This window comes from Hibiscus syriacus, unplaced genomic scaffold, assembly GCF_006381635.1.
Source record: "Hibiscus syriacus cultivar Baekdansim isolate YM2019G1 unplaced genomic scaffold, ASM638163v2 tig00112637_pilon, whole genome shotgun sequence".
NCBI classification, from domain to species: domain Eukaryota; kingdom Viridiplantae; phylum Streptophyta; class Magnoliopsida; order Malvales; family Malvaceae; genus Hibiscus; species Hibiscus syriacus.
The window spans coordinates 235,053-307,141 of record NW_024063374.1 but is presented as its reverse complement, the minus strand read 5'-3'; the positions used below and the strand labels follow the sequence as shown (position 1 = coordinate 307,141).

At 34.8% G+C, this 72,089-nt stretch overlaps 5 protein-coding genes, 1 long non-coding RNA gene and 2 pseudogenes across 9 annotated transcripts; 5 read left to right on the top strand and 3 right to left on the bottom strand.

The window, feature by feature from the left end:
- Positions 1-452: 452 nt before the first annotated feature.
- LOC120182364 (putative RNA methyltransferase At5g10620) lies at positions 453-3,264 on the bottom strand. 2 transcript variants are annotated; one of them, XM_039187355.1, is made up of 8 exons: positions 3,139-3,263; positions 3,020-3,051; positions 2,784-2,926; positions 2,591-2,657; positions 2,402-2,479; positions 1,739-1,884; positions 1,049-1,118; positions 453-569 (listed from the first exon to the last, which is right to left on the bottom strand). In XM_039187355.1, the coding sequence occupies exons 1-7, from the start codon at positions 3,209-3,211 to the stop codon at positions 1,079-1,081; spliced, it is 579 nt and encodes a 192-aa protein (XP_039043286.1). In that variant the 5' UTR covers positions 3,212-3,263; the 3' UTR covers positions 453-569; positions 1,049-1,078. The 2 variants fall into 2 exon arrangements, with proteins under 2 accessions (XP_039043286.1, XP_039043287.1); XM_039187356.1 differs by having other exon boundaries at positions 524-569; positions 1,053-1,118; positions 3,139-3,264.
- Positions 3,265-3,504: 240 nt separating this feature from the next.
- On the top strand, positions 3,505-4,616 carry LOC120182365. Its single transcript, XR_005521819.1, has 3 exons — positions 3,505-3,597; positions 3,732-3,876; positions 4,318-4,616. It is a non-coding gene; the product is annotated as an uncharacterized LOC120182365 (long non-coding RNA).
- Positions 4,617-15,459: 10,843 nt separating this feature from the next.
- Positions 15,460-20,106, top strand: LOC120182366 (annotated as a pseudogene).
- Positions 20,107-21,193: 1,087 nt separating this feature from the next.
- Positions 21,194-22,573, top strand: LOC120182344 (annotated as a pseudogene).
- A 16,519-nt stretch (positions 22,574-39,092) lies between these two features.
- LOC120182355 (plasma membrane ATPase 4-like) lies at positions 39,093-47,893 on the top strand. Its single transcript, XM_039187343.1, has 17 exons — positions 39,093-39,104; positions 42,465-42,554; positions 43,564-43,683; positions 43,770-44,006; positions 44,099-44,860; positions 44,946-45,068; positions 45,154-45,258; positions 45,342-45,486; positions 45,569-45,733; positions 45,948-46,186; positions 46,285-46,317; positions 46,407-46,488; positions 46,606-46,766; positions 46,856-47,029; positions 47,192-47,374; positions 47,460-47,641; positions 47,745-47,893. The coding sequence occupies exons 2-17, from the start codon at positions 42,510-42,512 to the stop codon at positions 47,839-47,841; spliced, it is 2,853 nt and encodes a 950-aa protein (XP_039043274.1). The 5' UTR covers positions 39,093-39,104; positions 42,465-42,509; the 3' UTR covers positions 47,842-47,893.
- Positions 47,894-48,861: 968 nt separating this feature from the next.
- Positions 48,862-51,302, top strand: LOC120182357. Of its 2 annotated transcripts, none has more exons than XM_039187346.1 (2): positions 48,862-48,962; positions 49,165-51,302. In XM_039187346.1, exon 2 carries the CDS (start codon positions 49,651-49,653, stop codon positions 50,878-50,880), a length of 1,230 nt encoding a protein of 409 aa, XP_039043277.1. In that variant the 5' UTR covers positions 48,862-48,962; positions 49,165-49,650; the 3' UTR covers positions 50,881-51,302. The 2 variants fall into 2 exon arrangements, with proteins under 2 accessions (XP_039043277.1, XP_039043278.1); XM_039187347.1 differs by having other exon boundaries at positions 48,866-48,962; positions 49,182-51,302.
- A 1,270-nt stretch (positions 51,303-52,572) lies between these two features.
- On the bottom strand, positions 52,573-56,580 carry LOC120182356 (E3 ubiquitin-protein ligase RLIM-like). Of its 2 annotated transcripts, XM_039187345.1 has the most exons (6): positions 56,473-56,580; positions 53,630-54,829; positions 53,343-53,408; positions 53,193-53,273; positions 52,916-53,080; positions 52,573-52,816 (listed from the first exon to the last, which is right to left on the bottom strand). In XM_039187345.1, the coding sequence occupies exons 2-6, from the start codon at positions 54,803-54,805 to the stop codon at positions 52,661-52,663; spliced, it is 1,644 nt and encodes a 547-aa protein (XP_039043276.1). In that variant the 5' UTR covers positions 54,806-54,829; positions 56,473-56,580; the 3' UTR covers positions 52,573-52,660. The 2 variants fall into 2 exon arrangements, with proteins under 2 accessions (XP_039043276.1, XP_039043275.1); XM_039187344.1 differs by lacking the exon at positions 53,193-53,273 and having other exon boundaries at positions 53,358-53,408; positions 56,473-56,579.
- Positions 56,581-65,112: 8,532 nt separating this feature from the next.
- On the bottom strand, positions 65,113-67,119 carry LOC120182322 (54S ribosomal protein L24, mitochondrial-like). The gene is made up of 2 exons (XM_039187312.1): positions 66,877-67,119; positions 65,113-65,917 (listed from the first exon to the last, which is right to left on the bottom strand). Exons 1-2 carry the CDS (start codon positions 67,071-67,073, stop codon positions 65,455-65,457), a joined length of 660 nt encoding a protein of 219 aa, XP_039043243.1. The 5' UTR covers positions 67,074-67,119; the 3' UTR covers positions 65,113-65,454.
- Positions 67,120-72,089: the final 4,970 nt, after the last annotated feature.

Genomic DNA, 72,089 nt, shown 5'->3' with positions numbered 1-72,089 from the left:
CGTTTGCGCTAGCTTTGGTTTGTTTAGCCAACTTGTTTTCCCATTGAAATCCATGTCCCATGGAGCACAACAATGAACAAATCTCATCCATATGATACAGATAAAAGTTGGACAAGGCTGCTTTTCAGGGCTTTCCAAAACAATCAGCTTTCATTTTTTTTTCTTTTCCCCCTTTTAACTCCAAATTTAGAGCTTTCAATCACTAAATGAAAAATACAAGCAGATCCTTGAATATCAAACACACACTCCATTTAAACCTCATTTAACATTCAAGGCAATCCCAAGCCATAGCAAGGGAATGTAATTATCCGAGGTAATCTGTGTACCAAATAAAAGATAATGCATAAGTTTAACTGTACGTGAATCTTTCAGTTGTGGCTACATGATACATTAAAGACAATGCATAAGTTTCATTTGCCGAGTTCAACAGCCTCGTAACTTTGTCTATATCTCTTCAAAATTGTTATGCCAGTCTGTCAGCAGCACACATAATTGCTTTCAATCTAAGTTCATTTGATCTTGGTGCCGAGTGCAAGAATACAAATGTAGGTTCTCAAATAAACTTCAATCTGCACAGGTAGAAGTGAAATGATAGATAGGAAAGGGAAGCACTACCTTATCACAACCAGAGATGCAAAATACGTAAATAAAAGAAGTACAGTGGTACCCAACGTCTGTCAGTTGGTATTGGTTCAACTATGGCAACAGGATCAGCAAATAACATGGTAAAATCAATGCTAAGCTAACAGAAAAGAAGACTGTCCTATTAAGCAATCTAAACTCATTAACTGAGATAATCGGAGTTAAAGTCCAGCATTACAATTAATGACAAACCTTAACAGAAGGTTTCAATTCTTGACCACACCATATTAATAAATAAAAAACTGAAGAGAGGAGGGAAAACATGTCATGCCCAATCATAAGTATCTCATGCATTCCCAGTGGGATGATTTGTTGCATATCAGGATAATGCAATCGCTGAACATATCCATAGCATAAGTAAATAGCATGGAGAAGAGGAAGCAGCAGATAAGGATTTCAGTATTACCTACGCAGCATGCTTGACCTGAAATCAGGGCTAATGATGGTACTTTTGTCCTTTCAGAATAGTCCATGACCTGAAATCAAATGATACATTACCTCCCATAGTTTAAAATCTGGAAATTCTTAAAACACAAGTTGCTGGTAAGCACTAAATGATATGCAGAGAACAGCGCAAGTTTTTCTTTTTTTATTCCATTACTAGTGCCATAGGCAATCACAAAAATACATAAAAATGGGAAGACAAGAGAATAAAGGCGAATAAAAGAAACAAAAAGGAAACATATGATAACACTTCGTCACCCTAAGCCTAAGCAATTCAATCAAGTTTAACCATTTTGACTAGACATTATAACCATCCACCACAAAAACTGTTAACAGAAGAAATTAACAACCACTGGCAATTCATATTGGTTTATATGGTTTTAACTCAATAATATCTCCAATAACTTCCCATCTATAACCAGCTCATGCAACCACGATTGACAAGTCTCTCTCCTCCACTGATTGACCCAAAAATAGAGCAGAAAGCAGCCAGTGAACAAACATAACTCAGAATCACATTTTTGTCAAATAAGCATTTTTTTCTGTTATAACTAACAAATATGATTACGCAATGAATGTTTTTCAACATTTCACAATATTGAATGTATGAGATAGGTAATTGAAGATGGAACTTTAAGTAACCTTTTTTCACCTATAAAGTTGTTCCATGAGCACAACAAGTGCAATTTGATGATTCAATACCATTGAGGACAACTTGATCGACACATTAGCACGTTTTCGGACTTGTTGTCCATGACCATAAGGTCCGCCAATGCAAAATGATAATCTTGAAGCTCCCTTAAACATGTCAAATCGCAAAAATACATGCCATGAATAAGTCATTCTTTTAAACATCAAATTCAAGCAACGTGGAGTTAAAAAGCATGCATCATCACGGAGGTGAATCTAGAGGGGGCTGGCAGGGGCCATGTCCCCTCTAAATTGGTACAATTTTGTTTAAGCTCCTGTAAAATTTACAAAATTATGAATTAATACATAGTAAAATTACAGTTTGCCCCCATAAAATGATAAAATTGAGATTTGGTCTTTCTAAAACAGTGGCAAAAGTACATGTTGACACCCATAAAATTTTATAATTCAAGTTTGCCCCCAGAGAAAAAAATTATGCCGATGCCTTTATCACCAAATTGTAACCGAGGTCAAAAAGTCCCATAATTAGTCTGCCTAGTGCCTACTAATATATTTGCAGCTATAAGCATCTAATGTCGGAAAGTGGTAGCTCAATAGTGGTGGCTAATATTAATCATAATCTCAAGTACTCCTAATAATCATTTCAATGGTTTGTATTCCATACCGTATTCCCAGCATCGCCTAACAATTCAGCCATCTGCTCAGAGCTAATGTCTAGTCCACGCTCATCCAACATCACCACCTACAAAAGATGTAATTTCAAATCAAGGGTGATAGTGTCTAAAAAGGAACTGAAAGGGCAGATATGCAAACAATAAAAGGAAGTTAAGCTGAATGGTTTTTAAGAACATACCCAATCATCAGACCTGATCAGGTTGACGACAGCCATGTCTTCATCATCAACCTGTGCCCTCGCATTGCTACAACAAGTCAAGAAGGAATTCACCCATGAAATTGCAATTCTAAGATGGCATAAAAAGGTTGTTCCAAAAACAAAGACCACTAATTACATCAACGGGTAATAAGGCATAAAGGAAAGACTGTACCGTGCATTCTTAGGATTGGAGCGAATTTGAACATCATCAATATGACAATAACTTTTGAGCTTTGCAATATATTCATCCACCAGCAATTGCACACCAGGGAGCCTAGCCTTTCCTACAGTCAGGATTCTAATTGGTAATGCTCTCTGCCCAGCCCAGCCAATGAAACCCTCAGAGCCATTATATTAATTAATAAACGGTAACCTGACTTGAATAATAAACAAAGGGGAAGTTTTTACCACGGGTTGACCAGCATATTTGCATCCTTTACCTGATAATAGTTTTGACTTGAGAATAGATATTTATAGAAAAGTGTAAAGCAAATATTGGTAGTTTGATTCAGATAAGAAGGAAGAACCTGACGAATAAGGGCTGGAATTCGTGCACTGAAGGGTAATCCCACACGCTGAGATTGGCACTGCCATTGCCATTACTTACCATCACAACCTTTTAGCTCTACTGAAATCTACTCTGTTATAAATAGCGTCAAGAGTAAATTCTGTAACTTGTCTTCTTCCTTTTTGTTCGGAATTACATGCTGTAACTTGTATTTATCGGTAGCAACTAGCAACCAGGGTTCGAACTTCTGACCGCCAAGTTGTGGTAAATGTCAAAGGGTGCAAACGACAGCGTTTCTACGCCGAGTTTTCTTTTTATTTATTTATTCATTTATTGTACAACTATAAAATGACACTTGTATTGGTTCTGGAAAGGTATGTCTGTATCTAGAACCTGCAGGAGAGGAGAGAGGAGGAAGAATCATCATCTTTGGGTGGGATCTGATCTGAGGCGAAGCTTGTCCTTAACATTGATACAGGTGTTTAATGTTCAACTGAACTCAGTAACTAAAGTGTAATCCATATTTCTTTGCATTCTCATTTATGATCTGTTAAATTTTTTATCTGTATTTTGGTTAGCTTTTGTATTTGCATTTGTGTTATATGTCTTCAGTTGTCAGTGTACCAGAACGTTGTTGGGGGAAGACTGAGGCTGAAAGGGAAACCACTCCAAGTTCTTAAAGCTAAAGCCGAAGCAGATGTCATTTCCAAAAAGAAGAGGAAGAAGCGCAAACACCGCTATGCCTCCCACTCCCTGGGTTGGTTCCACTTGCCCTTTGCTTAATTTATCTTCTTCATATTTCACATTTTGTGTTTATCATATAAGTAACTCGTTATGAGTTTGGAGATTAGTAGTGGACGGTGTTAAAATTCTATGATTCAACCGAATGTTCTCTGTAGGCACACTTAAGTGTAGGCTTTAACTGGAAGAGTTGGACTTTGGAGATTAGTTCTGGTTTTTATTGTTCTCTGGAAACTATGAGTTTTTGTTCTGTTTTCCTTCCAAGTCAGTTGCTAACTCGATGCAAACTAGATGTCTTTGTCCTTTTTTAGATAGGAGAGAGAGCTTAAAGTGGCCTCCAAAGGAAATACTCTTCTTTTATTATAGAGTATAGACTAATGAAGTGTATCCGCCCTTCATTTTTGCTTATCTGATGTCTTACGAGTTTATGATTTATTATTATGTTCATCATTTGGAGGTTGACAGAACACAAGATTGTCAACAGATTCCACAGACGGCAGCGAAGCTAATGCTTTTGAGGATCATCTTACTCCAGCGGAGAGAAAATTCCTACAGCGGAGACGAGAACTTGAGCTCCAAAGACTGGAAAAGATGGCGATAAAATCACACCATGATCGCATTCTGGAATTTAACCAATATTTAGCTAATATAACTGAGCATTATGACATTCCTAAAGTTGGCCCTGGTTAATTTGCCTCAACCTGTCATATGTACTTGTTCCAGTTGATTAATCGAACTGAAATGTATTTCAGAGTTAAAGATGTGTCGGTATTGTTTGCCCTAAGACTGTCTAAAACTTTGTTAAAAACATTTCCCAATGTAAAATTGGGTAATCGATTAAGTTTCAGTCGAATCTTGTCAGGTCGGATAAAATTGGATATAGTTCAAGTAAGGTATGTTTCGACTCAGATCAGGTTGGGTTATTTTCATGTTGATTTTACACTAGATATAGTTTGGGTTCAGGTCGGGTTACTTTTAGTTTGAATCGATGTCAATTCAGGTTAAAACAGTTCAGGTCCGGAGCAGTTAAAGATCATGTTAATTCAGGTTCGGATAGACTTCAGGTGAATTTTGTTCAGATCGGGTCACATAATACAGATAAAATTCAGGTCGTGTCTTTATCAGATATGGATTGAGTTCAAATCGTGTCAATTTTATTTTTGGATTAATTATTTTCGTCTTTTGTGAACGTTGAATTGTAATTTGTAATTGTATATGATTTAGTGTAAATTACAAAGAATATAAATAATCATTCTATGAAAAATATAAAATTAAAGATTAAATTGAACAAATATGAAATTAAAAGTAAAAAATTTAAATAGTAACACTCATTTTTTGTATACCTTTTTGTACACAAGTTATTATTTGATAAATTAACCAAATAAATGAGAAAAAATATTTTATGAATTTATATTATTATAAAAATGGCTGATGTGGTATTGAATAAAGCATTTTGTTTGATAATGATAAATGTTATAGTCTTGAAAAAAAATATGAGAGTAATTATTTTTTTAATTTAAAAAAAAAATTATAATCTAAACATATTTTTATATATAAAAAACTCACTCAACACATCCATCCATCCATATTTCCAAAAACTTAAAGTTGAAATTTTTTCCTAAAATATTAAAAATGATTGACGTAGTGTCTTAAGTCAAAACTAGGACTTGATGTTCTGCAAAGCTTAATTATAATGAAGTCATTTGTTGCTATACTATTAGCTTAGTTGATAAAACTAAAGAACATAAGAGTGAATAAAGAAAAATAAAATCTTAAATAGTCTCCATGAAAACAATGTTAAAAGAGAACAGTAAGACAAATGAGAATATTTATTACATATGAGATGAGTTGATAATCCAAACTAACTAGTTATTGAAATGAAATTATAATGACAAATATGGAGGAGCGAGAAATGTATTACAATTGAGAAAAGGGCAGAGAGGATCAATCATAAGCTAGAATCTAAACAAATATACCTCCTGTTCCTAATGATGGCCCTGACTAGGCTGATCCCAAAGTGGTGGAGAGGTCACAATCCAAGGACGATTTGATCTAACTGACTTTTTTTTTTAAATTCTCCCGTTATAACATTCGTTGACTAATATTTTTCGAAGTAGCACTCTTTCAATTGAGGTGGCACAAAGGCGCATCCCCGGGAACGCGCGGTTTATGCTGAGTCGGATGCCACGTGTGAAAGGCGCATCCCAAGGGATGCGCTTTACGTAGATTCTGTTGAGTCAGATGTCACGCTGGTTTTTTTAATAATAAAGATTTTATATTTATTATTATTATAAATTATTAATATATTATGTATCAGTATAAATTATTAATAATAAAGATTTTATAAAAAGTGTTTCGGTTATAATTGTACGATTATATATCTATAATTTTTTTATTTTGATTATCGATCTATTAATTTTATTATTTAATTATTTAAATGTTATCAATCTTCAATACTTACATATTTTATTAATTTAGTCTTAATTTTAATTTAATTTATTAAATTTAATCATCGAATCAGAACATAAAATGTGTGATCGTATACATTATTTTTTTAACTTTTAATTTGTTTAATATAATTTTTTTCTCTACTTAGAAGGTAGAATTATTTTAATATTTTAAAATTAATAATAATTTTTTATAATAAATAATACTAATGATTATATTAAATAAATATAATTAATCATTTTATAAAATTACAATATAAATAATTTATACAATATTAATCAAATATCATAAAATAAATTTTAAATAATAAATTTTTAAAAAAATAAAATTTATTTAGATGTACATACATTGGGAAATTATAGAAAATGCAATTACATTTAAATATTATAAACAAAAACATTCATTTAAATATAATATTAATTACATAAAGGTTAACGGTTATTTGCTGATAACAGAGCTGGACATTTTGTTTCTATTGTGTCCGATGTTTCTACAATGGCCACATCGTTTTTGTTCTGTTGACTTCTCCCGAATATCCATATCACAATGTATTCTAGTAGATTTTAGACGACCTGAGTCCCTCAATAGCAACGGATCTGGTACAATTGTAAGCCAAGTTTGAATCTCATCTGGGTCTCTTTCGTTACCTATGGGAGGAAACTCAAATTCATATACCTTGAATACTTGTGAAAGGTGGTATACGAGATCAACATAATTTTTGTAGTCCAAATGCGAATGTGAGCAAGCTGCAATTACATGAGAGCATGGATATTTGAGTGCTTGAAAGAAACCACAATCGCACCATCTCTCTTGCAGATTAACTCTTAAAGAGTTAGCTTCAATCCCTTGCAGCGGACGTGGCATTTCGGTCACACGAAACAATTCATGGGTACAAGAAAAATTTGTAACCAACATCCCATTTGATGCAACCACTTTTTTCTGTAAATCAGCTACTAGTATTGGGTGGTAAATATGACTGTTTTGTATCCAAGTAAGAGCTTGTCTACCGAGCTTTACAAAGAGTTGACCCAAACGAAAATAAGTTGTTTTGACCAACGCCGTGACTGGTAAATGACATGCCCCCTTTAAAGTTGAATTTATTGCTTCAGCCAAGTTGGTTGTCATATGACCATAGCGATACCCCCTGTCATACGCATTTGTCCACATTTCTTTGTTGATATCCATAATGTACTCGCACCCCTTCTTATTTTTGCGAAACAACTCTTGTAGCATAGACTCAAACCTTTGAGGTAAGAGTTCGTAACCTAAGCCATTAGGAATAAGTAATAGTTAATATGAAGTATAAATAAGTAATACGAAAATGATAGAAAAATTGGAAAAAAATAACACGACTAACTGACGTTCATCGTTCTTCTTGTATTTTCCGTAATAGTTTGCATCAATATGACGGACACAATAACGATGTTGAACATGTGGAGGTCTATACATTATACCCAAAGAGTTCATTGCTGCTTTTATCCCGGCTCCTCGATCTGAAATAATGCATACTCATTCCCTGGTGACAATATGTAAACGTAAATTTTTAAGGAAAAAAGCCCAAGAATCAGTGTCTTCTCCTTTAATGAGGGCAAACGTAATAGGAAAAATATTGTGGTTTCCATCTTGGACCACAGCCAATAATAAAACTTGCTTGTATTTTCCATACAAGAAAGTGCCATCAATTTGGACAACTGGTTTACAGTACTTGACTGCATTAATACACTGAGGGTAAATCCAAAAGACGCGGTAGAATTGGCAGCGATCGCGAACCACTCGATCATTCACGTAATGATGTTGAGTTTCGAATTCAACAATCGTCCCGAGATTGAGTCTTTGCACAATATGAAACCAACTGGGCAGCTCGTTGTAAGAGGAATCTCATTCGCCATGAAGTCTGCAAATGGCATTATGTTTTGCCAACCAAGCTTTTTTGTAGGAGACGGTATACCCATATTGTGACTGTATAACAGAAATCAACACTGCAACAACTATATGAGAGCTTTGCTTCATAATGGGCATGATTGCTTGGCAAATAATGTTGGAGTCCAAGTTGGGATGATCCTGGTTTATACCTCTTGCACAACATGTATGAGGACCGTTGTATCTGGTTAGTTCCCATAAGTTGTTCTTCATCTTCCTCTTTGATACACGGACCATCCATTGACATCCGTTGTCACGTTGGACGCAATAGCAGACATATTTCTCCGTGGTAGATCGATGAACTCGGGAGTGAACTGAGTTACGAATATTGTAACTCTTTATTGCCATCATTGGTTCCTCCTTCGATGCGAACTCCATTCCAATACGTAAATCACCGTCATTGACTGATGACTGAAGTTTATAGTTGCCAACATCAGGGAGATCCGGAAATTCTGGCTGATACATTGCATCATAATCAGCCCCATACATATAAGCAGGAAGTTCGGCTGGTGTTGTATTTATCGGGATATCATCCTCATCATCATTAGAATGCACGTTAAATTGTGGTGATTCAGGTTCAACGAATAATTCCGTTTCAGTACCTGGCTCCCAAAGAGGTTCTTCTGGTGGAGATGATGGTTCCTCCGATAATCCAATGTTAAGGTCAAATAAGTTCCCGCTTGAGTGTCCTCCCCTTGAACTTGAGGTCATTGTATCATGTGGGATGTGAATAGACTGCCGTCTCGATAGCATTTTCATATGTAAGTTGAAAACATTGGCAGATGAATGTCTGCCCCTTGAAGTAGAAGAGATGTTGCCATATGGATTATTGGTGAAGCCAAGTGGGTTTAGATCATAAGCAGTTGCTGATGAATACCTTCCTATTGAACTTGATGGCATAGAATCTGGCGTTGGATATGCCATTAATGATGTGAAATCATTACAGATCAGTTGTGTTGGGCTATCAACTTGATCAACATGATATGCAATGTCAAAGTGAGAGGAATATGAGAGACCACGAGAAGCACGAACCTCAATAAAAGTGGCATACATTTTAATAAGAGATTGTGAACTCCCCATATGAGCATCAACCATCATAAAAACATCATCATCGCTGGAAAGCTGAAATGATGTATACGTGAGTGGAAAAAGTTCAGTAGGAAATCTATACTGAAGTGAAGATAGTCTTCTCCGGCCAGCTAGACGAATCTTTAACAAAATTTTTATGATTAACTCCTCAAGAGTGATGTTTCTCTTCAAGGTTAAGGGGATATAATGATCTGACTCAAAAACAACCCCCTCTTCAGCTTCCTTAATTTCTCCATCATATAAAACAACAGCATAAAGACGACTCATTTTCAGAGAATAGAGGATTGATATTTTTGAGAAATTTAGAGTTTGAGAATTTGAAAACTTGTGAACTGAAGTTTGTTTTGAAAGTCCATCATACGTTGCATATAATAGTGTATATAACCGGGGTACTATTCACGTGAAGACACGTTTTTGGGGGGCCTTCTATTATTTTGTCAGAGAATATGTTATCATTGCCCTATTTTGTCACTCATGTCCCTCGGGGGCACTATTCATGTCAGTACCCAAAGTGGTAAAAGCGTGTTCCCGGGGGGAGGCATTCTATTATTTTTTCAGAGAATATGTTATCATTACCCTATTATGTCACTCATGTCCCTCGGGGGCACTATTCATATCAATACCCAAAGTGGTGAAAGCGCGTTCCCGGGGGACGCCTTCCATTATTTTGTCAGAGAATATGTTATCATTGCCTTATTATGTCACTCATGTCCCTCGGGGGCACTATTTATGTCAGTACCCAAAGTGGTGAAAGTGCGTTCCCAGGGGGCACCTTCCATTATTTTGTCAGAGAATATGTTATCATTGCCCTATTATATCACTCATGTCCCACGAGGGCACTATTCATATCAGTACCCAAAGTGGTGAAAGTGCGTTCCGGGGGGCGCCTTCCATTATTTTGTCAGAGAATATATGATCATTGCCCTATTATGTCTCTCATGTCCCTCGGGGGCATTATTCATGTCAGTACCGAAAGTGGTGAAAACGCGTTCCCGGGGGCGCGCCTTCCATTATTTTTTTAGAGAATATGTTATCATTGCCCTATTATGCCACTCATGTCCATCGGGGCACTATTCATGTCAGTACCCAAAGTGGTGAAAGCGCATTCCCGGGGGGACGCCTTCCATTATTTTGTCAGAGAATATGTTATCATTGCCCTATTATGTCACTCATGTCCCTCGGGGGCACTATTCATATCAGTACCCAAAGTGGTGAAAGCGCGTTCCCGGTGGAGCACCTTCCATTATTTTTTCAGAGAATATGTTATCATTGCCCTATTATGTCACTCATGTCCCTCGGGGGCACTATTTATGTCAGTACCCAAAGTGGTGAAAGCGCGTTCTGAGGGGGCACCTTTCATTATTTTGTTAGAGAATATGTTATCATTGCCCTATTATGTCACTCATGTCATTCAGGGGCACTATTCATGTCAGTACCCAAAGTGGTGAAAGCGCGTTACCGGGGGCGTGTCTTCCATTATTTTTTCAGATAATATGTTATCATTGCCCTATTATGTCACTCATGTCCATCGGGGGCACTATTCATGTCAGTACCCAAAGTGGTGAAAGCGCGTTCTCGAGGGCGCCTTCCATTATTTTGTCAGATAATATGTTATCATTGCCCTATTATGTCACTCATGTCCCCCCGAAGAACTATTCATGTCAGTACCTATTATTTCTGAGGTGTCTATGGAGAAGGACCACTAGCCAAATAAGATGCATATGAACTATATGTTGTATCATTAAACATACTCGTATATGCACCTCCATATGGTGTCATAAAACCCTGCGGGCTAGGTATGTAACCTGGCGGGCTAGGAATATAACCCTGAGGGCTAGGAATGAAACCCTGCGGAGATGGCATATAAACTGGTGGGCTTGGCATATACCCCTGAGGAGATGACATCTGAACTGGAGGGCTGGGCATCATCATCGGTGGATAGGGATGTTGTGGTGGGACTGATGCAGAACCGATAACGCTTTCTCTCCGTCCACGAGTCGGGGGACGATGATATTGAGACGGTGGATGTCTTTCTATACGCCTAGGAATGTTAACCCCTCGTGCTTCAGCCGAAAGTAGAAACGATTTTCCATTTTCATTAAACCAGTCAATATAGTTATCCGTAACCATATGACCAGTTTCAGCGTAAAATTGTCGAGGGACCAACTGTGCATACCGGTTCTCCCAAAGTGCAATCCAATCTCTGTGTCTCAACACCCAATTAACATCTTTCTTGCCTCGTCTATCGATGTTATGCATGTCGTCTAAATTCTTAGGTACTCCAGGAATATATTGCGTACAACCAAACAGACGGAGCACGCGATCAACTGGATGCCACTCAATAATATCATAACATATAAGATGTACAATAGACATCCAAACCTCTAATGACCCACTCAAGTGGGGTGAAATGCAAGCCTTTACTTCATCTCTCGCATAAGGTATCCACTGAAACTGAAATATAAATATACAATTCAAATAAATATAATATTCTAATTATATCTAACGTTTTAAATTAAAATATTCATATTTAAACAGATTTCAAAACATACCTCAGATCCAGCTTTTGTATCAATAAGTAAACGGATTTCCTCTAATCCAGTAGATATATCTCTATGGTTTTTTCTTTTCATCGACCACCTATTAAATATAATATAAACTAAATATCACCCTATTTAATTAAAAATATTTAAATCAAAATTTAGTTCGAAAATTACCTCAATAATAAAGGGAATACGTATGGTTCATTGACGATCGGGTATAAGAAAGGCATACGAAACCACGCCCATGATTGCAGAAGCAGGAGACATCTACTGATAGCAGTTTTCTTATAATTTGTCGCATGACACATTTTTCTAAAAAGAAATGCCAAAACTGCAGCACCCCAACTATATCTTCCAGCTTCATTAAAATCAATCAGATGCCGCAACCACATACAATGCACCTGATTGTGAGATTTGTCGGGCATCAATATTCCTCCAATAATTCGTAGAATATAAGCCCGAGCACATGCCTTTACTTCATCATCTGAAGCATTTTCATTCAGAACTTCAAAATTAGCTTTCAACCATGATAAAGATATTCTACCTCTATTAAACTCTGGCGGAGCAGCTCCAAGATACTCCAAGCATATTGACTGCCAATCACCATCCGCCATACCACACATAATATTCCCATCGACGGGAAGCCCCAGATGCATAGAGACATCCTCCAACGTAATTGTAGCCTCTCCACATGGAAGATGAAATGTGTGTGTCTCGGACCTCCACCTCTCAATCAATGAAGAAATTAGGACAGGTTCGAGTTTGCAACCGCCAATAATTGTTGCAATATACCCGAACCCAACAGAAGACAAATATGATAAAATACGTTCCGGTGTCGGTATACGTGGGTTTTTAATAAAAGTCTCTAAAATATGATCAGTTTCCTAAATAATATGTATTATAAAAATTTATAATTAATATAAATTCATTATAAATCTAAATTAAAAATAATAATAAATATTAACATTAATTATAAAAAATATTACCATATCACTAAAATGTTTGGAGATATGATTTGCATCCAATCGCAACAACATTTCACTTTCCATTATAACTTCAAACAAAAAAATATAATTACTACAAAAAAATAATTAATTAACTAATTTAAATAAATAATAATTATATAAATATTATTTTAATAAAAAATAATATTTATATAAATATAATAATAAAAAATATAACAACTATTTAAAAAAATACTAACTTAAACAAATTTTTTTTACCAATAATAAGAAATTTAAAACTCAAATGAAATGAGAATTTGAGTTATATAAGAGAGGAAGAGATGTTTTGGTGTGAAGAATGAGGGGAATTGAGAGAGTTTATATAGGGGAGGAGGAGGGGTAGTTGGGGGGAAAACGGATGGGGGCATTAATGGTATTTAATGGAAGACGCGTTCCCGGGATGCGTCTTCCCCACGTGGCAGCTGATCCATCAAAATCCCGTGAAAACGCATCCCCGGGATGCACCTTTCACACGTGGCATTCGAGTCAGTAAAAACCTAGGTAAAACATGTCCCCAGAATGCGCCTTTGTGCCATCTCAACCGAAAATGTACTACTTCGGGAAATATTAGTCAACGGATGTTAGCGAATTTTAGAAAAAAATCAGTTAGGTCAAATCGCCCAATCCAAGAGCAGGTGGGGCATCACGTGAAGTAGACGGCGACGCTTCATTCACACCCGATAAATTCTGCCACGTGTATTCGAGTGACATGTCACTTTGCAATCTGAGATGTGAGTGCACGTGAGACATTCTCTCTGCATCTCTACAATAACAATATATAATAAGTTGTTTTCAATGGTTTTGAATTTGGAATCTCAACAAAAGTGACCACCTTGCACATTCCTTAATATTACATCTCCCAAGTCCAATCGTGGCTATTTTTTTTATGAGTCTAGAATGAATGCAATATAATATTTATTTATAAACTTTCAATCATTTATTATTAAATATTTACACTATTATATATATAATGTTCGAATTTAAAATTTCAAAAAATAATAACAATTTTTAATCATTAAAATCATTTGCAATCTATTTTTGAAGCATACAATTGCAATAATGCATTATAAAAGTTGACCCCAAAAAAGAAGAGGAATGCAATTACACGTTAAGATACGTTGAAAGAAAATGTAGCAACTTTGCGTAACGTACAAGTGAATGACGCGTATATATTTAATGTTAAGTCACATTCTCATTTGTAATAGTTTCTACGCGCTTTTTAATGTATTATGTAAAAGAGTGGTAAAATATATGGTCACATTGACGTTTAGGTGGTGTTTATTTTTATTGTGTAAGGTCTACAAAGTTCTTATATTTACGTCGCGCAGACCACGCACAGACATTGAACTTCGCAGACCGTTTGTTTTTTAGAAGACAAAAGCTCTTCTAACGTCTGCGTGAGCTCTTTTGGGTGCAAACATAATTTTATGTCTCCAAAGGTCTTCAAACATCTTCAAAGAATATTAAAATTATTTAAATCTATTTTAAAATTTATTTTAAAATATGGATTGATTTATTTTAAAATATGGATTGATTTATTTTAAAATATGAAAAATTTTATTTTAAAATATAGATTGATTTATTTTAAAATATGGAAAAATTTATTTTAAAATATGGATTGATTTATTTAAAAAAAATTATTATTGTTGTTGCATGGATTATTTAAATTTCAGTATTATAAAACTAAAATTATTTAAATTTCAGTATTGCAAAACTCTTTTAAGTTTAAAAAATCAGTTAATTTATATTTCAGTTTATTTTAGCATTCTGCAAACGTTAAAAAATAAACAGTCTTATTCTTGCAGACTGCAGACTTTTGATCCACCTCTTCTGCTGCAGATGCCTGCAGATGTGGTCCGCAGACGGCAGACCTTTTACCTCTGTAAAAACAAATATCACCTAAATCTAATCTAAAGAGAATATTTTTGTGATTCGTCTTTTTTATATATATATATATATAAATTTATACTATGTAATTTTTAATAAAATTATGTGATTTAATTTTATCTATAAATATTGAAAGAAAAAAATATTAATTAAAAATGGAATTAAGATTGAATCCATTTCTATGAGCAGTTTCGTATTTTATTTACGATAAATTACAAAGTTTTTGATCTATTTGGTCTAAAATACTACCACAAGTAAAGAGAGAAGCGGTGTGTAGCCCCGGCCCATTTTGAAGAAGCGTTGAAATAGGCCCTTTCCGTTTGCTTGGCAAATATTTTTGGATTGCAAAAATGATTTAGAAAAAAAAAAAGCAATTGACTTCATCTTCCTCAGCCTCGGCGGCCTCAGTCAGGTACATTTTTCGCTTACTCTTTCTTTTTCTTTAAGACTAGTGAGATATTGGGGTCAAAATTCCAAGAAAATTATAATAGAATGTGATTCCAAAACATAATGCTTGCAGATTGAATTTTCATAACTCACGCTCAACCTTGTTTGATTGCTCCGAAAACTTTAAAACATGTCAAGCTCACTCCTCACCTAAGTCAGACAGTTTGAATCTCTACTTTTTTATTTTTTTATTTTTAAAATTTATTTTAAGGAAGCTCTTCAAATCTGAAGTAGTTGGGGGGGGGGGGAAACCCATAAGTGCAGTAGAGTATATGCTCGGTTAACTGAAGGATTTCTTGGTTTCTGTATTATTGATGCGGGGGCGAAAATAAACTTCGCATCGGATTCCATCTCATTCTACTATGGCTATTTTTAGTTATCAACGTTTTCATTTTAGGCTAAGGTTGAGCTCGTAAGCCTTTAATCTTATTATCAATTAAAGTTTACTTGGGTTTCCGGTGAATTCCTGCATCTATTAAGCATATGCGACTATTTTCTTAGCTTAAACTTCAAATTTTGCTCTCAACTTGTTTCGGCCTTTAATTGAAACATCTGATTGTTTTTTTGGCTGCTAGAACTATGCCTCGAAAAGTTAACTATGGAGTTGATTATGATGATGATGATGATGATGACTACGATGAATATGACTATGGATATGAAGTAGAAGACAACGGTGAGTAGATTTTTTTTTCTTGTCATATCTTAGCTTTGTGCTGAGATACCAATCAGGCCATCTGTTTTTCTTGTTGGTTTGCTCTACATTTCACTTAAGGCTCTCAAAGATAACTACCTCAATTTGATTGGAAGCAAAATGGTTAACAGCACTTATACTTGTATCTCTGTCTTCTTACTAACTGAATGCTATCTGTCTCATAAAACAGCGGAAACACCTCCCGAACAAGAAACAGTCAAACACAGTGTGTGGCGTTGCGCTGTATGTACCTATGATAATGATGAAACCATGTCATCATGTGATATTTGTGGGGTTCTTCGTAGTCCTTTGCTCAAAAACTTAACCTATGATGAGAAGAGAGCAGGTATGTTACAATTTCCCTTATCCTATCGGTGTTTCTATGTATAGTATATTATCTAGTATTGGAGAATGAGATACTCTTTTTCTTATATGATGTGCTAAGATCATTCTTTTTCTTTTCTGTTCCTCTTTATCTCCATGCCTGGGATCTGTTTTTTCCTTAGGAAATTGTCAAGCAGATAGCTTGTGAGTGTTTGGATGTACCATATAAAATTAATTATATTTAGTTCACAGGTTTCTTTTGACGTTAGATTAAATGGTGCCTTTTTTTTTTTTCTAGATTTGATCTTTTTCCTGCAGTTAACTGCATATGCAAAGACTCTGGAGTATCTGCTATGGCCGAGTTTCTTTATACATCAGTGAATGATGCTTTTGTGGTGAAATAGGATAATAACTTGCACACGTTTGGGAATGACCAAGAACTATTTCGTGAATTCCATAAAGATTATAGTTTCTCCTACCCATTTGTCTCCGCATAGGTTTGGAATATGTTGAAGCAGGACATAGATATCTACCACAAATATTATTTAAATTTGAGAATCTTTTTTTTCGAAAACAATAAAAACATTTTGTTCCCAAGATTGCTGGATTCTGCTGTTGGATGGTCCCTCTGGGAGTTATGTTACTTCTTTACATCTTAAAAATAGTGCTCAGTATCACTGAACCATTTCTTTTGAACTCTTAAGTTTTTTTTAGAATGAATTGTTGGAGTAAGGTACAACACATCTCATAATATCGCTGTCTTACTCTTTGGATTTATCTCTCTCTGCATCTTGAAATAAATATGCAAATGCAAGTCTGCATTTTAAATAGATGCTGGTTTTATTCTTTGTTATACATTTTCATTTCGGAGTGTTTTAAGAGTGTGTTTAAGCATGACGGTTTTCCATCTTTAAAATAGACCTAGAGTGAATGGGTCTTGTAAACTTTTGATTTGTACCGAGTTGATCTTGGTTGTATCTTATTCCAGGCTTTCATTCACTTGCAGCCAACATTTTTGACTTAAAATCTTCCAGAGTTCACGCGAATGTGGTTGGGGCGGATGAGGCAGTTAAAGTAAGTTCTAAAAGTTTACATAGTTCAAATGTGTCAACAGCAGAAGACAAGCACAATAGACTGGATGAGATCACTTTTCTGAAGAATTTAGAAGTTGATGCACCAGCAGGTTCCAGAACTTCAGATAACTCTTCTGCACCAGTTCCGGAAAGTTGTCTAGATCATGTAGATGAAAGCAGTGTTGCTGTTAATATGCAATATAGTGGGAAAAGCTCACCATCATTGATGCCAAAAGAAAGAAATATTATGGTGGATAATAGCAGCGCTTCAAGGAATGGAGGTAAGGCACATGATCTTGCCAGTAATCTGAAGAACATTTCTTTTTATGCTGAATCTGGGCACTCCAATGATACAAACCCTGGAAGAGAAAATTCATATGCATGGTATAAACCTGAAAAGTGGATGCTCCCAGAAAAAGCAGAACATTCACTGGGTCAACTAAATCTCGCAATTGTAAGTTACATTTCGAGTTTGAATCCTACAATTTTAGGTGATATCATCTTCTATCTTTTTCAGTTTAACATGATTTGATTATATATAACTCTTCACATCTCTTAGGTTGGGCATGTTGATTCTGGAAAATCAACCCTCTCTGGTAGACTGCTTCACGTTTTGGGTCGAATATCCCAAAAAGAAATGCACAAATATGAAAAAGAATCCAAATTGCAGGTATCTCATGAATATTTTCTGATTGCTTTATGTGAACACGTCCATAATCTGATTTCTTTTGCACTTATATTCAATCAGGGAAAAGGATCCTTTGCTTACGCTTGGGCATTGGATGAGAGTGCTGAAGAAAGGGAAAGGGGAATTACTATGACAGTGGCTGTAGCTTATTTTGATTCAAAAAGATATAAAAAAAATGTCGTTGTCCTCGACTCCCCAGGACACAGATTTTGTTCCAAACATGATAACTGGGGCAACACAAGCTGATGCTGCTATTCTTGTAATAGATGCTTCTATTGGTTCATTTGAAGCTGGTATGGATGGCACAGAAGGACAGACTAGGGAGCATGCACAACTCATCCGAAGTTTTGGCGTTGATCAGCTTATAGTTGCTGTTAACAAAATGGATGCTGTAGACTATTCTAAGGATCGGTTTGATTTGATAATATCACAGCTTGGGACATTTCTATGCTCTTGTGGTTTTAAGGATTCCTGTGTCTCATGGATTCCACTGAGTGCTGCTGAAAATCAGAATTTGGTGTCTGCACCTTCGGATTTCCGTCTGTCCTGGTGAGTTTCTTGCATGTATTTGAAGTTACTACGCTTTTGAATCCAGATGTACTTCAGTCCCTATCGACTGAAATATAGAAAAAGTTAGTTGTAACAGATCCTAATGAAATCTTGTGGGGAAGAAGCATCATGGCTGGATTTTTGTAGGAGATTATATTAGTTTGCTGCTCAGTTTTGGCTCTGCTTTTTCGAATTCTGAATGACAATTTACAGCTAAGTACCACCTTCTGCAACTTGATGTATCTTTCTTGATAGATGCAACTCTGATCATATGGTTCAATTTATCTATTTCAATTCCTGTCATCCCTCGATTTATCTGGTTCAAACAAGTTTACACGTTTGTGTTTAGTCTACAAAACAGCATTGTGGTGTTCATTACATAAGATATTGTGCATCACACTGCTAATTTTGTAATTAAATTTATTGTAACTTAGACGAGATACCTCGTTCTCTGTAGAAATATGTCAAAATTTTCTTCCCGGCTTCCCTTTGACATGGCAATTTTTTAAAAATTAACTTTGGTAATTTAATACAGGTATCATGGACCCAATCTATTAGATACGATTGATTCCTTACAACCTCCTAGAGATTTTTTGAAGCCTCTACATATGCCTATATGTGATGTTATAAAATCATCTTCACAGGGGCAGGTGTCTGCATGTGGCAAGTTGGAGGCTGGAGCTTTAAGAAGTGGATCAAAGGTATGTAATTTTCTTGGTGATAAAAGTAGTTTGGATTTGTTTTCCCGTCTTACTACTTGGTGTCTTTATTTGATTGATGTTATTGTTACCTGTTCGAACTTCCCACTTTGGTTACTGATGATATAGTTTTCTGGTTTTAATATAATAACATGCATATCATCCTTAACCATAAACTTAATGTGTGTGATTATAGGTTTTAGTTATGCCATCTGCAATTATAGCAACTGTGCGTTCCTTGGAGCGTGATTCCCAGCCTTGTACGATTGGAAGAGCTGGGGATAATGTTACTGTCAGCCTGCATGGAGTGGATGCAAATCATGTGTTGGCTTGTGGCGTGTTATGCCATCCTGATTTTCCAGTTGCATTTGCTAAACATTTGGAGTTGAAGGTGCTTGTTTTGGATGGTGCAACCCCAATTTTAATCGGTTCTCAGGCAATTTTCCCTTGTAAATTTTGTAATTATTTGTTGGTAATGTTTGGGTTTATATAAACAATCTAATAATCTGATATGGGAATATCAGTTGGAGTTTCATATACACCATGCAAAGGAGTCTGCAAGAATTGCAAGGATATCATCTTTACTCGATTCAAAGACTGGGAAAGTTGCAAAGAAAGCACCCCGCTGCATTGTTGCTAAGCAGAGTGCAGTTGTTGAGGCAAGTCGGTGTATTTGTGTTATTGACTTGATAAATGCAATCAAATTTGTTTTGACCTCAAGAGTTATTTTCTTCTTTCAGGTGATTTTGCATGAAGCAGTTTGTGTGGAAGAGTTTTCGAAACGCAAAGCCCTTGGAAGGGTGTTTCTGAGGACATTGGGAAGAACAGTTGCTGTGGGCATTGTGACCCGAATAGTTTTGTAATAGTTTCCTGTCTGTTGGAGTGGAGTTTTTGTAGTATCCAAGATGTATGTACAATTAATTTGATGTTGGATTTTTTTTTTTTATGGATGGATAAGAACTTGGAGGTTGCAAGAAATATGTACATCTTCCAACTCGATGCCGGTCTCGGCCTTGGCATAATTTTATTAGGAATTTTTATTGTCCCTGGCCCATAGATTTCCTGGATATGTTCAAGTCAATGCCACGGGTAAAAAGCAAGGAAAAAATAGCTTAAGAAGACTTGTCGATTCGTTTTTAAGAAAACCTAAAAAAATTCAACTTCGTTAACCGAAGTTTATATCTACCTATTTGGGCTGTTACAGTTCAAAACATGTTTTAAAACAAAGTAGATTGCATAGCTTACACGATTGGCATTTGATTTATTGCGAATAGGAATAGACATGGGTTCAGTTTTTTATCAAATCGATCTGACTCAATAAAATTATACCTTTCACATGAAATTCGATCTGACCCAAGTTTACGATGATTTCATCTTACATGCTTTTTGAGATAAAATTTATACCTCATCCGACTCAACACGTGTATGTGCGCACGTGTATGTGCGCACGCGTGCACGCACACATATATATATTATTTTTATTTGATAAAATAAAGATCTAATTGAAAAAAATAATATAGATATGAATATTATTGTAATTATCCTTAATTATATTTTCACCTTAAATTCAAGCCCGATTTAAACTCGTAATCTAAAAAAAATCAAAAATTGATTTTTTTTAAACTCGATCCAAGAGGGTCGGATCGGGTCGAAATCCATCAGATTCAGGTTCCGTGTCTATCTCTAATTGTGTGTTCGTTTCAAACGTGGAAACAACTATGATATCAAAGTTCAATAATTTTATTTGCTTTTATTTTAGAAATTATGAATAATAGAAATAATAATCTCAATAGTTTTAATCTGGATGCGACTTCATCACTCTGTTTGGAGATCAGTTACCTGCTATTGCATGAAGTTATGTTTTCAGATTAACTTAACCTACAACTTCAAGATCCCCTGATTGCTATGATGCCCTTGTTTTGTAGCATTTGGATTTTACTGGTGTTTGAATGCTTACCACCTGCCAGTGACCATGGAAACATGTTCATGTAAGATTATTCTGCAAAATGTCTTTATGGCGTTGGAACCTTTTTAAGAAAGAAGCCCCCAATCCCGTGCTTCTTACATGAAGCTTGCCCCTTCTGTAGAGGGGAAGTCACTGGAGGGTTTTTGCTGATGAGACTCGTCTACTTCTAGATGAGAAGAAACATTTTTGTGAGGAGCAGCAGTGCACATTTAGTGGAACCTATTCGGAACAACAGAAACATGTTCAGTTAGAGCATCCTCAAGCGAGAATTCATCCTGCTTGGCACCTGGATTGGGAAAATCTGCAGCAGCCCTCTGAGATTATAGATTGTAATATATAATTTGATTAATGATACAAACAATTAGTGTTGGAATTGAAAAATATTATCAATGTTCATTAGAAGGATAAAAAAAATATTATGCAATTAATTAGTATGTAGGAGCAAGTAAAAAATAAAAGGTCAAGCCCAATAAAACGCGAATGCTTCGGAGCAACCAACATTAACGGGACTAACATAGGCGGCAGTTTCGATAACAATATCCTTTCAGCGGAAGCGCTTGACACTTGTCCAATTCCATATTTTATTACGACGAGGTGGCTCGAGCCAAGTTCCTAAAGGACAAGCCTTGGGCCAGTGATCCCCACTTTTTTAAACGCGTTAAGATCTCCGCCCTCGCCCGCTCTGTTGGCACCATAATGAGGTTGATGCAAGGCAAGACCGATGGGGATGCCATCATTGTCATGGACGCCTTTGCTTTGCCTGTTGAAGGCAAGGCATCGAGACTCGGAGCTCAGGCTGATGCCTACGAGTAAATGGTCGATTATTCCCAGAACAACAAACAGGTTTTTATTCTTCTTACCCTTGGGTTGGGTGTATGATTTTGCTATAAAGCTAATGTTGATGAACATCCATTATTTCATAGGCTGGATGATTAGAGAATGTTGTTGGATGGTATCATTCTCATCCAGGGTATGGATGCTGGCTGTCGAATTGATGTTTCAACCCAAATGCTTAACCAGCAGTTTCAGAAACCTTTCCTGACGGTTGTAACTTGTAATTGATCCAACAAGGACTGTTTCTGCAGGAAAAGTTGACATTGGAGCTTTCAGGACATACCCTGAAGGATATATGCCTCCCGATGACGATTCCTCTCAATAAGATCCAAGACTTTGGCGTTCACTGTAAACAAGTAGCTTATTTACGTAATTCACTTCCACAATGCTTGTCGTCTCACTTTGTATGTCTTCTGCAGTATTATGCATTGAATATCACTTATTTCAAGTCCTCTCTTGATTCTCACCTCTTGGATCTGTTATAAATACTGGGTAAATACCCTTTCTTGTTCACCTCTTCTCGGTAAATACCCTTTTATACTAGGCTTTTAGCAATAATAATAACAATAGTTTTTTATAAATTAAAATCTTATTTAGTAACCAACTAGGCTTCTTAGTACCATTCAATTCTCTAGCGTTTTATTGGTGCATCTTCTGTCTTCTTCGGATTCCTTTTTCATAGTTCCTCATAGCTTCGACTGTAGATTATTACTTGAGGTCATGTCATTCTTTTAGATCCCATAGGACGTATAGGGGGCGGGCTCGACAGAGTGGTGTCAAGGAGACTAGACTTAGAGTTTGTACGTTGAATGTAGGCACATTAAATGCAAGGCTGCTGGAGCTGACAAACGTACTAAGTAATAGGAAAAATAGATTTTGCATGTATTCAAGAGATTAGGTGGAAAGGGGCTCGCGCCAGAGAGTGCAACGGGTACAAGTTGTGGTATTCAGGCGTAGATAACGCTAGAAATGGGGTAGGTATCTTGGTATCCTCTAGGCTCAAGGAAAATGTAGTTGAAGTATGCATATACCGTGATAGGATCATGATGATTAAGATTATTATAGAAGCGGAAGTGGTGAATGTCCTTTCAGTGTACACCCCACACGTTGGCCTAGGGGAGGGGGAGAAACGTTGCTTCTGGGATTCGTTAGATGATGTACTTAGGAGCATTCCAGAGCACCAAAGAGTTTTCATAGGGGGAGACTTCAATGGCCATATAGGTAGTGAAATCAACGGGTATGACGGTGTTCATGGGGGTTTCGATTTTGGTAGTAGGAACGAGGAGGGACGTACGTTGCTTGAATTTGCTACTGCACACGATATGGTGGTCACTAACTCCTTCTTTAACAAGAGAGATGTGAACTTGATTACGTTCCATAGCGGGGGGCATTGTACCCAAATCGACTACATCCTGGTTCGAAATCGGGATCGATGGGCTTACATTGATTGTAAGGTGTTCCCTGAAGAGGCATGTGCATCATAACACATATTTTTGTTTTGGTGTTCCACGTACGCCACGGGCGGAGCACTCTTAGGAGGGCTAAACTAAATAAACCTAGGATCTTTTGGAAGAACTTACATGGAGCGACAGCTGATGACTTTAGGACTAAGGTTTTGTCTCATACAGGTTTTGGAACTACAAACTCAAATAATGTAGATATGTTATGGAAAAATATAGCAAATTCCATCAGAGAGGTGGGCAAAAACACCATTGGGTTGTCGACAGGGAAGGTCAAGGAACATAAAGAATCATGGTGGTGGAACGACGAAGTCCAAACTAAGGTGAAGACAAAGTAAACTTGCTTCAAGGAGTTGCTACAATGCAATGACGACGAAGAAAGATTGAGAGTTAAGCAAAGATACAAGGAGGCAAAGCGGGAAGCCAAGAAAACAGTGGCTAAAGCAAAGGATAAGGCATACGAGGAAATGTACAAGATATTAAACACCAAGGAAGGACAAAACGACATATTCAGGCTTGCAAAATCCAGGGAGAATAGGAAAAAGGATATAGGTAGTATTAGGTTTATTAAGGATAACAATAGTGTTCTTTTAGTGAAAGATCATGATATTAAGAGGGTTTGGGGTAGTTACTTATTTGGCTTATTTAATAATGATGCCTCTCCCTGTAGAGATAGGAATGTTGATGGGTCAGCCGACCATCATACTACGGCCAATGTGTAACACCCCAACCCGTATCTGACCCGGATACGAGTCCGAGATGTCACATTGACTTTTCAAAACCCTTATTATTGCAAAATAACATAACATTTGAACTCTTTTTAAGAAAATACGATAATATATTGTTGAATCATGTTTATTATAACCAATTTAAGAAAATATACGTTTTATGAACAATAAAATACGGTATGAATAGTGAACAATACCGTATGAACATTAGTGAATAGTACCATGAACAGTACCTACTACAATACCCCGAATGTTAAAATTTCCATATTGTAATAGGGGAACAGATTCTCCTGCTACAGGGAACCGATACCCTGCTACAGTACTTTCGTAAAACATGTATAAAACTCATAAAATTTAAAACGTTAATCATTATACATTTACCATTTACATATATACGTTTAAAACATTTCAAAATTTGATCAGAGCGTATCCAATACACATTTTTTTAATTTATTACATGCCAACTAAATTCTTTCTAACAAAATACATGTAATTCGATCTACATTTCTGATCTAATATTCGGTAAGGAGAATTGACCTGTCTTGTTCCTCTTTACTTCTCTTATCGCTTTCCAAACCTACGTGTGAAACAATCACACGCTAAGTCGATGACTTAGTGAGGCATATAAAACATATAGTATAACCATATACCATTTCATATAAACAAAAGCATACATCTGCAAATACTATCATATCATATAAAATCATATCTCTCATTGTATAACCAATGCACACATATACAGTTATCATGAACGTATTTATCAGTAATCATATTGTTATCACTAATTCATTTTTATCATATAAGCATATGTTGAACATTTCCATATACATCATGGAACACATATATATAATTTCATAACAAAACACACATAACATAGTATAATTCATATAACACATTTCGTATCATAAAAACAAACATATACATCATATATATATTGTATTTGATATTATCTCTTTATTAGCCCATGGTATACTAGTGAGAACAGAAGGTATGTGAGTATATTGAGGTTGTGCACTAATGCTGTCACCACAGCTCGTATAAGTCCCACTGAGTGGCATATGAAATTTATCCCGAATGACCACTGTATTGTCCCGAAGGACCATTGTATTGTCCCGAAGGACCTATAAAACTCTCGACTCTTGGCATGCCAACTATACCACTAGCTCTCATATCACATAACATGGGCATTATCATTCATACATTTCATATCACTTGTTCTTTCACATAGCTCTTTATCACATTTCATATGATCACATATTTCTTTCTCTTCTGTCACATACCATATGTATGTGTAAACATATATCTCATATCATTTAACATGTATCACAAGTGCATGTAATCACGTATTATATATAATCATGTAGATCATTTCATATGGTTATATCATTTCTCATTTATTCATGTACGTATGTCATATCTTGTCCACATATGTTCATATATATATGTCACATATACTTTGAATCATCTTTTTCACATACTCATATAATCCTTTCCTATAGTTAATATTTTATTTTCACATATGGCATATCACATAAATCACATAGCACATATAAGCACATATCAGTTCATATAATCAAGTATACATACATTTCATGTCATTCACATCCTTATAATCAATACTCCATACACTATAACTATTGGAAATAGACTTATCACAAGTCTAATTCCTTATAATCCTATAAACTAAAATGCACTCATAAGAATCATATCAATCATATAACATTTTAGGAGTCACTTCTTACCATAGTAACTCTATCACTGGCTCATCGCAAGCCAATGTTTTTCGATAGCATAAGTACAATTAAATTGCACTCACCTTAGCCTTGCTTTGATTCGATCCTAATCCTTTGATTATTCTGGAACTTGTTTAGGCTCAATATCTACATAATTATAACATTTCAAAATAATTATCAGAAGCCTAAACCTCAAACTTGATGTTAATAACTTAAGCTAGTTTAATGAACCAAAATTTCATTTTTTTTCTTTAGGGGGGATCGATACCCCCCAGAGGGGAATCTGTTCCCCTGCACAAACTGAAATTTGTTCAAGCCCAGAAATCACTGTTCATTGCACGAAAATTCTCTATTTCCACTTCAATTCTTCATATTTCATCCCCTTTTATATTCTTAACTCAAATATACATACTTAAACTAATTTATATCCATTTATTTCATCTTAAACCTCAAAATTCTATTCTCCATATAGAAATCAATAATCATACCAAAATTTCAACAAGTTCTAATTTCAATTCTATCACTTCATATCTCTTAATTAAGATGATGACAAGTCGAATTTAACTTCAAATTCAACTTATCAACTTTATTTTAAGATTTCACTCAAAAACTCCAAATCTTTAATCTTCTCTAACTCCTTTATCTTTTGATTTTAAGATAACTTAAGCTTTCCTTAAGCTTAGTTGTCATCCAATGATCAAAACTAACTCATAAAATCAACAAATAATCAACTAAATAGAAACTCACCTTTAATCAGCACGTTGGAGAAGAAGAGAGCAATAACAAGAAGAGTTTTCCAGATACTCTCCCCCAACGTGTTTATCTATTTTTAAAGAGATAAAAAATATCTTTTATGACAAATGATCATTTTTCCCTTTAATTTCTTTAATAATTATTAATAACTTTCAGGAAATATCCATAAATAAATCATTGAAATTTTCAACATTTCCACTTTAATCAACAAATTCTAAAATTTACAATTTGGTCAGTAACCCGGTGTTGAGGATGTTACACAATAACTGCCATACTGGCAGGATTGGGTTTGAGGAAGTCAAAATGGCCCTAAAAAAGATGGAAAGGGACAAAGTTGTTGGTCCATATCAAATTCTTATCACTGTGTGGTTGACCCTAGGAGAAGAGGGAGTTAAGTGGTTGGCCAACATCTTTAATATTATTCTAGAGACTGCCAGTATGCCAGAGGTGTGAAGAGAGTTTACTGTGATATCAATCTATAAGAATAAAGGAGATCCCCAACGTTGTGGTAACTATAGAGGTATTAAACTACTCAGTCATACCATGAAGCTATGGGAAAGAGTGATAGAGGCTAGGTTGAGACAGATTACTAGGGTTTCGAAAAACCAATTTGGCTTTATGTCAGGCAAGTCTACTATGGAGGCGATTTATCTACTTCGATGACTTATGGAGAAATATAGGGAAAAAAATAGAGATCTTCACATGGCGTTCATTGACCTTGAGAAGGCGTATGATAGCGTACCTCGCGATACGATCTGGAAGACATTCGAAATGAGACGGATCCCAACTCTTTATATCTGGGCGATTCTTGATATGTACTGTAGATCTACTACATACGTCGGGACTACAGTTGGCAACACCGAGGCATTCCCGGTGGAAATTAGACTCCACCAGGGGTCGGCTCTTAGCCCTTACATCTTCGCCTTGATTATGGACGACATCTATTGGGTGACACCAGACGGTGTTCCATGGTGTATGTTTTTCGCTGACGACATTGTCCTAGTTGTTGAAACAAAAAATGAGCTGAATAGTAGACTGGCTACCTGGAAGACTAATTTGGAAAAAAAAAGGTCTAAGGATCAATTTTGAAAAGATAGAGTATTTATGTTCAAACTACAGTGGAAACCAAATGATGAAAATGTAGAAGTATGCATCGAAGGACAAGTTCTCCCCCCAAAGGATTGTTTCAAGTACCTAGGGTCTATGATACATAAAGATGAGGGTGTAGATGATGACGTTTCACACCGTATAAAGGCGGGATGACTAAAGTGGAGGGTTGCTACTGGAGTTTTGTGTGACAAGAATGTGCCTCTAAAACTTAAGGGAAAATTTTATAGAATGACAATAAGACCAGCGCTGCTGTATGGATCAGAATATTGGGCAATCAAGAAGGATCGCGTAAGGAGGACGGAGGCCGCAGAAATGAGAATGCTTCGATGGACATGTGGTCGGACTCTGTGGGACATGACACCAAACTCTGTAATTAGGATGTCCTTGGGGGTGGTGCCTGTATCCAAAAAATTGAGGGAGGAAAGACTACAGTGGTTTGGGCATGTCCTTAGGCGACAATCTTCGGATGCGGTCAGGAGGGTAGAGTCGATTACAGTTGACGATACCAAAAGGAGAGGACGACCAAGGAGGAAGTGGGTAGACTGCTTGATATCTGATTTGAAGGATTTAGCCCTTACCGAGGACATGACCTCTAATAGGAAAGTATGGAGACTTGAGATCAGGGTAGTCGAGTACTGTGGGTCACAGCTATAGGGTGTAGCATCTATGTCTGCTTTTTAATTTCCTTTGTAGAAATTTCCATTGACCTCTACTTTTTATACGTTTATGTCATTGGAGTTTTTGAAGGCTTAGAACTAGGGTAGTGGAGTAGTGTTTCCTTGGTTTAGGTTTTAAACCCATTTGACTTTATTCATTCTCGTAGCTTGCTATAGCTAACTTCTGTGTATCATTCTCTGCATATGAAGAATGTTCAACTATATATTTATTTATTTATACATACATACATTGTATTTTAACTTTATTTTTAATTTTATGACGGTCGGAGGTCTTACACGGAAGCTACTCTCAACCTGGGCGTTGGGGGCAGCCTACTACCCTACCTCCCCTATACCCCATTGCATATGGGAATAGGGTTTTGTTGTTGTTATTGTTGTAGAAAAGAAAGATTATTACAAGAAGAACGAAACTAGAGATAAAAAAGGATATGAAAATATTTTCTTAAAACATTTGATCATGTTGTTCCTTCTCGCAGCTGAAAGCTAGAGCAAGCAAAGAATCAGTTGATTCATTCTGGTACCTCTCGAATAAAAGGTGAATATTACTTCCTCTGTTCACTAGGTGTGTCTCTTTTGATTTTTAAAATTATCTCATTGAAACTATCGAATTAGAAAAGTCAACAAACAATACTTATATTTTTTTACCCTTATATGCCTCACTCTTTTACACCTATTAAAATAAATTTATCAAATCTATCAATAACTTTTTAGGGATAATTTTATCATTTCTCTTAGTCAAATATATCTCCTAAAATTATATGCATACTCAATATGAGACGCAAATTATGAGACAAATGCGGTATCAATTTTTATTTGTATACTTGTGGAGTGTCACAACCCAAAATAGGAGTTAAATTTTAAACCTTTAAAGTTGGAGTCAAATCATGATTTTTATGAATTTTTGGTGCCTTCAGGGAAAATTCTAATAATGCAAGGACTTTTATGTAAATAAGCCTAAATTTAGGGTATTAAAACACCTTTTATCCGAGTGTTCATATTTTTTTTCCATTTTCAAAAGTTAACCGCCCAAAACTACAATTCTTTTCCTCTCCTTTTCTCCCTAATCCATCCTTCGGTTTCTTTCATTTTTATCGTCGTTCGGGTCGTCATGGTTGCCACTGTCGGTGTTGTTCGACCTAGATTGATATTCTCATTTGTTCGATACCTTTGGTACATCCAATGTCACTATCGTCACCGTTTTTGGGGTGTATTGCTTCGGGTGTTTCAAAAAGATGTATCTCAACCAAACCCCACCGCGAATCGACCTCTGTAACTGACTCCCCATGTCCTAAAATACAAATCTGAAATTTTGTGTAAATTCGGACAACGTCCCAAGCGCGACACACGTCGTCGCTGCGCGTGTGGGACAATTTCAATATACCAATTTATGTGGTTGAATCGATCTGACCTAAACCGATCTTGAATCGGTTTTGAACTGGCTTAAATGAACCGAGTAGCTTATTCAAACCGAACTATTCTGACTGTGACAGTTGATCGTTGACTTTTTTTGTTAAACCCTAAACCTTAAACCCCTAAACTTTAAACCCTAAACCCGACCCCATAAGATCGAGTTTTTTCTTTTAAAATTTGGAACGGGTCAGGTCGGGTTTTAAGATAGTGGTTATCGGGTTCAGGTCGGGTTCATATTAGACATTAAAAATATATGACCCAACCCAACTCGAAATATATTTATATATTTTTAATATATTTACAAAAATACCACTATATATATATATATCAAGGTTTCTTCTTTTTCCCCATTTTCATTTCTGCTCCTATGATGTTGTTCCAACAATCCTCTCTAATGTTTTCTCTCAATTCTTTTTCTTTCCTTTGCTATGTGTGTTTTTTCTCCTCTATTTATCTTCTAATTTCATCTTCCTTTGTTCTTTTATTTCTTCTAATTTTTAACTATTTTTCATTTAATATGAAATTTTAAAACTTAGAAACTAAAATCTTGAATTTCAAATCAAAATAAACTAATTCAATCAAAAGTGGCAGCTGCAAAATCTAACCAAATTCATGGATTCGAACATAAGATATTTTTTTGTAAAAAAACATTTTCTATTATATTTGAATTTAATATTTTATGAATTTCTTTTTAGTGTGAAACATTTATATTTTAATCCAGATTGATAAATGTTTAAGAATGAGTTTTGAAACCCTAAATTTCTAACAGCATGAATATGTTGAGTTTTTTTTATTCTTCATTTTGAATGAACCCAAATTTCTAGGTTGAATCGGTTGTTTTTTTTTTATTATTCTTCATTTTGAATGAGCCCTAACTTTTGGAATGAATCTATTGATTTGGGGATAGTTCTTGAATGCTAGGTCAGGTCGGATATATTCTTTCCCAAATCGGGTCGGATTGAGTTTCGGGTGGAAGAGTATATTAATCGGTCAGAGTTGGGGTGGTCAAAAATCCAACCCGGCCCGACCCATGTCTATCCTTAAGTACTATGTTATATTAGGTTTCTATTCCGTAAGATCTAGTATTATCGACAATGAGAAACGTAGGGCTTAGTTGATATTATTAGCCGATATAGGTGTGTTCCTTGACATGTACTGTATATTTACTTTTTCATATCGTGTTATGTTTCTAATATATATTATGCAAGCATGTTTGATCCTTGATTAATGTTATGATGTTTATAATCTACATATTCATATATTTTTGTATTTTGTTTAAGTTCCTTTTCAGAGGGTAATTCCTCATCATGTTTCCTAATTATTATATTTTTTTTGAATTTCTCTTCGAAGGGTAACAACCTCATCCTGTTCTCTAATTACTATATTCTGTTTGGGTTCCTCTTCGGAAGGTAATGTCCATATCCTATTTATCTACGACGGAAGATAAGGTTGTTAATGTCTTGTCATGTTTATTCATATAATAAATAATTGATTATATTATTGCTTGAATTTTTATATTTTATGCTACGTCATGTCAAAATTAGTTATTTATGTTATCTTATTAATATATGTTTCACTTGAATGACACATTGAGCTTTATAGCTTACTCTTTTTTCCGTCTGTCATTTTCAGATTATCCAAATGTATGATCAATTTGATTATAAAAAGTGTAGTCTTGGTTTTATATTGTATGAGGTTAAATATTTATTTTCAACCTCTTTATAAATGTGACATGAATTTATTTTTGATCTTATATTTGGTAAATCTTTTTAAAAATAATTTATGAATTTTCATTGATTACTTCTCAATTCATTGTAACTACCATGATTTGGTTGTAACTCCTAAGTCGGATCTAGAGGGTTACATGGAGGACAAATGAGTAGAAATGCAATGTGAATACAAGAAGAATCGCAGCATGCTAAGATTGTAATCCCCTAGACCCGGCCTGGACGTTATGCCCAAATCTAGGCAATCACATATTGCATTCAGAAATTCTTTTTATATTTAAAACAACGTTAAAATACATATAACAATATAATGTGAAATTTATCCATAATAATGATCCATACGATATATATATATATATATATATATCAGAAAACAGTATAAAACATTTACAGAACAAAATACCGGTAATACAGATATATCAAGACGGTAGCAAAACACGTGTCACCAAAGTATAACAAAGGCATATAGAGATATACAGTAGTACAAAAAGTAGGAGTAGTCGATGCTCTTGATACCAAGTCTGCTAGCATAGTCTGCTATTATTTGAAAATGTTAAAATTTACGGAATGAGCTAAAAAGCTCAGTGTGCTCCTTACGGTGTATAAAAACATACAGATAAAAAACCTTAGTAAAAATCAGTTCATCAGACATGCTTTAAAAACATGAACACTACCCCTATCTGATCACCAGAATGTGTAGGCTCCCCAGAACCATACACCCACTTGTACACCCAGTGAGGGCTTACCCTGTGCACAAAACAGAGGAGCCTGCGGAAAGCGGTAAGGCCTTACAAGTCATAGACTAGGCCTGAGACACTTTCTCTATTAAAACCCTATTGACAGAAATAAAATGTATTTAGTAGAATGAAAACGATATTTTAATCCATTAAAACATGAAAATATTCCATTTTCAGAAATCAGATACGAAAATATGGTAATCCATGTATCATATCAGAAATATACAGTAAATCAGATTTCAAATAAATTGTGTTCAGAAAATCAAGTATTGTGTCTTAAAAATATTTTGTATTATCATAAATCTAAAACCGTTCAAACAGATAGTTGAAAACAGTAATGTAACACCAACAGGAAATACACATGTATCGGTCTGAATAGTCTGATAAGGAAGCCTACTACTGAGTTTGTTGATCACAATCAGCGGCAACACTAGATCCTAAGAATTGAAAAATCTACGTCGGAATCCTAATATGAATAATATTAACCTTTATTTAAATAATTTACGGAAACCTACGGGTAACTCTCGTAGAAGGTGGATCGAGCGGGTTTGACAGACGGAAAACACCGGATCTAATCGACCCTCGGTCGGGTGAAACACGAGTATCTTCATAAAAATATATTATTAGATCAATTCCATAATCAAATCTCAAATAAATAAGCAAAAATGCTAAAAATACTAAGCCTTCAGGGGTTGGAAAAATTACGAAAAAATTTTATGTACTTTTAATGGGTTTTGAGATACTTACCAAGCTCAATTCACAATGGTGAACGGCGTAGAGCTCAATTTCGAAACGTCGGAAACTTTATCTTTCTCACCTCTCACACGCTGGGGACAACGGAGACAAGGTGGACACCGATGGACTGGGACAACGCAAGGAACATGATGGTGCGAAAGGTGTCGAAAATGGAGTAACGATCGACGATGAATCGGCGACCAAAGGTTTCCTTCTATAAGAGGAAATATGTGAAATGAGAGAAAATTTTAGTTTCCAAATGAAAACTTTTCAGATTTGGGTTTATATAAACCCTAAAAAAGAAAATGACAAAATCATGTCATGTGTCCTCAATTTTTTAACAATTTCTAAATTTAGATCCAAATTTAATCAAAATTTCATTTTGGTCCCAAATTTAATTAAAATTTCAATTTTGTCCACGAAAATTTTTTAAAGAAAATTTTAGGCCCTAATTTGAGGTGTGACAAAGATTACTAGAGACAGTTCAAAGATAATAGTGGAGCAAGTCTATTGTTTAATGTCATGGGTGACTGAGTTGTTTCAGATTGTGAGAAATCCATTGAATTGATTCTCATTTTATATCAATGTATGTTCTATGTATGATCAGGTTATCAAAAACATCCCTTTTCAACTCCGTTCAATAGTCAAATAGGCGTGGGTCTGTTGTTGAGCCTATGATTGAAGTATGATTCTACCAACCAAAGGATTACGGCTTGACATGTTCGATTTTAACAAGAAAAATGCAATTCACTCCATCCTCCACAGTTTTGTAGATCCTTAGGTGTCATCAATTCACCTATGACTTGATTCGAACTAATCTTTTTCATAGTTAGTCTTAGAATTATTATGAACCAAAGCCTTCTTTTCCATTTTTTTTTATTAACAGATATCTTGAGATATTCATAGTGTAGTGTTTAGAACCAATAAATCAGAAGTTGTAGCCTCCGAGTCCGAGATGAAGATAGTGAAAACTATATTAGCGAATATGCCCTTAAATTTTGTGTTTGTTGATACTTTTTTATTACAATGAATATCGGATTTCGAATATAAGAAGAAAAAACTGAATGAGATTTGAAGTGAAACCAATAAACTCCTAGAATAATGAGAAATGAAGGTTATCAACATTTTAATAGGAATTTTGAGTTCTTAAAAATCATTTTCAGGAATTAATATGGACAAGGACCATAGCCGTGTGGTGACCGCTACAACATGTTAACTATGCGGGAGAATTTTCAACCATAAGGTCATATTATTACAAATTATTAAAGGCTTTTGATGGCCTAGCTTTGTGAAGTGAAATTCATGAGGTTATTAGGATTAGATTAGGTCATAGTAACGTTGATAGGTCCAAAATCAAAATTAAATATATAAACATAAACAAATTTTAAATAGAATGGTAATAGGACGGTTTGACTTTAAATCATTCTGTATATGCCCTTTCAAATACACAAAAAGGAGATGCTGAATTAACACATATCTAATCTAACTATCATTCACGTATTTATGAATTAAGATATATTTAAATGGTAATGTTCACTTTATGTCAATTTAACAAATCCGCATGAAACTACTATATAAAATATAGTATATGTTTTTCTAAGAAGATTAAAATTAAAATATAGAATAGTATAACTCCCAAAGATTCGGAAGAAGACGGGTATACGTCGACATAACATGTAAGAAATTAAAACTATACATACACACACTCGTGTATGTGATGAAATAGGGCTTTGGTGAGGGTGAAGAAAACGTGGGCAACGCTGTCGCTCAAAATAAATGAAAAATGATTTAGTGTTTTCCAACTCGGGACGTCAAGCAAATGTGATGTAGTTTTAGAATAGCATGAGTTATAGGAAAGAATAAGGTTGCTTAAGCCTGCCGGTGTCGGAGCTTTCAGTTTGAGATTTGTATTCAAACTCCACATTCAACGCTAGAATTGGAAATGGGTGGTTGAGCCATAGTCAAATGGGTTTAATTTCTTATCCTACGGAACCTAGCCTGTTCGACGCATGTAGGGGTGTTCAAATTTTCGAACTAATTCGGTTAACCGATCGAACCGAATTAGTTTGGTTAATTCGGTCGGCCACCGAATTAGTTCGATCGGTTAACGGTTAATGATTTTTTAGATATTCGGTTAACGGTTAATTCGGTTCGAAATCGGTTAATTAACCGAATTAATCGAATTAATCCTTAAATATTTTTTATTATTTTTTCACCCCATGCTGCCCCCACTTCCTGATACTCGGTTATCAATTATTTTATGCCTTGATTTGTGTAACTTGCAGCCATTTCTTGAATGCGGAGCACGAGCATTCTGGATTTTCTGACTCGAGCATGGGCAGGTGGAGCACGCTTTTGACAACATAGGAACTTGCAGTACGTGGTTTCACAAGTTTATAGCTAACAAATACAAAAAGTAATAAACAGGAAGCAACGTGCCTTGTTATTTATTGTCTTCTTTCTATCTTTCTAGTTGAAGCAAACAACCTCTCACGTTTTTAAGAAAAGAATAAGAGTTCTTTGCTTGAAATAATCTGGCTATTGAGAGGTAAGATTTTTGGGTTAATAATTCCTTTTGTGCTGTCTTTCAAGATGAATAAACTAATGGGTCTTTATTTTTTTCATGCGATTTGGGTGGTTTTCCTTCTTGGGTGTTTTCATGAATGATTGGTTTTGAATGTTCTTTCATGTTCCCTGAGATAACTCTGTTTTCATTGTGGCAATTAGATGTGGATCTTTGTTTGTTCTGAATCACCCGCCTTTGTTTTCTGGGTTCATGTTTGCTTGGAACGAGGGCAAGGCAAACGAATAATGGGATTAAGTTATTTTGATTTTCTTTAGATTAGTTTCCATTGGCATTTTCGATTTGAACCTAAAAGGTAGTTGATTTTCGGTTAATGGTAGTTCGATCGGTTCGGTCACCGAATTAACTGAATGAACAGCCCTAGACGCATGGAATCCACTCATCTTCGCTTCCCTTTTTAATTCATTTACATGAAAAATAAAATCGCTAATTTATCATATACTATTAATATTCGCATTGAATTTGAAGCGTCCCTTCGTTGACGTTTTTCGTTACGGCTTTCTCATTCACATTCACAAACGTACAGAAATTGTCCTTGTTTTCCAATTCCCACCCGTGTTTCTTGGTCCAATAAATAAAATATTTTGATATTGAACAATGCGTACGTTCCAACTTGAGCTTTGTTCGGTACAAACGTACGGTCAAGAAGAAATGTTGGTGCATGTAGCTAACAATTAAAAGCAAATCACTATTGGGGTGCCTTTTTTTTTAAATAATCACATATATATTTCTTTAAAAATCAATTCAAATTGGATGGATATCAATCGTAGAGGGAGGGTGGGGACATAAGAAGACAACCTCAACATAAGCGGAAATTTCCTACCACAGCCACCACCTTTTTGACAAAGGGATTGGAGAACCTAACCTAGGGATAATGAAACTAAAGTCTCATGTTTTTTTAATAAACATTTCCATTTATTTTCCTTCCATGCCTCGCCTCCCCTCGCGTCGCTCCACGCTCCCCCTCTCTTTTTATACCGAAATTATATATATAAAAAAATAATGAAAATGAAAGACTGGTTGTCTTGAACAAGAGCCAATAACCTCCAAAGCTTGTATTCCTAATAGCTTTCTTTATAATTTTCGTTTCATTTTAGGAGTGAAGACTAAATTGATATGATTTTTAAATATTAAAGATTTATTGAACTGTTGCGAATTAGGAGTGAATTGATAAATGTATAAATTTTGGAAGACTAAAATTGTTATTATATCATGTTATCTCACCATTTTCATTAAGTCAACAATTAAACTTAATGACTAATGACAAAAATAACATATCATCATGTATGATTTTGCTAAAAATAGTTAGGTGACCAAAACATAAATACGAGAATATATGGAGTACCAAATAAGTAGTTTACCCTTAATTTTATTACTTGTATGGGTAAACTGTTATTTCCATCTCTCAACTTTGTTCATATTCTTGTTTTATCATTAAATTTATTTTTTTAATTTTCACTCAATTTCAATTTGCTTCATTTCAAAAAGAAAGATTTCTAGAGTATTTTCACATATTTTAAAAGAAAATTTTCGAGCATTTGAAAATAAGATGGATGTGTCATAACATCATTAAATAATTAAAGGCGGAGTGACAAAATATGATGTAATATCAAAGTTGAGTGAGTAAATTGAAATTTTTAAAGTTTAGTGACCAAAATAGAAATAGAATCAAATTTGAATGACGAAATTTGTAGTTTACCTTACGTATATTTCTTACTGTGCAGGTCATGTTTATTCTATTTATTTTAAATATTAATCGTTGATTAAAAAATCATAGATGTATTAACATGTAAAGTTTATAAAATGCTTGATTTTTATAATATATTACCATTATAGTGGCTAGTTGTTATATATGTTGGATTAAAATCCATAATTGTGGACACATATTTTTAATATATATTGTTATAATAAAATATGACATAAATTAAGTGATCAATTATATTATAAAGTCATAAAGTATTATAAGTGTAACGGAAATAAAATTGTAGATACTATTAAACTTGTATTTATAATTTGATGAGGGACGGAGTTATAAATACATACAACAATTGATTCTTAAATCAGATATATATAAAGGGGTTATGATCCCCAAGAAATAGATCATATCGTATTACTCTCATCCCCGTTATATAGTTTATACTTAAGAGAATTCTATCTTCTTGGAAGATCACAACTAAATAAATATTCAAGAATTTTAACATATCAATTAATTCAGGCACGCTTCCGTAAATATAGTTTATTTTATTTTTGATGGTTTGGCATAATTAGGTCCTAAATAATTTTCATATTTATTATGGTTTGGTTCTAACAATATATAGTTATTAATATTCAATATATTGATAGATTAATTTTTTTGTTTGTTTAATTATAATGATGAACTCATTGAATATCTTCGGTGGTTAAAGAGAGATTCCTTGAAAATTTTAAATTTAAGTAATTACGTATACAAGGCATGTGTATGTTTGTGGGGTGTACATGTACGTGTATGTTTTAAAAACTAAGGACATATGATGTTATCCAATTAATTTTTTTCTACATCAATAAAAAGGGAAACAATAAAAAATATAATTTATTATGAATATAAATTATAAAAATATTTGGATAAACTACCCGTTTAGTATATAAATTATTACTTTTAGTATATAATTTATTATGAAAATAAATTATAAAAAACATTTAGTTTAAGCTTCAATTTGGTATCACTATGTAACACCCATAACCCGTATAATTATACCTATACAGATTATAGATGTCACCCGTATTTTCTAAAACCATTCCATAATTTGAGTGCGATTTAAAATTTATTTTCTTAAAATAGTAAATGATATTATAAAAATATCATATTATAAAAATTATGTTTCGTTATAACAATTTAATTCAAAAATATTTTTATTTATGAATAGTGAATATTACCCGTGAATAGTGAACAGTGGGGGAATCGATTCCCTGTAGCAGGGGAATCGGTACCCTTTTACAATCTGTAAAATTTTGCTTAAAACCGTGGTTACTGTTCATGCTACAGTAACTTCCGAAAATTTACATATAAATTCATAAAAATTCACCTTTCATCACTATAAAAATTTCCAAAATTAATTAAACAAATAAATTGAACATTTTCAAATTACATGTCACTATCTAAAATCAAATTTCACAATAGGATGTCTTATTGATATTGAAATATACCTCTCGATGCTTGATGTCGTTCTGAACTCTTTATTCTTATTATTTGCTTTTTACCTACGCGTGAAAATCATCACACGCTAAGTATAAACTTAGTGAGGCAATTAAAACATTTAACAGTGCAATACAATTCATGCATGATTTTCAATATCAAAAATCAAATTTCCATAAAACCATTTTTCTAACATATTCAATATTTTACCGTGATCAACATAATATAAAATCTCTTACCATTTATCCCATAAGCTCGTAAGATTATTTTACCCAAAATACTTACCATTTAAATTCCATAAGCTCGTAAGCTTATTTTTCCAATATACTTGCCATTATTCCGTAAGCTCATAAACTTATTTGCATGGTTACCATTTATTAACCAATAAAACATAATACATAGCCAATAGCCCATATTAAACCTTGAGGACTCTGGGTATTCGAGTAATATTTTCACCGTAGTGCTACACATAAGGTCGTGCCCACCATATACACCGAAGTGTACTACATATAAGGTCGTGCCCACCATATACACCGAAGTGTATTACACATAAGGTCGTGCCCACCATATACACCGAAGTGTATTATAAACTTGCAGCTGCTATACTCTATGGCATGCCAACTATACCCTGTCCCTCAATGACTTACTTGGGCATATAGTCTATTTTATTCGATCCATCCATGGCAAAGTATATTATCAAATTTAACATTGGGCATTTCATACCCGAAAACATTCATGGTAAAATATCACTTTTTTTATGATCAATGCATTTTAATTTCATACTCTGACATCTCAATGTCAATTTATAAAAAATGATATAAAATCATGTCGATATAAACAAGGTCGACTTATCGCAAGTCTTCCTTATGATGTATAAAACATCCATGTATAAATTTCATGCATGTATTGCACTCACCTTGACACTTTATGTCTTTCAAAATATATGAGCCTCACTACTGTCCACAATATACCCTTTTTATACTTGACTTGCTTCAATTGCAAATCAACCATGATCTGTATAAATCACAAATTTATAACAATACATATGTTAGTATTGTACTAACATAACCATATTCCAAAATAATTCCATAGCATACTTCAAACTCATTTCCACCAAATAATTAAGTACTTATTAATTCCTTTAACATTGGAACCCACTTTTCTAATTTACTCAAAATGGTCCTTCACCATATTATCACCTAGACTCTTAATACCAAAAATTCCAGTATTGAAATTATTTCACATCTAACATTCATTTCAATTCCTGAACAACAATTTCCAGCATAGTACATCAATTATACAACACTTATACAATAACCCATCAATTTTCCAGAATTCAGACAATTCGTACTACCCTTAAAGAATCATTATTCTGTATTGATATAAACACTGGAATTCAATTCCGTTTCTTCCGTTAAAAACTAGACTCGAATACGAATCTATCCATATAAACAACTCCTTCTAATTCATTCTGTACAATTTATGGTGAATTTTCAAAGTTCACCAACATAATCTGTTTTGTACAGAATTCTGCTGTCCGATTTTTCTGACCTTTCATTGGTTAAAAATTCATATCTTTTTGTATACAACTTGAAATTGATCCCCGTTTATTTTAAACCAAACTAGATCCATAATGAACACAATATATAAAAATAACCTCCAAATTATTTTTATACAACCTCAAAATCATCAATAATCATCATCAATTTCAAAAACCATTGTATAAACCCAAATTTCCAGATTTGGGGATATTTGAATCAAGCAAGATTATCATGCAATATTGGTACCAAATGATAGCCTTTTTCCCATATAACAATTTTCTATCTTCATCATACTCATAATCCTAAAGAAATTGCTTGAAAAATTGAGTTAAACCTTGCTCTTACCTTAGGAGAAGACCACGTCTGTTTTGGAGAAGAAGAGAGCAAATTTGGATGAAATTTAGGAAACATTTCATCTTAATTTAGATTATATCTAACTTTAAATGAATATAAAATTCATTTAATTGGAATAAGACTAAATCACCCTTAATGAATCTTCTTATTTACCAAAAAAACCAAGCCATCTGATTATTACAAAGTCAAATATAATTTAATTTGACTTTGACCTACGAAAATGCCCTAAAATTTTCAAAACTTGCAATTTAGTCACTAAATTTCACAGTTTCGGTTAAATCTGAAAATTTGCATAATTCCAAGCCAAATTTCTCTGATCCAAAATATTAAAATAATATTTCCATCCATTTTATAACATCCTTCAAATTTTTTTAGAATTCCAATTCGATCGGAATTTACTGATTCCTTACCGGCTTTAACCCTTTCTTTACTAAATTCCAAATCCAACAATATGATTTCTATAAAACTCCAATCTCAAGAGTAAACCATATATTTATGGAATAAAATTCTTTTTAGGAAATTATCACTTAATTCCCTAAACGTTTTCCCAATTTTCTACTTTGACCAACAAACTTTACCAATTTTCATTTTGGTCATTGTTTGAATTTTTGGGGTATTACACACTATCGTCAAAAGATTAACAGAATTACTGACATGATATTTTTTATAATTTGTTTAATGATGACGTGACATTATTTAATGGTGACATGTCAATATTATCGTTTTTTTAATGGCGGAGTATCAAATTGAAACATTAAACTAAATGTTAGGTATGGTTTTGAAAAATAAGTGAAGTTCAGATATCAAAATAGAAAAAAAGTAATAAGTTAGATAATAAACGTATATTTTATTCAAAATATTTTTCAATTAATATTAATTTTATTTCATAATTATTAACTATATATTAATATTAATATTTTAATATCAATTTAATAATATAATTAACAATAAAAGATGTATGTATCAGTTTAAAAAGTACTCAATTCATAGCTAAAATAGTTTATATACTAAACATGTTGTATACTCAACTCAAATTCTAATATAAAGATTTTCTTAGTATATTAGTGGTTTTATTTAAAGATGAATATTTATGCACAAATTAAATAACTTTTGTGATTAAATGATTATTATTATTTCATAAGATTTAAAATTTAATAATTATAAAGATATATAAACGTTTATTATTAAATAATTAAAAATATTTTAAATAGATATTATATTGAACTCGAAAAAATAATGAATATGGGTAACACAGAACTAAAGTATAGAGATAAGCTTGGCATTAATTGAAGTTGAAAAACAAGAAAGCGAAGAAAAGTCCGTGGAGATTCCGGGGACGAGTGTCTGAGAGTGAGGTAAGCAGCGCGTGAGGAGTAAAAGAGGCCAAGAAGGACCAGGCTAAGCGGGACCCACTGTCCACCTCGGTGCGCTTCTCCTTTTGCTTTTGTTACCGTAAGGCTCCTCATCCCTCCCTTTCGTTACGTATATATAAACTCACCAACTCCACACACAGGATCCATTCTCTTACGTTTGTAAGACCCCAGAAGGTAAAAAGAAAAAAAAGATGGAAAATAAAAACTGGGATACGTCTCTCTCTCTCTCTTTCTATGCCTTCATTTTTCTTCTTACACTTTTTTTTTCAAGTATTACTATTAGACTTTGTTTTCATTGTTGCGAAGATGAGTATTTAAGTGTGTGGCGTTTCTTTTTGTATTCCTATAGCTTTTTTTCATCTCTGGCTGCTGCTCCCACTACTAAGCTTGGAAGATGGGCATCAGCCTCGAGGAGATCAAAAACGAGTCCGTTGATCTGGTATTTTTCTTTCTCTTCTCCTTTACATAAATCTTATACATGCAATCCGGTTTACATGGATCGTGTTTCCCCCCACCTACAGTTACGATTCCAGTTTTCATCAAAACAGGGGATTCTTTCCATTACTTTTTGGCTAACTGAATAGAATTCACCATGCGTGATAGAATTCTTTCCGGACTTTCCTTTGTAGATGATATTATGATTCAAACGAGATTTTAGTCGTTTCATTTGTTTCTTTTTCAAGATTTTGGTACCATACCAAACATATTTTAGCCATACGTTCCGTTACGATTAGGTAATAAATATTATGATATCTATATTATTATTCTAATCAAATTAAGATTTCATAAATATGATTGATTTGACATCTGTCTCTCGTTGTGTGATCAGAGTTTTCGGGTCTTGAAGATCTCCGTTGACTTTTTTCTTTGGAAATTGCATAATAAATGCATTCTGTTATATAATATTAGAAAAAAATTCTAATTCTTCAACCTTTGGTAATTTCCTAAGCCAATGAGGATTTATTTATTCCTTTTTTTTTCTTTTTTAAAAGCCAATAAATATAGTTTGAACGGACATCCTATGACTATATCAATGGCTACAGTATAACTAAGCTCACTAATTAGTTCAGTTGAACCAAAAAGATTAATTACTTCGATGGATGGGCTGTAAATATCAATGGATAGGTCCTTTTGTCTATACTGCTTTTTGAGATTCAACATGAATCTCTTCACGTCTTTAGGAAAAAAATTATATTCCTTCTCTTTTTTAATTGTTTTTTTTAACAAAGAACAATATTCCCTCCTTTTCAGGGTTCTCTGTGGTTTGGTTTGTTTTGTCATGTCGGTTACTTTGAATAGCATCGTTTCCACATAGGTAGGCTATACATGAAAGTAAAGACAATAATAATCACCAGTTCTTGCATGGATCACAAGTCACAAACCAAATCAACATTACATGTTCCTAAAATGCAGTTTCTGTAAGTTGGCTAAGTGACAATTGCTTACAGGAACGGATTCCTATTGAGGAAGTTTTCGAGCAGTTGAAATGTACAAGAGAAGGGTTGACTACCGAGGAAGGCAACAATCGCCTTCAAGTTTTTGGACCAAACAAACTAGAAGAGAAAAAGGTTCATACCATATACCACTTACATTTAAGTTTGTAAATTTTCAGCTTCTGTTTTTTGTATGACATAGTATGATACTTTGCAAACAGGAGAGCAAAGTGCTCAAGTTCTTGAGTTTTATGTGGAACCCATTGTCATGGGTCATGGAAGCTGCTGCTATAATGGCCATTGCCCTGGCAAATGGTGATGGAAGGCCGCCGGACTGGCAGGACTTCGTTGGTATCATTGTCCTCTTGGTGATCAACTCCACCATTAGTTTTATTGAAGAAAATAATGCTGGTAACGCTGCAGCTGCTCTCATGGCTAATCTTGCTCCAAAAACTAAAGTGAGATATATTCAGCAACCCAACAGTTTGTTGAATCATCTTTCTATCTTATTTTACTCATGATTCCGGTTTGTTGTCCATGTAACATATAGGTTCTTAGAGATGGTCGATGGAGCGAGCAAGAAGCAGCAATTCTAGTTCCAGGGGACATTATCACTATTAAATTGGGAGACATAGTTCCTGCGGATGCTCGTCTTCTTGAGGGTGATCCTTTGAAGATTGATCAATCTGCTCTTACTGGGGAGTCTCTTCCTGTCACGAAGAATCCATCAGATGAAGTGTTTTCTGGTTCAACGTGTAAACAGGGCGAAATAGAAGCAGTTGTTATTGCAACTGGTGTTCACACCTTCTTTGGTAAAGCTGCCCACCTAGTGGACAGCACCAATCAAGTTGGGCATTTCCAGAAAGTTCTGACTGCCATTGGTAATTTCTGCATCTGCTCAATTGCAGTTGGAATAGCCGTTGAGTTAATAGTCATGTACCCAATACAGAACCGCAAGTATAGGGATGGGATTGACAATTTACTGGTTCTCTTGATTGGTGGAATCCCAATTGCTATGCCAACTGTGTTGTCTGTCACCATGGCTATTGGTTCCCACAGGCTTTCTCAACAAGGGGCTATCACAAAGAGAATGACAGCCATTGAAGAAATGGCAGGAATGGATGTTCTATGCAGTGATAAGACTGGAACTCTGACTTTGAACAAACTTACTGTTGATAGAAACCTAATTGAAGTATTTGCAAAGGGAGTCGAAAGAGAGCATGTTATTCTTTATGCTGCAAGGGCATCAAGGACTGAAAATCAGGATGCTATTGATGCTGCAATTGTTGGAATGCTTGCGGATCCAAAGGAGGTATTTTTTTTCTCTTCCTGGTCTTTTATTATATTTACGATTGAGTACAAGAATTCCTTAGTCATTTTGGATACTAATTGGGCAGGCACGTGCCGGCATTCGAGAGATTCACTTCCTCCCGTTCAACCCTGTAGACAAGAGAACTGCACTAACCTACATTGATTCTGATGGAAACTGGCATCGTGCTAGCAAAGGTGCACCAGAGCAGGTACTTTATTTTCTCATTTTAGAATAGTTCTGACCTTTTTTGGTAGGTAACTTCTAACATATATGCTTTCAATATTCTTAAATAGATTATAACTCTTTGCAATTGCAAAGAAGATGTCAAGAGAAAGGTTCATGCAGTTATTGATAAATTTGCTGAACGCGGGCTTCGGTCTTTAGCTGTTGCAAGACAGGTCAGAAAATTAAACTTGCACATGCTTAAATCGAGAAAACTAAATTGTGATAATAATACTACGTTTGATTTCTATTTCTGCAGGAAATACCTGAGAAAACAAAAGATGATCCTGGGGCACCATGGCAGTTTGTCGGTTTGTTGCCACTATTTGATCCTCCAAGGCATGATAGCGCTGAGACAATCAGAAGAGCTCTTAACCTTGGAGTGAATGTTAAGATGATTACCGGTCAGAGTTGTTTAGTTGTTTAGAATTGAACATTGTCTATAACTTCATGATGTAATCTTTATACTATTTTTTTAATACCAAGGGGATCAGCTTGCAATTGCCAAGGAAACCGGCAGGAGGCTTGGAATGGGAACAAACATGTATCCTTCATCTTCTTTGCTGGGCCAAGGCAAGGACGCTTCCATTGCTGCTCTCCCTATAGATGAATTGATTGAAAAGGCTGACGGATTTGCAGGAGTGTTTCCAGGTGTTTTAAGAACTTTGTTGATAAAGCTTCTATACTTTCGCTTTTCGAGGAAAGTGTTCTGTAACACTGGCTGCCTGTAATCATCACAATAACTATTGATTTCCATGCACCTTTGATACTTGGATAATTTTTTAAAAGTTCCATTAATTAATTATGGGGCCTCTACTCTTTTAATTTTTTTCTCCCTAACAGTTCCTTTTCTTACCAATGACAGAACACAAGTATGAAATAGTTAAGAGGCTACAGGAGAGAAAGCATATTTGTGGCATGACAGGAGATGGTGTCAATGATGCCCCTGCTTTAAAGAAGGCAGACATTGGAATTGCTGTTGCTGATGCTACAGATGCAGCTCGAAGTGCTTCAGACATCGTACTGACTGAACCCGGGCTAAGTGTCATTATCAGTGCAGTGCTGACCAGCAGGGCTATTTTCCAAAGGATGAAGAACTACACTGTGAGTATATATTTGCTTTCTTTTTGTTTGCTTTTCCACTCCCTTATTCCTCGGTAAAGTGATTGTAACCTTTTTTCTCTTATTCCTTCACATTGTAGATCTATGCAGTTTCAATCACCATTCGTATTGTGGTAAGTATATAAAGACCTCTAAGACGCAGAATACTGGTAATGCTTAATCACTTTACAAATGGATTAAGTTTTTCATTGTCATTTGGCAGTTTGGCTTCATGTTTATCGCCTTGATCTGGAAGTTTGACTTTGCACCCTTCATGGTTTTAATTATTGCCATCCTGAATGACGGTGAGATGTTCTTTATCAGATTGTTCATTGTTTTATCAATATGCGTTATTGTACAAGTCACCAGGACCCACACCCATCATGATTTTGAATCTGATTAAGTCATCATCATATTTATAGGTACAATCATGACAATTTCCAAGGACAGAGTGAAGCCATCTCCACAACCGGACAGCTGGAAACTCAAGGAGATTTTTGCTACTGGCATTGTGCTTGGAGGTTACTTAGCTCTAATGACTGTGATATTCTTCTGGGCAATGATAGACACTAATTTCTTCTCAGTAAGAACCTCGTTTGCTATGTATCCTTAATGTATTGTTTTGGTGAGATTTCTTTTAATTTTGGTATGTTTCCATTTCCTCTATTTCAGGACACATTTCACGTTAGACCACTGAGGAATAGTAATGAAGAAATGATGGCAGCTTTATACCTTCAAGTTAGTATTGTGAGTCAGGCCCTCATTTTCGTCACAAGGTCTCGCAGTTGGTCCTATTTTGAACGTCCAGGACTTCTGCTAGTCAGTGCTTTTATGATTGCTCAGCTGGTAAGAAAAATTAATTAATCTAGTAAACTATCCATTAAAGAAGTCTATTTTTTTATCATAAGTTTTAGAAGGCTCATATATGAATATATTATATAGTGTGTTATTAACAGATTACTCCCGATTATAAATTTATAGTTATAACGACCTAAAAATGTGTGGCAGGTGGCCACTTTGATAGCCGTGTATGCAAATTGGGGTTTCGCAAGGATTAAAGGTATGGGTTGGGGATGGGCTGGTGTAATCTGGCTATACAGTGTGGTAACATATATCCCACTGGATCTTCTCAAGTTTGCAATACGTTATGTTCTTAGTGGAAAAGCTTGGGATAATCTTTTGGAGAACAGGGTATGTTTCATTCATTCCAAATTTGTCGAGAGCTTTGACTTTTGTCTTGTGGTGTCGTGAATTTCATTGGTTCTTTGCATTATAGACTGCCTTCACTACGAAGAAAGATTATGGAAAAGAGGAGAGAGAAGCACAATGGGCAGCTGCGCAGAGAACTCTGCATGGCCTTCAACCACCAGAAACCTCAAGCATTTTCCATGAAAGGAGCAGTTACAGGGAGCTTTCAGAGATTGCAGAGCAGGCCAAGCGCAGGGCTGAGGTTGCAAGGTGAGCCATCTAATTTCTGCACATACTTTGCCATGTATATGCACTTGAAAGAAAACAGTGAAAATGTTTTATGATTTCGGATTTTGATGATGATTTTGTGTAGGCTGAGGGAGCTCAATACACTGAAGGGGCATGTTGAATCGGTTGTTAAGCTCAAGGGGCTTGATATCGATACCATTCAGCAGCATTACACTGTTTAAAATGAGTGACGACGACGATGATGAACAAGGCCCTTTTCATCGCGAATATTATTGTTCTAGACTTGGGTCCATTTTCCTTTTCCTAAATGTTGGAATTTATGTTCACTGTTCGCCCCTCTTTTTGTTGTTAATATACAATATCATAAATACTGCCCTTTATAATGGATACATGATGTTCCAAATGAGTTCATTCCAATGTTTTAAACAAGAGAATTAAACGTTTGTAATTGATGGGAGAATTCTCCTAAATGAAAATTGTTACGACGTTCACAATTTGTAGTGGAAAAATGTAATTGATGCACGATTAACATTAACATAAACTAAGCCATATCATCTTTTACTTTTGTTTTGATGGTAAACCGGTGAAAAGTCATCATAATTATACAAGTCAAAATAATTACTTAAAACCATATATCTATTTTTTTTAAATAGAAACCGCTAATTTTATTAAAAAAATCTAAATTATAATAAAAAGTCATATATCTGCTTAAATAAATTGATCTCCAATTAATATATTTGCACATTGAAACTTATACCGTTTGTAACTTGCCTAGTATCTTATTTGCTTTTACAATTCATTGAGATTGCATTACCCCTTTTTTCCTTTTATTTCATAAAATAAAATTACATTCTTAAATATATTTAAAAAAAAATTATGCTATTTGATATATGTACGAAACTAAAAGAGACTTAATTATCCAGTACACTCACCGATTCCTTTTAATATGACATGACAATGCCCAAAATGATGAACTCAGATACTCAATTCACGAACAAATATTTGCAAAATAAAAATGAAAAACAGGATGAGATAGCAGGAAAGAAGAGAGGGAGATATTACTCAATTTAATAAGATTTAACTAATTAATTAAAAACTAAAATAGAAAATAGAGAAACTAAAATAGTAGCAGTGAGAGAGCAAGAGATCGATCTAACACAAAGCGGAGCTGAAACTATAATAGCAAAACAAGAAAGCTCGAAATAAATAAATAATAATAATGAACTCACTCGATTGTAAATAAAAAAGAAAAATATCAAACAAATCGAGGCTGCCTGCGAACAATCCAACCCCAAACAACAACTTCGTGGCACCCGATTTCTATGCAATTTGTTCGAGCAAGGTCAGTCCCATCAATCTTTTAACTTTTGTTTTCGTTGTTGTGAGCTTGTTTTTTCCGCTTTCATTCTGCTTACTGTCTCTGCAATTCTTGCTCTTTTCTTACCTCTTATCCTACCAACTCCACTGATCTCTTTTCTTGCAACTTTAATTTTCTAATTCTTAACTTTTTTTATTTCCCGTATTTTTTTTAAATAATCTTGTAGGGTTTTAATTACTGCAGTGGTTTAAATTTTCGGTTCGCGGGGTTGAGATGACGCGCTGTTGTTTCTTTTAAGTTAGGTGATTCCATCTCCAGGGTTTTGGTTTGTTCTTTGCATTATTCAATTCGGCTTTGTTTACCGGTGTTTCTATCAACTACTCAAGTGGGGTTTGATCCATTGGGTTTTGGTTCTGCAACAATGAGATTTGGTTTGCATTGTATGGTTTCTCCCTGGGAGAATTCCGGCATGTTTGGAAGTTGAAATAACTTTATCCGCCTTGGGAATTTTGAGTTTTTTCCCCTCTCTCTAGGATTTCAAGCATGCTGCTTTACTTTCTATATGCGTAGACTGAGAGTTTGGTCTGCATTATATGTTATGCAAAGCGGATTTGGACTTTTTTGGTGCTGGAGATAACTGTAAATTGGGTTGCAAACGGGTTTCAGCTATTCTTTAGTTCTGAGAATGGTGTAGGAATTTGTTCATTGAGCAATGCAATCCCAGCAGGGCTCTAGAATCGACTTAGGTGAACTGAAATCTCAGATAGTGAAGAAGATTGGAGTTGAGAGGTCAAAAAGGTATTTTTATAATTTGAGTAGGTTTCTAAGTCAGAAGCTCAGTAAATGCGAGTTTGATAAGTCATGTTACCGCTTTATTGGGAGGCAGAATCTGTCACTGCATAATCAGTTGATACGTTCAATCTTGAAAAATGCATGTCAGGCTAAGACTTCACCCCCAGTTCATGAAGCTCCCGTGAAATCTTTGATACAAACTGTGAAAAGGTCTCCTGGTAGAGAAGATGCACATGAACAGAATGGATCCCTTGTTCCCAACCAAAATGTGGACATTTGGTCAAATGGGGTTTTCCCAGTGTCATCCCCACGAAAGGCTAGGTCTGGAGTACGGGATAGAAAGCTCAGGGATAGACCCAGCCCACTTGGGCCAAATGGGAAGGTTGAGAGGGTCTCAGATCACTCGATTGGAATGGAAGATAATGGCAGTGATTTGATTCCTTATGATTACCAGAGACCAGTACAGAATCTTCAATTAGTTGCTGAGCTGCCTGAAATTGAAAGAGAAGGTTACGTGCACTTTACAGAAAAACCAAGACTGCTTAGTAAAAACCAGGCTGGAGCAGCTGTTGTTGAAGATTGGGAGGAGCTGGAGCAAGCTAACCACAATAATCTCTCCAGAAGCCGTCTGCTAGCACCACTTGGGATCCCATTTTGCTCAGCTAGTGTTGGAGGGGCCTTCAAAGCTTTGCCAGTAGCAAGCAGTGGTGACTTCGTTAGCTACTATGGCTGTGGTGGTTTATATGATATTGAGACATTGAAGACACGTATGGAGCAGATTGCAGCAGCACAGGGCCTTGGTGGGGTTTCTGTGGAATGTGCTAGTATGCTAAATAACATGTTGGATGTATACTTAAAGAAACTTATCAGGTCATGTGTAGATCTGGTGGGATCAAGGTCTACACCAGAATTGAAAAAGCAATTTGCCCACAAGCAGCACCCTCAAGGCAAGCTTATGAATGGTATGTGGCCAAGTAACCACTTGCATATGCAGAGTAGCTCTGGGCCCACAGAAATTTTGCGGGAACCTGGGCAGAATTGCTCGATATCTTTGCTTGATTTTAAAGTGGCAATGGAGCTAAATCCCCAGCAGCTGGGTGAAGATTGGCCGTTGGTACTAGAAAAAGTTTGTATTCATTGTTTTGAGTAGTGAATGCCGTGCAAATTTTTCTTGACAAAAATGATCACTGAAGATCACAGTTCTTCCCATTACTGACATTAATCAGATGGTGCCCAATTGCATAAAGCTCTGACCCTTGAAGATGAAATTGTGGGTTAAAGTGTGGGCATGCATGTACCCCTTCCACAGAGCCAGGATGGATCTGGAAATTACTTTTGAGCAACTGAGCTAAGATGCTTGAAAAGGAAGTGCTGACAACTGGTTGTCATGTTGTATGATTAGCATTGTTTTGGCTATCTACACATCTCAAGCTTTGTTTGCAAACTACAGTCAACAAGTAGGAAGCCTAAGAAAATTTTGCTGGAAAACTGTTTTGTAGCTTGTTGAAAGGTAAACTTACTTATGTAGGGGATGCTGCATAGCGCTGTATAATTTTAAAATCTGAGAATTTATTGAGTTCCATGAATAATATCAAATCAGCATCCATTAAATTATCCATGGTGATTGATATCTAGATGCTGCCACTCAACAACTGCTGGAATTTCTAGCTTCTGTGCTACCGATTCTATTTTTCTGTGAAGTTGACTTGTTAATGTAATCAATTATCATTTATTAGATTTTGTGCCACACAGTTTTCACGGTGCTCAAAGTACTGTTCTGATTCTTGATTTGATACGTACTAAATTTCTAGTTTCAAGCTAACGAATGTAACAAAGTTCATGAGTTGCTTATCGAGCTTACTAATTTTAAATAGTTAGCTACATCTGAACCATGCGGCTGCTGTCAGGGTTCAGTTGATGAATTAGTGAATGATGTTTAAATATTTTCAAGGCATTTGGAAATTTACGTCTCATGTTGGGGAACACCCTTTCTAATTCAGAGCCATGGACATGGTTTTTATGTCTGATGTTGGACGTTATTTTTTAAGCTACATTGTTGCTTGGGAAGATCAATTGTTGTGTGTGTGTGTATATATATATATATATATATATATAACCATAAAGCACTGACATAATGAACCAGGAAATCTTGTGCAGCTATTGTTATAATCTTTCTTCCGCATCGACCTGTATCAGTTATAATATCAATATGTTGTGATGAAGGGGGTTGTTTCACTTTTTCAGGCCTTATTTTGCACACTGATGTGTTATTGCAAAAAATCATCAGTATGGATATTCAGGTAGGTATCACCTTCCGTCATTCCAATTTGACGCAACCAAAACAAAAGCAGAAAAATTGCAGGCAAAACACCAAAGAAATAAACCAATGAAAATGAAATGAGGGCATAGCTTGAAGATTTAGATAGAAATCATTGACGTAGGTACCAAAGCCTTTGCATTGCATAATCAAAGGCCAAAATAGAATTAGAATTCAAATTCAGAAGCCGATGATGTCAGCGTCACATAAGATCCTGTATCACTGTTTAGCGTGTACCCTAAACCTTCAAATATCAGCAAAAAAAACATAATTGCTTTTGCATTCAAGGAAGGGATGAAAAATAAGTACATCGTACACCTAACTCACGTTTACCAGAAATTAAATTAAAAAAGATTAAAAAAATACTTGTCACCTTCAACAACTGCAGTAACATGTGCAATCTGATATGCATTCCTTTGGGGGAATAAGATCCAGTGCAGAAACAACATCACTTGGTTTATTAGCTGACTTAATGAAGGGGTTCCATATTTACATAATCATCATAATATAAAGTTAATAAAATAATAATAATAATATTGAAGAGAACCCATCAATTTGTACAAAAGAAAACTCTCTTTGCCTTCTTTCTTTCTTTCTGTTCTTCAGATTCAGCTCAATCAAGAGGTGAGTGAAGACCGTGCGGTTTCACTGCCGATTCTTTGCAAATAGGGCACCAGTTCTTCACCTGCAGCCACTGCTCTATGCATGCTGCGTGATACTTATGCTCACACTGTAACCTCCCTACTTCATCTCCAATCACATACTCTTCCTGCAAACAAAAATCATCGAATGAAAAACCCTTCTGCTCACATTCATTATTAGACGAGTAGAAGAAATGAAAAGCGTTTTCAGTGATAGCGGAAAGTACCTGACAAATGCTGCATTTGACATCATCCTTTTCACCCTCACAGCTCATATTTGCATACTCCGAAGATGTTGTGTTGTAGATGCTTTTTTTGAGGCATTTGGACAACGCGTCTTTGGATAGCCCAGTGTTCACATCACCCATTCTCTCTTCTAAAGCTAGTAATTCCTGTCATGATAGCAAGAAAGGCTAATCATGTAGTTTACCTTTGACAAAAAGGCACATACCTGGGAAAATAAAATGCATACTTAGCACCGGCATAGCAAAAACAAAAACAAACCTCATATGACATATTATCTATATCCAGCCTCATCTCTCTATGCTGATCATAAAAGTCTAGGCCATTAAGGAACAAGCTGGTCTCTAGAAAGTAATTGCTGCAAGACAGAAACAGAAATCAGCAACAGAACCATCAGGCAATATGAAACACTTCAAGACTAATTACCTCATATGTCAACTCTTCATCTTGTTCAACCCTCTGAAGTGCTAATAATACCTGCATACACATAGACCAATAGTAATAAATAAAACAATACTGCAAACAAGCTTATGATTCATTTTAATCTCTCCGGAGGGAGAACTATGTAACACCAACTGATTTCAGATATTAATGGGTAAAAGCTGTTCGCAACACCACGCAGCCCTTAGAAGGAAACAATGAATAATGAGAAAGTTCTAAATCCATGCATTGGACAATGCAGGTTGAGATCAATATACCTCTGCAATGCCATCCATATTGTAGCGCCGGAAGCTATCCCGGTTCACTAAGGTGCGGTTAGTGCCAACTTCTGAAGGACTAGACTGTATGATACTGCATAAACCCTCACTTATACTACCCGATTGACTGTAAGGACTAGCACGAGTTGAATCAATTTCTGTGGAAACAAGAGCACTCAAATTGTTGGGTATATCTGATTGAGGCACTTGTGGCATTACTACAGGAGACTCATTCAAAGTTAAACTATTTCTGTTTGCTTGGTTAGGGAGTCTCCCTCTAACATAACTACTGTTTGACCTCCGAGTTCTAACTGAAGCAACAACGCTACCTCTGTTGGGAGGCCAATTCCTTCCCCGTCTTGAATCAGAAATGGAAACACCGTGGCCAGAACTGTTGTAACGTCCCTCCAAAGATGGCCCACTCAACTTTTTCCCTTTGGAGGAACTACCCTCCTCATCAGAGTTTCTCTTTTTTACCATGTCTTTCTTTTCACTGAGGCTTGAATCCGAAGATGAAGAACCAGTTATGACAAGATCAGAAATAGAATTACATCTTAGATTTCTCAAACCGTACTTGCTTGTGCTAGAACGAGTCACCTGGGAAGTGCTTTGAGATCCCAAAGTAACAGATGGACTGGCCAGAGTATCCTGGTTGCTCAACCCAGATCTTTGAATAAATTTTCTCCTAGGTCTAGAGTTTAATGCTAAACTAGAGCTTCCCACTCCCATCACTGTAACATCCCTAGAATCAGCATTGTTGGATTCATGATGCAACCCTCTTTGAATCTTTCCTGGTGGAGGTATGAGCTCGGACACTTCCAGCTCATCCTGAAGGCTCCTAGTTTCAGATGAATCCGTTTCCAGCTGAGATGATAGCTTTTTCCGAGGATTTGTAGATGATTTCCTAGTGTTACTAACTGCAGAGGATACCCTAGAGGAATTTCCAATTACTTGCTTTCCACTTGATGAAGAGTGGTAAGGCCTTGAAGATTTGGCTTTATCCAAGCAGCTATTTGGAGTGCATTTTGAGGAATTCAGCCTACCACTGCATCCAATTCGATTGCAAAACTGAGCATTCCGTTCTCTGTTATTAACACTGTCCTTCAAAATGCGACCAGGTCCCTTTCCATGTACAACAGGCCCATCAACAGCTCTTTTACCACTATATCCATCCATCTAGATCACAAGTATCCCTTATATCTGGAAATAAATCAAAAAAATGTATCAAGCAATGACAGAGTTCCTCCATCATGACACATGTTTAGTTCAGGAGGGAAAAAAAACCAAAATCATAATTGCAAGCATAAACAGCATCTATGCTGCAAGAACGCCATAAAATTCGTTGAACAGGAAAACAATAATTAGAAACACTGCCTCTTTAGACGGGAGCTAGACAACAACCTTACTTCATCCAGGATGACTATTCTTGATGCTACTTTCCATTAAAAAATTAAAGGACAAAAACCACTTGTCAAACTTCTAAAGCTGGCTAACTTTCAACACAAAACTAACATAACGTATAAAAACAAGAAACAAGGGCGCAAATGTTCATACATAGATCCAACTTCAATATGGTTTTACCTTTCCACACAAAAACGAAATTTGCAACTTCAAATTATTAACTTGAATGCTTATAACTTACTCAGGCTATGATTTAAGAGCCATTAACATAATCACCACCGAGCAATTCGAAAATATCACTAAAAAGATAGTGACAAGTAACAATAGTTAAAGGCTACTCAAATTTGGAACCGTACAGATAGTGTTTGTATAAGCTTTATTGCTCTAACCTATGCACCCTTCCTTCCAAAAAGAGAAAGGGAACGGAAAACAAACCATTAACAAGGAAAATTTGCAGAACAGAGTCCTAAGCACAATTCTATATCACAAACTATTAGGCCTGTCCACCAAGGGGTTAAATTTCAATTTTCTTTCCATCAAAAAAAATAATTCTAGAATTGCATGACAGGGTTATGAATTCCAAACAAGAGCATTCACAGACATAGTCACCAAAGTAAATTAAAAAAAAAAAGATCACCTCAAAACTGAATTGAAACAAAAGAATACATGGATGGTTTAGAACATAGAAAAGAGGAAGAAACATATAAAAGAAATAAGCACCTGTTTAATCAAGGAGAAAACATGGCTTTGGGTGTTTTATTTTCTTAAAACCAAAAGTAAATAAGAAGAAACGGAGGGTATATGGTCACATGCTCCAGTATTTTTTTGTGTTTGATCCCAACAAAAGTGGGTCTCTCTCAGTTTGGTTTTCATTTTCAAAGGCCGATTGTGTTTGAATTATTCTCCACACAATCACTTTTATTATATTTTTCATTTCTTCTTTCCTAAAAATAAAAGAGACTTTATCCGTGATTGAAGGGTTCAAAACTAAATTAAACTTAAAAGGAAACCAACAGAGAAAAGAAATTAAGAACAGTAAAAAAATGAAGAAATGCTTCCAAGTTCCAAGCCACCATACAGAAATCCGAGAGACTCCATTACCAAATTCTTCTAGGAAGGAAAAGAAATCATTCATTCATGTTATTTATAACAAAAAAGACCTTTCGATTAGAACAAAAAAATTAGTTGACCATATTCCATATGTAATGGGGGTAAGGAGAGGTAGGACTCAACCCCAGGTATGGAGGCAGTAAGAATTATGAATTGTCCACTATAAGACTCGATTAGAACAAAAACCATTTCAAAAAAAAGAGAGAAGAAAAGAAAGAGGTTCAGATTTTTGTTTCTTCAAAAAAAAAAGTTAATAGAATAGATAAAGATGATGAAAGTGTGGATGAAAAAGAGAAAACTAAATAAGAAGGAAAGGGGTAATCAAGTTGTACCTGTTTGGTTCTCCCAGAGAAATTGAAGAGCTTAGAAGTGTTGAAAGGAGGAGATGATAGAAGCATTAAGAAATAAAGGTGCATGAAATGATAGGAAGACCCAAAGCAGCCTGCAAAACCAATTTCCAATTGTTTGTTATATTTTATATTATTGGAACTTGAAAGGAAAGGAAAGGAAAGAAGCAAAAGCCATTGCAATTGCAGTACCTAAACGGCAAATTGGTGTTGGGTAATATTCAAACCCTCCGGTACTTTTCTGCTAAGGAATTAGGGTCAACATCCACGGCTCCACGAAACTGTACCAATTGCCTCCCTCCCCTATTTTATTCCAATCAAAAAAATTAAGGATACATCAATTTTATTTTGATTATTAGATAAACAAAGTTTATTCCTTGTTAATAATACATAATAATATAATTGATTTTTGTTAACGACTCCAAGACCTGATTTAAACTAAATTCATAAAAAATTAAATTCATAATTTGATGAATAGTTTACCCAAATTAAAATTGAGAAACTGTGGGATATATATTTTTGTGGACGTAAAAGGAATAAAATCCCTAACCCCACACGCCACATCAACAACAGCCCAGGACCCTGAACCACCTTCCAGCCTCCTATTTCTTTCTTCACTTATTTGTGTGTATTTCATAGATAAATATTGTTTTCTAAAAGAATAATTAAATAACTTTCAGTAAAAATATCGACGAAAATATTTAATTTTCATGAATAATTATTGATATAATATTAAGTCTAGTCTTTAATATTTGTCTCTTTTATCAGTTTTTTAGCTAAATTGTTCTTTATGATTATCCCACGATTCGTTTATATTTTTTTGGTATATGTATTTTAAGTTGGTATAATATTAGTATTTTAAAAAATTAACATAAAATAGACATGAATTTTCAAGAGAATTGTCATGTTAGTTTGATATTTTTATTTTAAATCTTTCTTAAAAAAAAAATTGATGAAAATCACAGACATTAATTATAACTATAAAAATGTAAACAATAATATTTATTTCGTTAGTTTAAATTTTGCGTTTGATTGAGTTAAAACAGAGAAGGAATGTATTGCCATATTATAATTGAATTTCCCTTTTGCTTTCTTCCATTTTAATCAACGAGCAGTTCAACTTACAATAACTATGTATTGAATTTGACGCACACATCAAAGATACTATGCACTGATATTTATTTGTACCATCCTATTCACTTAACCATTGTCTATTTCATTTTAAATTAATTCAATTGATTCCAAACTTTAATAATTTGGTAGGCATTTATAGGTAGATCAGTGATGGATATTGTGAAACTAATTAGAGATTAAATTAAAATTTCTGAATTTTTAAAGACATTTAATGAGAATTTTCTAAAAGAAATATACAATTAATTTTTTAAATAAATGAAAGAGAATTTTCAAAACCCGTAGTAGAGATACTAAAAAATTTAAGGTTTAATAAAAAATTGTATTTACAAAACATTAGTTTTTAGGGTAAACTGTAATATTGATCACCTAACTATTTACCTTTTTTACTTTAACCATCGATTTTTTAATTTTATCAATTGAGTCACCTAACTATTTAAATCTCATCAATCAAGCCACCTGCAGTTACATATTAATAGAGGAGATGATGTGACGGTTAATAAAATTTATAGAATTATTCATTTAGTCCTCATTACTAAATTTTTTCGGTTTTTTTATTAAAAGTAATATTGTGTTTTGAATAATGAAAAGGTAGCTATCCATGTGTTTTATTATTATTATAGAAGTCAGATGATTGGGGCCGACTCCGATTCTAACACTCTCGTGTCTTATAGTCTTAGAAAGTCGTGGGTCCAACTTCCTCTTCGATCCCCTTGGTCATTGCAAACTTATTTTTATCTGAATGGTTTTGTTATTATTAATTGAATTTAGATAATAATGATTCAATCATATATTTTAGTCATCTCTCAAATTCAAACTACAAAACATAAAAAATCTATAGAATTTGTTTTAACAAACCCCTATTTTAGAAATAGTGATACAAGTTTAAGAAATAATTATCAAAACGGAATTACTCAGATAAAAATAGAAAGATTATTTTAAGAATAATTATCAAAACATAATTATTCAGATAAATTTTGTTTTGTTTCTATAATTATAATTAACCACTTGCTTTAATTTATATTTAAACTGTAACCCCCTCAGACCGATGCGGGTAACCCGATCCGATATGGAGTGTCACATTAGGGCCACTGGAGCGAACCACTGTAAAAATAGCAGAAAATTTAAAACTTTTCTTAAAACATGTAACGTATAAAATCATTTATTAGTATTCAGAAATAAAACAGATTTTCAGAATCGTATATAAAACAAAATATAATTACATGCCCCCTAATCACATGTATCATACTCTGAAAACAACGCCGAAAGAACTAACTTACTAATGTTGATAGCTGCACTGGTACAATTCTTTTAACCTGCAATGTTGAGTAATAGAGTGAGCTTCGGAAAACTCAGTAATACAGAACTACCAGATGATGTTACATGACATGGCATGCAGATAAATGGGAAACCATAATTTCCTTATTGAATCATACGTATATACGTATACCAGTGGGCGGAATAATCTGGGGTTCCCTTAGAAGTTCATCGAGTAGAAGCCATGAATCTCAGTTCATAAGAAACCTTTCATACTATCACGTTTTCATGAGGTCGAATAGGATGCCTAGTGTGTTCCATCAGTACGATAAAACCATAATAGGTACACTAATCAAATGATAGTTTAGTAAAACCATACTGTAGTGGAGCTTTTTAAACTCGTATTTTAAAACCATCTTACAAAGAGTTAACCTAAGGGAGCATCTTAGGGCCTGAGAACCTACCCAAAATTGATTTTGGGGCTGTGGGGCCTACCTAAGAATACATCTTAGGGCCGTAGGGCCTACCCGAAAATGATCTCAGGGTCGCAGAGCCTATCTAAGAGTCACATTAGGTCCATAAAAAATTTTTGTACTTTACAAATCTATATCTCCAAGATAAAGTTTATACAATGATACAAATCCATAAGCCATCACCGTTAAGTCAGTGCATCCATAAAATAGTAACCATAGATTTCAGTGTACCACATGTTAAAACAATAAAACAATTTTTCAAAAATATAAGGAACACACTAGAGAATCCAATTATTTTTCAGATGCATTTTGTAGTTATCAATATGGATAACATGAACTTGTGCAATTTGATCGGATTCCAATAATAAGATCTTATTGAAGAGAATCGATTTCTAACCGATCTAATCAGACCTTTCAGATTGATACATTTAGAATTCCACTAAGTTTCTATATGCATCAGGAAAACGTTCAGGAACTTTTATACATAATAATTCTAAATTCAGATTTATTGCGAGTGATTCCATTACCCAAACAATCAGGGGTATTCAGGAATATACTTTGAATTCATAGGATTTCAGCCCAATTGAACCAAATGAGGTATTCATAATCTTTTCCTTCTGCGTTACTTGCGTTTTCCAACATGACCGAAGTGATTTCAGATGAAAATATAGAATCGAAGATTCAAGTCATTTACAATCTATGACTATCGATCATATTATCAAACAACTCGAGTTACACAACTCTCAAACTGATGCATGTCAACAAGTCAATTGATTATCCTTCCAGTGTATTCACTCTTTAATACCATAATGCAGATCCATAGATCATCCTCATAATCATCACTGAATAAATTTTCCAACGGTCTTTATTTCATTTCCACGTTTCAACAATATCAGGAAATACGAACGTACTTGATCCATGGCTCATAACCCATAAGGACAATTCATCATGTAAGTTCAACAGTGTTTCCAAACTCATCCAATCACCTATTTAATCATCAGTCATTAATATTACTTAGTTCGTTTAGTAAACAAGTCTATCCCGATTACTTTAAAGTTTTCCAGAATAATTCAGACGTTTCTGAATTTCAAATACACGTTGTACTTCATTTCAGTTCAATTTATTCATATAATAAAGTCATTCTGGTATTCATGGTTGATTTGACTCACGAATACCCACTTATTAGTACTGTATGCGCTCTAGAGTTGAGCTGAGCCAAGTATTTCCAGAATTATCATCGATCCAAATTTGAGAAGATGAACAAACATTCAAGTGGTACTTATATCATTCAGGTAATGATATAGCACTAACGTTGGTTGATCACTTAACCTGCGTTCCATAACTTTTAAGAGCAGTACAACATCCATGTTTATTTGGATTCCTTAATTAATCCAAGACATTTACTTATTCTAGGCCAATAGGGTATTTTGGTCATTTTGGTGCTCAACGTTTTTGTATTCATTTCAAAGCTTGAGTATATCCATTCATTCCTGACCTTGGTGACATTCTTGAGTCATTTCCGTTCCAAGGGTATTTTGGTCATTTTACAAATCTAGAATATTTCAATCATTTCCTTCCGTTTGGTCTTATTATTTAATTCAAACTTATCATTTATGTCAGTCCCTTTGAACTATTCTGACAAAATATCACCATCGATAAATTACTATTCTTCACGTACTTACTCAAGTCGAAGATTTCCAAGTTAAATGCCTTCTCAGATGTTACTAACGGATTATCAGAATTTTCCATACAAAAATAGGATCTCAACAATCAAATCAGTAATTTATCGGTTTAAAAATAAATTCTCATGTTACTTCCTCATTCAGAGTCAACTTGGACTATTTTTACCTCTTAAGGGCATTTTCATAATTTCTTAATCATATAATTTCGGTATTAACTCTTAACGAAAATAATTGTTCTTTAGAGATCCAATGGTTAATTGCTTTCCCGAACATTCTTTGATCTCGAAATGATTCCTTAACAGACTTATAGTATCTTATACAAACCCTTTTAGTGTTAAAAACCAATTATCCAAATTTTCTAAGCAAAACTAGCATTTCTTATGCACAACTGTAATTATATTGGATCAATACGTCTTTTCAGAGTTATTAACCAACTTCCAGGGACAATTCTTGTCATCCACAAACATAAGAGTATTTTCGTAATTTTATCCTACGGAGTATTCTCATAATTTTCCATCCAAGTACCTTTAATATTTAACCTTTAAAATATAAGTTATAAATCCATGGCTGATTTCTTTATCACAAATCACACAACTTGTAATTTAATTCTAACATTCCTTCAATCTCTTATATTAATCATTCGATCCGAATTCAGTTATTGAATTTCTACCACATTCATATCGAGTGTATAATTATTCAACTCCATAAAAGTGACCAACATTATCTTATTCATGCATTTACCAATATCAACATGTTCCATAAAGCATAAAGAGGTAGTAAAGTATTACATTGATTTTCTTGCAATACTGATCAACCATAAAATTCCATTCGAACACCCTTGATCTTGAAATCATCTTCAAATATTTCCTCGGATCCATACCAACAGAAATTACATAAAAAATAGAGCATAATTTTGAAAAACGGATCGAATCGGATGATAAATCAGTGAAAAACAGCTTATCGGGTTTGAATTTGGCAAAACGGACTTCGGATTCGGATTCAGGACATCGAAAGCATAAAATATGACTTTTCGAAAATTCGGAATTTTTGATCAAAATCAAAGTCAACGAGTTTGACTGGCAATTTCGAGGCCTTCGGGTCTGAATTTCGAGAAACGAACTGCGGAATCGGATTTGAAACGTCGAAAAATGTCAGGATAGGTATACTCGATCAAAGTCAAAGGTCGTTTAATGTCCGGTCAAAGCCGGTCAAAGTTTTGGTCAACAGTGGTCAACGCCGGTCAACAGGTCGGGTCGGGTTGTAACCGGTCAAATATGCTCCAAAACCGGTCAAACCGGTCACTTTTCCCTTCCCCACGCACAGTGGGGGCGCGTGAACAGTGCTAAATTTTTGAAAAAATTCCTGAAAATTATTTTGAGTGATTTCGAGATACTTATAAAGCTCGGTTCACAATTTTGAACGGCGGAGAGCTCAATTTCAACAAATCAGAAACTTTGATCGCTTCACCTCCTCACACGCCGCCGTCGACGGAGACCAAGGATGACATCGACAGACTCAGAACGGAACAAGGAACACGATGGTGTGGGAGGTATCGTAAACGGACCATCGGATCGTCGTGAATCGACGAAAAACCAATTGAAATTGAGTTATTACCGACGATACTTCCGATTGAAATTAACGACGAACGACGACGATTCACGACGAAAGGTTTGAGGGTTTTTGTTCCTCGCTCGACAACGAACACGATTGTGGTTTCGGCTCATCGATCGGAGGTCGGACGGCGAGTAGATCGGAGTTGAAAGTTAAACTAGAGAGGAATTATTAACATTTTCTGCCGAAAATGCATGGGAAGTAGGGGTTATATTAACTCCTAAAGAAAAATGGTCAAATCATGAGTTTAGTCACTGAATTTCATGTACATCTTAAAACAGTCTGTCAACTTTGAAATTTTACAATTTAATCCTCAATTTCTTTCAAAATACCAATTAAATCCACCACTTTATAATTTCTTAATTTTAGCCCCTAAATTGGGGTGTTACATAAACGTTTCTAACATCAATGGTTTGTTAAATTTATTAGGAAAAAGCTGCATGCATTTGCCAATTGTAAGTGGTAACGCAAGTCCCCACCAATAACCATTGGATTATATATAAAAGCTAATCATCTTTCTCTAAATACCATATATTAAACAGTGAGTGGCATAGTGTACGTTGGGTTATAAACCACTAACAAATCAACGCACGTCGATTTGGATAAAGGAGAAGGCAAGGCAAGAGAATGATGAATCAAGTACATTGTCCAACTGATTTGATTTAGGGGAAATTAAACTAGGTGAGAGCAGTACAAGAAAGAATTTGTAAATGATGTGGACAAAAGAAACAAATTCCAAGCTTTTCAACATTAACCCCATAACGAGCTAGCTCTCTAGGATAGTATACCGGATAACATCTTTTTGCTAAAGCATTATAATAACACATTCCACAACTGTATGTTCACAGCATGAAAGCTATCGGAATTCTTATTTAAAACAAGCTCATTACACAATAAAGCAGACCCTGCAAGTCAACCGATCCTGAATCCAAAGCAAATACATGCAAGATGGAAAGAAATAAACCAATCAAAGCTCAAGCAATACCTGAAATTCTAACAATCTAGCTGTATAAATACAGTGTAAAATCAATGCTCATCTAGTCATTGCCAAATCTTATAGACCAGCACGCTTACAATCTGATTAAGTGTTGGAGATTAGTCTCTGTCCGACTCCAAACTCCTGGATCGGCGATATCTTATCTCCAAACAAACTCGGCGTTCTAACCAAAGCTGGCAACGGAAATTGGAGATAAAAATCTCCGTCATTTGGTCAACATCATCAATATGCACCACAACTTGCTGTTCTGTGAAGAGCTCGAACCAACCCTTTTTCACTGGATTCTACTTCATCCTCAATGCAGCCAGGCAAACCAATGCGATCGTTAAAGCTCAAGCTCAACCGCCGCCGGGGGGAAGCACTTTTGAGGAAGCAAGCTAAGCGCCATCTGGTTAGGTTTAAACAAAACAGGGAGTTTATCCGCTTCACTGCTTTATTGAGGCGGCCAATAACAGACCAGTTCTCTACGCCCATCAACCTTTTTCAATTCAAGTGAGATTCTTAATGCAGAAATGTTAGAAATGGAATGGAGCCGGGATTAAAATTTAAATGGAGAGGAGAGGAAGCTGAGAATTATGAGGCAGGATTCCTTGTATTTATGATCGGAATGTTTAGTGTGGCCGACTTTGGTTTCTTTCTATTGTCTAGATAATGCTTGCTTGGTCACCAAGTTTTGCCTTTAAGCTTAATGAGAACTAAAAGTATTTGCAAATTGAAAAAAGCGGGGAATTTAAATACCGTTTTGAACCCAACAGCTTGGCACACGTGATCATCATATCAAGATAAAGGGGAATAAGGACTTACAAAGCTCGCTGTTTGTGAAAATCCAGCTTCTCGTGTTGCCTCCTTTTCTTCAAGGGGATTGGTGGAGTTGGTTTTCTCACCTCCCGCTGCAGGGCAGTGACGCAGGAGGATTCGGCTAGCGTGGTGCAGGTAACTCTGCTCCAGTGGTCGTGATGTCTTTCTTTTGTTTTTCTGTTTCTTTTTGTGTGCTGTTGCTCTGTTTTTTTTTTCAGTAGCTTGATTTTCTATGTTTTAGTTTAGTTTACTGGAACTGGCCCCCTCTGCTCAGGATGATCCGGGAATTGTCCCACCGCTCATGCAAGCGGGCTTGATGCACCATTTTAGACTAGTAGTGACCACAGAAGCCTGCTGTGATTAGATGAGTATTGTGCTGCGTAGTTTCGGTTTTTGCTTTTGCCTGTTTTGTTAAGCTATTTTGCTCTGTTTTGTATTCACCATGTTCCTTTGTTTGCAATAATTGAGCGGAGTCCAAAATATATATATATATATATATATATATATATATATATATATTGATTCTCAAATTATTAATTTTTTTAATATTTTTCGTTTATTATAATTATAAATATGGACTATTATGAAGCCCAAACTCGATTAATATTTAAAACAAGCCTAAATTTCATTTATTATAATTATAAATATGAACAATTATGAAATCCAAACCCGACCAATATTTAAAACAAGTCTAAAATTTTTACGCAAACTCATTTTTCGATCTAATATTATCATCTATACCGTCTCTCAAATATCAAGCTTAGATAAGCACTTAGATGCTTTAACAGATCCAGTACAGGTATCTGACTGTCATGAAATATAAAACTGCGAATGTTCATCTGCATTCTATGTTCTGATTGGCTAAAATTGTACATTACTGAAGAAAAATCCTGTTTACCTTAACTGTGAAGTTGACGACATGCGCATGTCTATCGTAACACTAATTCTGAAAGTAGCACATATATAAAGCACAGCTACAAAATTCTTCATCCCAAAAAAAATGGCAAAAGTTATAAATTCAAGAATTTGCAACCCATTGTTTATGAAGATTGCCATCTAAATTATCGTCCCCATCATTGGCAGTTTCATCGTGACTCTCTTGGCTGGTTCTTCCATCCTCAATTTCTTCCTGCTTCCCAGACCATCCATACATCTGTCTTCTAGCATCCCTTCGAGCTGCTCTCTCGGCTAGCTTCAGGTCTTTGAATCCTAGCTCAAAATTTGCTTCATCCTCGGGTGAAAAGAAAACTACCTCCCTTTGCCCAAGTTCTTCATACATCTTCTCGATTTTATTTTTCCAAAATAGGCCCATTTCTGTATCCATTTTGTGGTAGGGAGTTTTCAGCAGGTACTCATCAATTCCACCTGCCTTGTCAATGCAACGGAGGGCATGAGTAGTTACTTTGACTCGAATGTGGCGATCTAAGATATAACTAAACAGACGCTTCTCCTGTACATTAGGCTTCCAACTTCTCCTCGACCTGTCACAACCATTACATGATGTTAAAAGTTCCTAATCATACAAGACCGCATCACTCCAACATAGAAAGAGAAATACTTATTTACCGCGCTGCAGTTGAACAATATCAAACCAGGAGTGACAAGAAAGTTTGAGAAGACAACCAAAGTTAAAACTTAGGTTGACTGAATTAAAGCCTTTTTCCAACTACTACGGATTTTTGCTATACAGGTCGTTCTCTTGATTTTCTTGATCATGGCCAATATTGTTTTAGAAATAACATGGAATCCAAAATCTTTTAGAAACTTCAGATCATTCAGAAGCATTAAAATTCACACGTGCAAATAAACATGAAAAAACAGATCAATGTTTTTTTGGGCATACTCTGCACCAATTCAGCCACATATATCAGAATTCAAAATGCACAAAGGGAGAACAACCTGCTTCACAGCCAATAACTAGAATGAATTACATGCTTACAAGAATCCATCACATCTCCAAAAAAAACATCAGGAGCTCGACAATAACAAAAATATATAGCAAGTGACAGAAAATCACATTGTCCTCTTGGTAGCCTATAGAGAGCAAATTCGAAATAATGATCCAAACCACCAAAACTGGATTCATTGGATGCTACTCTCAGTTTAATATCTCAAAATTCACACAGGTTAAGGGTTTCCTAGACTATATTGGTCAATTTCTAGCTTAATTTGCAGCGAATCTCAGAACTATGTTCTTAATACCCTCAACGTTTCTTATAGTCCACAATAAAATTCTATGGCATGATCCTAGTAGACATTTACAGCTTTTCAGTAACAGTAGCTAAAGGCTCAATTTTCTATTATCATACCATTCCACAGATCGCGTCAAAGCGATAAATAAAGCAAACAAAAAAAGATAAAATCAACAGTTCCACTAAATCTTAGTTGCAGGAGCAATAAGAAAAAAGAGATAAGAAAGTAGAAAATATAGAGAGAATACTTGTTTCCGCCGTCTTCGCTGATACGGTTGCCGAACTGGATGTGTCGGCCGGCGTAAAGGCCGCGTTTGGCACGGTTCATGACGACCTTGCTGTCCGGAATGCATTTTTTAAGTTGTTCTTTCACACCAGGCGCCAGGTTGTTCTCTCCCACCTTCGTTATCATCTTTTTCATCATCTCCTTCCCTCTGAACACCATCTTTACCTTTCCCTGTCCTTTTTCCCTGCTGCTCCGACTCGTGGTTTTACTAAAATTTTAGTTAGGATTAGGTTTAGGGCTTTCGATGATGTTAGTTTTGGGCTCAAAAACCCAGAAGAAAATATATAGAAACAACAACGAACTGTCGACATGATCCAATTCAAAATTTACTTTTCTATGACCCAATTAGTTTTAAAAAGCGGTCCAAAACCAATTTCAACCTAAAATATATTTTTCTAATATAAACTAGATAAATGATCGCACTTCATATTACTATAATTTATAATAATTTAAACTATAAACATATGATTAAAATAAGTTAAATATTTTCTATATTATTTTTTTAATATTTTTAATTAATAATTATATATAATTTTATTAAATAAAAAATTATAATAAAAATTATAAACTAAGAACAAATTAATTATAAAGATTAAAGTACACATGGAAAATGATATGTGATGAAAATTAACCACTTAAAGGACACGTGGAAAATACATGTGACGGGAAATAAAAGATGGAGGAAGAAAGATTGGATCTAAATTAACGTGATCCTGAGTGGGAGATTGTGTGTCATTTTGGAACATATTAGTTGTTTGATGAAGGTGTATGTCCTTGATGTGTATCAGGTCTGTTTTTTAGATTTTAATGATTCCTTAAGTAAATTAAAAAAAATTAAATCTCTAATCAGGAATTTAAATTATAATTATAATTTATATTTTTAGTCATATTTTGTTTATCGCTATTAAGAATATAATTGATGATATTGTCAGAGGCGGACCCAAGAGCCTTCGTCAGGGGTTGCAAGAGCCTCAGGGTGACACTTGGATTAGGAGTGGCACTTGTGGAGGGGTTGCTTGGGATACCCCGAGCACCATGGAGGTCCACCCCTGGATGAGTGGTTGCCCGGGCTCCATGAAGGTCCGCCCCTGGATATTGTAATCATTGCAAATACCGCGGTTTTAAAATTTTTAATAACATATATTATTATGGATATCACGATTTCAGATCATGTCGCTACCACTATATAACGATCGTTGTTATGGTTATAGACCGTTATTTAAGTAATTGTTCCTAATAACAAATTTTGAAAGAATTTTTTTAAGGATAGCTCCATAATAACTAGTATTTAAAAAATAGTCCTTAATAACAAATATTAAAAAAATAAGAGTATGTTCATAATAACAAATATTAAAAAATATAAGACCTCTAATTAAAGTTTTGAAAAATAGACACGCAATAACAAATAAATATTATAAATGAAATGAAATTTTAAAAGTATGCCTCCAATAACAAATATTGAAAAAATTAGGTACTTGATAATAAGTATTGAAAAATTTTAACTCTTAATAACAAATGTTAAATAAATATTATATTATTTCTCATTAATTATTTATGCTTCAGTTATTTTTTTATTTCTCAATAACATTCAATTTAGTGCTTTTTAGGGTATGCTTTGCACCAATCAAACTTCCGTGCATGGCTTGAAATTTTGAGAAGATGTGGTGATGATGTGTATGAATTCGTAGCTGAAACCCCTAGGGAGAGATGGTCATAAGCATATGATGTTCAAGGTCGACGTTATGGCCATATGACTACCAACCTTGCTGAATGTATCAACTCAGTGCTGAAAACGACTTGACATCTCTCGATAGCAAGTATTGTTAGGGAGACTTACTTTAGGTTGGGTAATGTATGGGCAGAAAAAAGTGCACAAATTGATGCCATAATCAACGATGGGAGAAATTGGGCTCCAGATTTATAGAAGGCAATGCAAAAGAATCAAACACATACAACATCGATGTTTGTCCATAATTTTGTCAGACTTGATTATGATTTCGTTGTCCAAGAACTAGTTCGACCACATGAGGGATATAATTCTACAACATACACTGATAATCTAAATAGAAGATGGTGTGACTGTGGTCGATTTCAAGTTTTTAGGTTCTCATGTGTTCACGTTGTGTTGCTGCTTATATGCACATCAATGTTGACACATACTTATATGTTGATGACTGTTATAGCACACTATGCACAACATTTACAGTTGTTGTGAGTTCAAGTACCTCCCAAATGAAGTATATTGGCCTACATGCACAATTTATGAGGAATGGTTGTCAAATCCTCAATTCGTAGAAAGTTACGGGTCGACCTGAATCTAGCCAAATTCATACTAATATGGATGATCCGCAAATAGAGCCAGGCCTACCCAAACTTTGTAGCCACTGCAGAGGTGAATGTCATAACATAAAACATTGTCCACATCTTCCAAAATATTGAGTTGGACGCTAAAATAGGCGTTACAAAATATTATGTACTTTAACTATGTACTTTTTTGTACTATAACTATATCTTTTTATTTATGTTTTTAACTTGTATTATGTTGAATCATGTTTTGTAATATTTTGATATAGCAAATTAAGGAAAAATATTTTTGGACTTAATTGAATTTGTTCAAAGTCTTCAAAAGTTTTCAAAAAATAATTCAAAGTTCACGTATGAAGTATCGATACTGTTCCGACAATATTGATACTATATGAACAATACCAATATTGTTCATGAGGTACCAATACCCTAAGTAAGAGAAGTATCGATACTATCTAGGTATTATCAATACTACCAGCTTGCTCAAATTCCAGAATACAAAATCGATATCGATACCCAAAGGGGTACTGATACAACTTTATATAGTATTATCAATATCATGGTCACAATATCGATACCATCAACCCCAATGGCTAATAATGACTAGTTTTATTTGAAAATAATTAAGAAAGTACTGATACACATACAAGGAGCACCGATACTACTTGAACTTTTATAAACTGCACTAAATATGAATGAAATTTTTGTAATTAAATTTTATTACTTATCAATGATTTTTTTATACAATTAAATATTGAATACAAAAACTTAAATAAACAAATTTATTACTTATATTTGTGTAATTCTTGCTGATGTCGAGGAGTGGTAGAATAGTAATGACGTGCTGCTCGTCAATTTCATCGTGGTCGTCCACCTTCGTCATTTTCATCTTCTTCCGGTTCCGGTGTACTGAACATTACTCCACCGCATTGATTTACATCTTCGGGTGAAAACGATGGAGTATTCAAGGTATTTGACGCCATCATTGACGTCATCACCTCAAATTGAGATTGCCTGTGATGAAGAAGATGATCCCATGGACCTTTTCTTCCGATTCTGAGGAAAATTATTGTGAAGGTGACACTTGATCCCACCTACTTCATTCTCACGCCGCTCGACTCTCCATTGATAGTTGATATGCACCATTTCCACTATAACTTTCTTGTGATGGATAATAATTGGCGAACGCATAAGATGAAGATGATGATTTTCCCATATTTTGCATTCATATTTCCCACTTGAACCGCTCCTCTGTCGTTGTCAAGTATGGTTTCCCATTTGCTTCATAATTTTGGAGTTAATGAGAAACATTGAAATCAAAATCTTCGAGTTGTACATCGGAACGATTAGGCAATCATAAATGTCTATTTTGCCATTGATGTATGAATATAACATGCTTCCTCGACCAATCTTCGCTATGCTTCCCACGCGTATCTATTTTATGCAAATTGTCAATGTTAAATATGAACATTTCTATCGGTTGGTGAAACCCAAATTGTCGCAAAACTCTATCAGCGACATGAATCTCAACAATTGCGAAATAGAGCAATGATGTTATGGCACACCATGTCTCTGCTCCTTCAAAGAACATTGGCGGTATATATTGTTGGATACCCGACTCATAATAAGGCATCCAATTAAATTGTGAAAAGTATTATGTTAGTATAATTAAACAAGTAATATTACAATTTCAAAGTTAATGCAAAAAATATTAAAATTTACCGCATGTCTACGGCGATATCAATCCTCATCCAAATATCTACTTTGGTTGCACCCGACAACTTTGTATCGGTTATTCGGTGTCACGATCTAAAAAAAATACACTATTTATTGTCATTTTCAAAATATTTAAATAAATATTATAAAATATCAAAACTTTAAATATATGAATTTACTTTGTGGTGAGAGGAAACTCAATAGGAGCGGATGTAATAGGCTTCATAAACGGGAGACGATACCAAACCCATGATTGGAACAAAACTAAACAACCCGCTACATCCGCTTTTTTCCTCTAACGACTATGCTCGCCTTGTAGAGTTCACAATACAAAAAAAAGCCAAAATTACAGAACCCCAACTATATTGGCGACATACAGTGAAATCTTCCATTACCGGAAGATATTGGGTGTGCACTAAATTACCCGATTTATCCGATAGCAAGATCCCTCCAATCAACGTCATAAGATATGCTCGAGTTGTATATATCACCTCTTGCTCCATTGTCATATGTATCTGCAACTCATCAATGACATTGGTTGGAGCCTCATTTCCCAATAAAATTGAAATAACAACATTTAACGAATAAGTGTTGCGAAGCACCAATGACATACCATTAATTGGAATGCCAAGTTGATACGTGACATCTTCCAATGTTATCATCACTTCACCACAAGGAAAATGAAACGTATGCGATTTGGGTCTCCAACTCTCAATCAACACCGATATCAGTGTTGACATCACCTTAAATCTGCGAAGAAACGTTAATCCATATACTCTGGATCATGAAAGATATATCATCATCCGCTCATATGGCTCTTCATTCGTCATTCCTTGATGACAAATAGCTCGTTCTTCTCCCTACAATTTGAAAATAAATTATTTAATACAATTACATAAATAATTATTATTAATACTATAATTTTGTCAAAACTAAAAAGAAATAAAACAAATTAAATTTACTGTAGTCAAATCGGTCGACGAAATATGAACATCATCAAGACGTAACATTTCTTCTCTTGAGGCCATTTCAACACAAAATCTTCAACAAAAAAGTTTTTGCTCTCAATAGAATGTTTGATTCCAAGTGAAAAATCAATCCAACCCAAACCTCTATTTATACTACTCTACCCAACGGCTAGTTTTTTTAAAATTG

Excerpts from the sequence above, each read along its gene's own strand:
- LOC120182322 (XM_039187312.1), bottom strand. The coding sequence starts at position 67,073 with ATGGTGTTCAGAGGGAAGGAGATGATGAAAAAGATGATAACGAAGGTG. Across the intron at positions 65,918-66,876 it reads AGCGAAGACGGCGGAAACAA|GTCGAGGAGAAGTTGGAAGC; the intron begins GTATTCTCTCTA and ends TGGTTGTGACAG.
- LOC120182355 (XM_039187343.1), top strand. The coding sequence starts at position 42,510 with ATGGGCATCAGCCTCGAGGAGATCAAAAACGAGTCCGTTGATCTG. Across the intron at positions 45,259-45,341 it reads CTTTAGCTGTTGCAAGACAG|GAAATACCTGAGAAAACAAA; the intron begins GTCAGAAAATTA and ends CTATTTCTGCAG. Across the intron at positions 46,318-46,406 it reads CAATCACCATTCGTATTGTG|TTTGGCTTCATGTTTATCGC; the intron begins GTAAGTATATAA and ends GTCATTTGGCAG.
- LOC120182356 (XM_039187345.1), bottom strand. The coding sequence starts at position 54,805 with ATGGATGGATATAGTGGTAAAAGAGCTGTTGATGGGCCTGTTGTACAT. Across the intron at positions 53,409-53,629 it reads ATATGGATGGCATTGCAGAG|GTATTATTAGCACTTCAGAG; the intron begins GTATATTGATCT and ends ATGTGTATGCAG. Across the intron at positions 53,274-53,342 it reads ATGAGGTAATTAGTCTTGAA|ACCAGCTTGTTCCTTAATGG; the intron begins GTGTTTCATATT and ends TACTTTCTAGAG.
- LOC120182364 (XM_039187356.1), bottom strand. The coding sequence starts at position 3,211 with ATGGCAATGGCAGTGCCAATCTCAGCGTGTGGGATTACCCTTCAGTGC. Across the intron at positions 2,927-3,019 it reads AATATGCTGGTCAACCCGTG|AGAGCATTACCAATTAGAAT; the intron begins GTAAAAACTTCC and ends TGGGCTGGGCAG. Across the intron at positions 2,480-2,590 it reads TGATCAGGTCTGATGATTGG|GTGGTGATGTTGGATGAGCG; the intron begins GTATGTTCTTAA and ends CATCTTTTGTAG.
- LOC120182357 (XM_039187346.1), top strand. The coding sequence starts at position 49,651 with ATGCAATCCCAGCAGGGCTCTAGAATCGACTTAGGTGAACTGAAATCT.